We start from the raw sequence: 51063 nt of genomic DNA, 5'->3' as shown, positions 1-51063 counted from the left end.
TACACTAATGCAGAAGTTAATAATAGGAAGAACTTTTGTGGGGGGGGGTGGTAGAGGGAACTCTGTATTTTCTGTTCAATTCTTCTGTAAACCTAAACTGTTCTTAAAAAAAAATCAGGGGTACCTGGGTGGCTCAGTGGGTTAAGCCTCTGCCTTTGGCTCAGGTCATGATCCCAGGGTCCTAGGATGGAGCCGTGCATCAGGCTCTCTGCTCAGCAGGGAGCCTGCTTCCCCCCCACCCCTCCGCCTACCTCTCTGCCTACTTGTGATCTCTGTCAAATAAATAAATAAAATCTTAAAAAAAAAAAAAAAGAAAAAGAAAATAGATGCAGGAAAATTTTAAAAATAAATAAATAAATAAATATCAATTAATTTAAACAACAACAACAAAATAGCAGATGAACAAAACCCAGCCAGATCACAAAGCCCACATGGTGTCACTGTCTGATGGACCCAAACACAGGAGAAGTCCATGAGCAGGAACAATTACTCACTAGAAATATGGGGCTGGGGTTGGGGGGAGGGGAGACAGTGAGACAAGAGCAGCTGAGCCTGGAGGTGTTCATCCACTCCAACCGTGGGCGAAGCCTGGAGCCTTGTGGAGTCTCAGAACCATCCACCCAAAGACACCAGAGATGAGGGAAGAAAAGGGTCAGACACAAGTGGGGGAGGGAAACAGGGCCAGAAGATCTTAACTATCTCAGAAACTAGGTCTCCTACTTTTTTAATAAGAAACAGCAGGAATGAGAATTCTGAAATTAATTAAAAGTCACCCTGACCCACATCTCCTTCTAAAATTTAAGGAAAATATATTTTATCTAAAAAGAGCCATAATAGGATGCCTAGGTGGCTCAGTCGGTTGAGCCACTGCCTTTGGCTCAGGTCATGATCCCAGAGTCCTGGGATCAAGTGCCACATGGGGCTCCTTACTTGGTGGGAGCCTGCTTCTCCCCCTGCTTGTGCACACTCTCTCTGACAAATAGATAAATAAAATCTTTAAAAAGAGCCATAGTGAAGTATCAAAGTCAAATCCCTATTAAATCATACCAAAAAAGAGAATAAGGAGAGTAACGATCCCTACAGAAAATAAGAGCCACTAGAAAAGATGTAACCACAAGACAGACCAAATGTACCCTTCCATTTCAAAACAAGCTACCTTTCTTCTCGTTAATTAAGAAAATAATGGGACACACGGCCGGCTCAGTCAGTGGAGCATAGGACTCTTGACCTCAGGGTTGTGGTTCAAGCCTCATGTTGGGTGTAGAGATTACTTAAAATCTTAAAAAATAATATGTAAGATACATATATGATAAATGGTACGTACAAAACAACAATACAAATTTTAAAAAACTCTTGAAACGAGGTGACAGAACGAGGGACAAAGAACGGTGCAAATGAGCAGAACAGATCTGCCTCAGGGAAAAGAGAGGGCAGAGAGGAGAGCAATCTTGGACTCAAGAAGAAAGGAAGTAGTATCAAAAAGGATTCAAAAGAAAGTGACACTCTTAACTTAGCAATTTTATCTGCATTTCAGAAATCTCCTCAAAGGAATAATCATGGATGTTGTGAAAAGATGTGTGTGCTATCACTGCAGTGTTTTTAGTGGTTCCCATCCCCAGATGAAAATAACTTTCTGAAACTATAACTACAAAACCCTTTAACTGTTGAAGTATTTATCTATTTTCCCAATTTGACCTTGGTTTTCTAAATAAACTGGGGTCTTAAAATAAGGCACCTTATAAGGATCCACGGCCTACTGTCAGATCAATGGTGGTTCATTAAAAGCATCATTATGTTCTGCTGCTTAAGAACAAAGCATGTTCAGGGCACCTACGTGCTCAGTCAGTTGAGCGTCTGACTCTTGGTTTTGGCTCAGGTCATGATCTCAGGGTTCTGGGACTGATCCCTGTGTCAGGCTCCACACTCACTGGGGGGGGATCATTTGAGGATTCTCTCTCCCTCTCCCTCTCTCTGCCTCACCACCCCATGCTCACATGCTCACACCCTTGCTCTATCAGATAAACAGAGCAATCTAAAAGAAAAAGAATGAAATACATTCATTAAAATGACCATTTATCATTGAACAGAGAGCAGCAGAACTTACTTTGATGTATCCAAATGTTGGCAGGGTTTGGTTGGATAACTTCCTTGGCATGTCTATTTCTAGATTAACATGGTGTCTATCAGGACAGATCCTTTTGTCTCTGAAAAAAAAGTAACTGGATTTTAAAAACAAAAATAAGACGATAATTTTTAACATGAATTTTAAACTATTCTTCAGGAAAATGAATCTATAATTGAAATCAGAGGACCTTCATTCTAAATAATTTTAAGTAGCCATATTAAATAATTCAGATGACACAACATGCACATTAATGAAAAGAGGCCCTAAAATTTAATTAACACGCAATAAACTTAAAGAGTTACTCCATCATTTCTCTAGACATTCTGTAAATGAACAAAATGTACTTGAAAACAAAGACTCTGAATCAGAAATTTATCACAACAACCCAAAACAAAGGCTAATAATTAACAACTAAACCAGAAGTCATTCTGTAACCCAAACTGAGAAATAAAGCTTTGGTTTCAAAAGTCAATAGCATAACATTATATGTTAATAAAAATATTAAAAAATTTTTTAAAAAGTCAATAGCATAATCAAAATCACTAATAACCTCTTTAATGTACCATAGTTCAAAAAGTTCATGTCAATAGTTATTTTAAGATGAAACTCAATGTACTCGATACACATCAGACATCTCCTACCCAGTCCCCGTGATTGCTGATCAAGTATTGGCATCGTGTCTGCATCAGTGAGAAGGCCCCCATGACTGCTGATATCCACGCTCTCCAAACTGATTTACAGCATCAACACATGTGCTCTCAAAAGCCAGGTAATGTTTCTGAGGAAACGGACAAGCCTATTCCAAAATGCACGTGGAGATGCCGCTGACTTAAATAGCCAGAACAACCCTGATGAAGAGCGAAGTTGAAGAACTCACATACCAGCTTGTAGGACTCACTAGAATACAAGCTACAGTGAGAAAATGCAGTACCAGCATAAGGACAAAGAGACCAATAGAACACAGAGAGTCCAAAAGTGGACCACACACTATCATCTGGTTTATGTCCAAGGCACCAACTCAGGGAGAATGCAGCGACATTTTAAATAAAGGATACTGGAACAAGTGACTATCCACACAGGAGAAAGTAATCCTTGCCCTGTATCTCACACTCTACGCAAACATTAACTCACCCTAGATTACACACTTAAGTGTGAAAACAGTCTATAAAACTTCCAGAAGAAAATACAGAAGAGTGTCTTCATGACCTAGAGATCAGCAAGTATTTCTCACCTAAGGACACAAAATAACAACAACCAGAATATACTTCACCAAAATTAAAAGGTCTGTTCATCAAAAGACTCATAAGAGTGAAAAGGCAAGCTATGGACCGAGGAGAGATCTTCTCAAGGCACACCTCTGACAAAGCAGTTATATCTAGAATGAATAAAGTACACCAACCGACCAGGAAGAAAAAGGGTAACACCCGATAACTTCAAAAATGGGCAAAAGACCTGAACAAGCACTTTAAAGAGGATGGTCAAATGTCCCACAGGCATGTGAAAAAACACTCATTATTATATTAATTACTCGGGAAACACAGATGTAAACCACGGTGTGCCGCTATGCCCCCAGGGCCACTCTGTCGGGGAGGGTGTGGAGCCATGCATCTCTGTCACCCACTGCGGATGGGACTGTGAAACAGTCACACACCTCCGAAAGGTTACATGTGTGCTCACCCTGTGGCCCAGCAACCCCACACCAAAGTCTACACCCCAAGGAAACAGGTGTACGTTTCCGCAAAAAGACACAGCAGCTTCATCCATAACAGCCAAAAGCTGGAAACAATTCACAGGCCCATCAACGGTGACTGGAAACATATTCTGTGTTCTATGTATGCAACACAATCCCACGCCACTAAGTAGACAGGTAAATTAATCGATCCAAAGCACAGAGGACCATAGAGGAATGTCACAGACAGTAAGTTGAACGAACAACTCCATTTACATAATGTTGGGAAACGAGCAAAGTTCATCAGCATGGATAGTGGGGGGCGGTTACTTCTTGGGGGGCAGACTGGGAAGGAGTCCCCCAGAGGTGGGCGGCAGTGTACATCCTGTGTACACACGGAAAGGTCATCCAGCAATAAACATATCACTGTGCACTTTACTGTACATTCCAGTTTTTCAAATTAACATATAATGTATCACTTGCCCCAGGGGTACAGGTCTGTGAATCATCAGGCTTGTTACCTTCCAGTTTTTAAAAAAATGACTGGCTTACTTGCAAAAACCAAATGCCTTAAGATATGGACAGAGAGGCCTTCTGGCTTTTTTATCTTCCTTGGCTTCCAGAACCCCCGCAGTAAACTCATACAGCTCCGACGGGATCTCGGCACCCGCCCGCTCCAGGTAGCGCACGACGCCGACTGCGTGGCACGCGCTCCTCTCCGTCAGCAGCAAGACAGATTTGGTCTTCTTATCCGCCTGTTCTGCAGGAGAACCCTTAAAATCGGGGGGTGAAGGAAGGCAACAGGTCATCCACCCCAGTCTAAATGACAAAACTTTGTGGATTCTGAATTTGTCATTGCGCAGAAAATACCGGCAGAATATCTAAAGATCATGAAAGTTCATCAAACCTGCTCAGCGGAACTCTGAAAATGATCCGACATGCAGTACAGGCGTCCACCAAAAATTTTGGGGGAGGAAGGAAAGCTGAAGTGAATCACACACGTGGCGTTGGTGATGGCCAAGAGCGGTATGCAGTCATCCGTCAAGGCTGGACAGAAGGGTCCGAGAGTCACAAAGGAGGCTGCGGCCTTCCCGCACTTACTACAGAGCAATTCCAGGAACCGGACTTCAACACCGTTCTCTACTGCATCTCACTTTTTAGATGCCAACCAACTTCTTCCTCATTTTTTTTTCCCCAAAACACCACAGCCCAGTGATGAGGTTCCAGAGAAAAGTGGCCTCCCTAATTTTAGCTTGGAAAATGCTTCTTTTTTTTTTTTTTTAAAGATTTTATTTATTTATTTATTTGACAAAGAGAGAGAGAGTGCGCAAGCAGGCAGAGAGGCAGGCAGAGGCAGAGAGAGAAGCAGGCTCCCCACTGAGCAAGGAGCCTGATGCGGGGCTCGATCCCAGGACCCTAAGATCATGACCTGAGCCGAAGGCAGCGGCTTAACCCACTGAGCCACCCAGGTGCCCCGGAAAATGCTTCTTTCTATGACAAATCTAGGCTGTCCATCAATCTTTCACTTCTTTTATAGTTCTGACTTGTCGATCTCTAACATTGCACATTACAACCATCTGTGACAGATTTCATCGTAGGCACACACACGTTCATGTTCTGGCTGGAACCCCGGGGTGAAGGCCTACACTCACGGCTGCTACACTCGGAGGTCCGCAGGGCCCTGCCTTTGCCTCAACACCAAAATCTTGGCAGAGCTTAACCTTCATTTTGAAATTAACATTTCTAATAAATTCTCAGTAAATCTGGGAAATGATGAGAAATTTGGACATGAGCTATACAAACAAATGGAAGACATGATTCCTATTAGCTCAGCCTTCTCTAAATGGAAGTAGAAATTAAAACACTTACCTAAGACAATGTGAGAGCCAGAACTTAACTTCTTCTTCCACTGTTCTAAAACACTTTTTAAATTAAAAACCACTTCTTTATGCATTTTCAAACAAAATATTGAACTGCTTTCTATTACCTAAAGATGAAACCAAATAGGCCAGTTCAGAGTCAGGAACATAAGCTTGAAATTAATTGTTCCATCAACAATTATCAGTATAAGACATTTAAAATTATCTGTGATGGTATTACCTCATTGATCTACAACTTTTAAGAACAAGATGATTGTAAACGGAAACAAATATATTTCTAAAATTCTATAGTTTGTTTCTAAACACTTGCTCAAATGAAGCCAACGTTTTGCTACAACCATTTTCCTTCCTTTTCAAAAATGCGTGCACCCACACATGTGTATGCATACGCACGTACACACACACCCAACTTATGTGCCAGCATGCCCCAGGCAGTCCCGACACCTCCACTTCATCACTGCTGAAAGGTGGCTGTACTACTGATTTATATATTTTTAATTTTTTATAGAATCTTTTTTTCAAAAGATTTATTTGAGAGAGAGAGCGCACATGTGTTGGCGGTGGGGGCAGAGGGGCAAAGGGCAGAGGGACAGAGAGACTCTCACGCAGACTTCCCGGGAGTGTGGAGACTGACGCGGGGCTCGATCTCAGGACCCTGAGGTCAAGACCTGAGCCAAAACCAAGTTAGGCTGGAAGCCTAACTGACTGCACCACCCAGGAGGCCCTGCTTCTTACATTTTAATTTGTATTTGGCTTCATTTCTACATTTTACTATCCATGCAGATTTAGATTATTTAAATAAATCTGTCACCAGCTTAGTGGCTTTTCTGGCCACACGATCTATCTCTTGGTGTTACTGTCTCTATGTTTTTAAACAGAGGATACAGAAGTCGCTGGCATTTCTTTATGAATGGGACAAATTCATTGACAAAACACAAGGTACTGGCCTCCTTGGGGAACACCTGCTCGGCTCTCCCCCCGAGGACAGGCCTCCTGCTGTTCTGTCTCATTGCTACGCATACTCCACAGCCCCGGTCTCTTCTGACTGATGATCAACTGCTAATGTCTTACCCCCTGTCAAATACTTAACTACCGGTAATTCTCTGATGATTTCGAGATTCCATCTTGGTTTAAACACACAGTAAGGGCACTGTATGGGCTCACCTTACACACGGTTTCTGTTTCAGCTACAGAACCAGTGAAGATCAAGGTCTTTTGTGCTTGACTTGGAATAAAATCTAGAGTCTGGAGTAAAGTAGAGGTTTTTTCACATTCTAGGCAAAGGCGCACTACCTGGTGATGAAATATAGCAACAACGTGGTTTTAAAAACATATTCGAGGTGCACCAGTTTCACTTTTCATCGGTAAGTGAGATCTTAACAGAAAAATGTACAGAAAATCAATATGGATTATTGTGCATGAGATTAAAGCTGTACTATTTTAGGAGGCAGCCACCAAACCAAGGCTCCTGGCTTTGTGTTCATCAGCCCCCACCTCCCATTCGCCCACGAGCCTGTACCTGCTGGACGCTGCCGTAGAGAGCAGCCTCTTCCAGGGCCGTGACCACGATGTAGGGGTCGTTCATGAACTCCTTGACCAATTGCTCTATGTGTCCGCTCCAGTGAACACCCACAGCAACAATCTGATGTGGTGAAGATTCCCTTTCTTCAATGTCAATATTTTTTTTAAAGTTATCCAGTATAGCAAACATCTAAAAAAATTAGTAGAATTAATTCCACTTTCATTTCAGAAGGGGATAATCACTGGTTGACAGAACATGACCGGTAAAGAACTGTACACTTTCTGTTGTCAGAGTGCGGGAAGGCCTTTCCAAACAAAAGAGAAAAACTAGAAGGAGAGAATGTTAAATATAAACATAATAAAACACAAACAATATCTGGGTGAATGTGTAACATATATAACAAAGCATTAACATCCTTATATTAAAAAGGTCTACAAACAGACTACAAAAAGATGATCCTGCCAACAGAAAATAAGCAAGGAAAATGAACACGCCGCCCAGAGAAGAACTGTACCAGTGGCCAGTACGAATGCTCAGCTTGACAAGTAATCAAGGAAATACAGGACGCTCACGCGAGATGCCACGTTTAACACGCCGACTGAAAACGAGAGCTGGCCTAAGGCTCTCCCCCTGCCCGGGGCATGGGGCATGGGGCGTGGCAGCACGCTGTCCACGGGGGTCTCTGCTTTCAGAAAGGCAACTGCACGGTGCGGTATACTGGATATTAGCTTTGCAAATCAGAACTGAGGCTTTAGAGACATTCCCAAACCCTGCAGAGGCCCACACGGTCAGTAAGCGACAAAGCCTGGACTTGAACGTGGGGACGTCACTGCTGCCACATGAAATGCTTGTGGTCCTCCTGTTACACTGCGCCTAAGAAACGCCTTCCTGTAAGAGTTCATAGTCTGTGATCCATTAATCCCCTCCTAGAAATAGACCCTAAGGGAAATGTGCAAAAAAGACCTATGTTCTTTAGAGACATACACACAAACAATGCTAAATGTCCAAAAATCGGACCATTTAAAAAAGTTATGTTATGCCCACAGGATTCCATCCTGGCCTGTGGCCAGCGAAGAATCACACCGCAGGACACCGCTCTGACACTGCTTACTGAAAATGCAAGTTATGAGCTAGCCATAAAGTAAGGCCTGATGTTGTCAGTTCTGCGGATCAACTGGAATTAGAAAAGGGATTTAGAATTATAAATTACAACAGGTATTACAAACAGGGATTACTCCAAAACAGAAACAGTGATTACCTCCAAGGGTAACACAATGGATGCTGGGGCTTTTCAAGTATTTTTCTCTATACCCCAAATTTTCTAGAATAAAACTTACTGCTTCCATAATCATAAAAATATCAGTACTTTAGAAAACCTCACCAGAAAATTTTTGCTCTCCAAAGAGAACTTTAAAATTTGGGAAGGAGGAGGGATGCTGGGTGGCTCAGTCGTTAAGCACCTGCCTTTGGCTCAGGTCATGATCCCAGAGTCGTGGGACTAAGCCCATCAGGTGCCCTGGTCAGGGAGGAGCCTGCTTCTCCCTCTCCTTCCCACTCACTCATGCTCTCACTGTCTCTGTCACTCACTCTCTCTCAAATAAATGAAAAAAATCTTAAAAAAATTGGGGAAGGAAATTTCAGACAAACTCTCTTCAAAATTATAAAAGTTAAATGGAAAATCTTCCAAGATTAACTGGCTCCCCCCCCCACCACCAATAAACACATCCTCTCCTGATTCCTAAAAGCAGGTAAGTCCTCAGTCACATATACACTTATTTCTGAGTGATAATGACTTCGGATGGAGGCCACACTTACCTCCTTACTAGCTTCAGAGAACAGCACCTCTACCTCATCCAAGATGAGATGACAGAGTCTAAGAAATAACAAGCTCTGGTATCTGAGAAGTCTCAGGAGGCTGTGGGGTGTTGTAACGATGACCTCACCTACGTGTGGAAAGAGAAGATGATGAACATTCAGGTTTTCCACAGGTTTTCCCTCACGTTTCCTTTGCTAAGATGCCACATACTTCTAGACCTGAGGTCTAATGGGGCACAAAACGGTTTTTCTAGCTGGGGGGAGGGGTGCGTCCTGCTCGTCCAGGCCAACACCTGTCCTTATCTAACACCTGGGCTCCCACAGGTGTTTGTGCTCCTGAAAGGCAGGGGCGGGGGCACGGTCGACATCTAATGAACAGGAGGTATTCGATAAATAGTGGGTAAAGGAGATCATAGCATTTTCTCAGTGGAACGCCTGTGAGCCAAGGTCCAACCTTCATCCTTCTGTGCCCGCCCGTAAGGGACATTGAGGTCCCACCTGTAGCAGGACAGGTAACACCATCGCACAAGCCCGTGTCCCGGTCAGCAGCGGCGCCCGCCTGGCAGGCCTCCACTGCCCTCTGCAGGGAAAACCAAACAGCTTAGAAAGGATGCTTACACCCCCTTGGAAGCTTCATGTTTTTGGCTTCATCTTTGTGGAGTCCGATTGTTAACAACATGGGATGAAGAGGCCTGGAGGACGTGCTATAGTCTTCCAGTAATTCAAAAATAAACTGAGCCTTTTTCCACCCAGGGCACACGATGACTGCCAGAGGCTGCAAAGACAAATTCACATAATTTGGGGCAAAAGTTAGGGATTGAACCTAATGTATGCTGAAGCATGCAGACCATCTCCTGGCACGGGGGAAGCACTACCTAACTCATTTGCTATCATCATTATCCTGGAAGTCAGAAAGGATATAATTTCATTAGAATGGATTTAGACACACGGACTCAGATTCCTCTAGAGCTTACACCAATTAATATTCACGAATATTAATTCACTGTGTCTTTAAAAGACTCTCACAGGGTAGGACCTATTATCACCTCACGACGTCACATATGCGGGGTGTGAGGCACAGAGAGGTAAAGTTAGTTGCCCAAGGCCGCACAGCTAATAGCTAGGAGCAACAGGATCTGAACCAGGCGGTCTGGCTCCAGGGCTCCTGCTCCCAGGGACCAGGCGAACTAACGGCCTCCTGAAAGGGGCTTTAGAAAAGGGCATCACTTCTGTAGGGGGTATCTGAGGGCAGACAGCACACCGAGGGCGCACGGCCTGCCACACACCCTCCCAGACACATGCCCTCAATGGGCTGCAGACCAGCACAGGTCTCCCCTCTCCTGCATGCAGATCCAGGTGGGCGCCGGCTTCTGGGCACCCGGCCTAACAGCAGGCAGACCACAGGGATGTGGTGAAAGCAGAGGACACGAGAGGTAAGACCCGGACATCCTTTCTGACCCGGCCCCAGTTCTATCGCAACACAAGCAGCGGCTGGTCCACAGGGGTCAGAGGCTCACTGAGGGACGCAGATGGGAGGTCAGTACACAATAACCCAGCCGACCCAGATTTCCAAAGGGCAAGCATTAAAACTGCATGGCAGGAGGAGGACAAGGAGCATCTCTCCTACATGCAACGCTGTCTTTTCTTCCCACGATCTGCCACCTGAAGATGGAGCTGTCCGCACCGTGTCCTCTGACACACGTCTGAGACAGAACTCTTCTGCACGTGGTTCGCCTGATAGCCCAGACCCCGCAAAGCAGGACTCGCTACCCACCATCACCTGACCCCACATCCCACTGCTCTCCTTTCCAGCACCCTTCACGACTCCCTGCAGACTCCCACACACGGAAAGAATAAAGTAGGGGGTCGACAACAGTGTGGGCTACTGTGAAATAATTAAAAGAATAGGGGACACAACAACAGAAAAATCTAAATTCTAATCCCACCTTGTCTCACCTGTCAGATGAAGCTAATTTTCTCACCTATGAAACAATGAAAACCGTACACGGCCTGACCATCTCCCAGGGTGACTGTCACAGACGATTTATATCAGTAGAAGAAGTTTATAAGCTACATATTCATCCCAAATGCCAGAAACCTCTGGGCTCAGCCAATGGCCACAAAGGGGGCTCAGGGGAAGAATCACTGTCAGAGAATCAACGAGTCTGGTAAGTTCCTGTCTTGTCATGGAAACCAAATGTGTAATGGAACCCAAACTTCACCAAAGGTTCAGCGTAAAATTTAAATATTTAGGCCACGCTGTTGTGGAAACAAGACAGTCTTCAACTTACTCCGTTTCTGCTTGGTAAAGACTTGTAGCAGCCCCCCATCTGCAGAATTGTAAGCACGGGTGGGAGGTAGAGCAGGGGACTGTTTCCACAGTGAGAGATGACCACCACGTCACAGCCCCGGGCTATGGGTGGCCAAGAGTAGGATTCTGCGTGGCTGGGTCCCGGGAACCTGTTTCTCTGAAGAGCCTGCAAAACAGCCCCCCAAAAAGCACGAATGAAGCACAGGAAACTAACACAAGCTCCATCTCTTTGTTCACCTCCCCTCCCACCCCAACAGCAACTACACACGGCTTATTCTGGTATTTTCTAAGACCTCACTTCTCAAGTCCCTGTGTCTCTTCTCAGCACCAAACTCCTGGCCTAAGACGCTTGCCTTTCTAGGCTCCAAATTAAAACCAGGTGCCTAGAGCTCACCAGAGCAAGGACGTGGCTCCTCCCAATAATCTGTGAGTACATCAGGCTTTACTTACAAAGCTGGGTTTTTTTAAACATGCCTTTATTGGGGCGCTTGGCTGGCTCAGTTAGAGGAGCATTCAACTCTTCATCTCAGGGTCGTAAGTTTGAGCCCCACACTGGGTGTAGAGATTGCTTAAACAAACTTAAAAAAAAAAAAAAGTGCCTTTATTTATTTTTCTACGTAATGGTCACTAAAACCTCCCAAGTGTGGCAACAGAAAGAGTTCTCCAGCCACACTTGACCCTACGTTCCAAGAGGCTGAACTCATGAGCACAATTTGTGCATGACGTCCTTGTCCCCCAGCCCTGAGCCCCAGGAGCGGCGCAGACCACCGACTGGGTGTCCCTCATGCAGCCGTCACTCTGTGGCCTCCCGGCACTGTCCCTGCTGTCTGCAAGACCAGTCATCCTTCTTGGCTGACAGTCTTGCTCTGGTGGGGAACATACTTCCGGAGCGTCCTTCTTGAGTCAATTCTTGAGAGGCTCTTGCGTGTCTGAAAACGTTTTCATTGCTAGTTTCCAGTGGACATCAAGATTGTGAAGAACTTTTCGCCAGGAAGTCGGAATTGGCGCCTGAAGCGCCCCCTATTGGAGTGATCCTGCCTCCTCTCTGTGCTGGGCTGTGGGAGGGGAACTCTCCTAATTTGTTCAGTCCTTCCATGAGGACTGGAAACCACTTGTGTATTGCTCTTATAATTTTCTGCCCACTTCCTCTGCTCTTCTAAAAAATTGGGGCACCTGGGTGGCTCAGTGGGTTAAAGCCTCTGCCTTCAGCTCAGGTCATGATCTCAGGGTCCTGGGATCAAGCCCCGCGTCGGGCTCTCTGCTCAGCAGGGAGCCTGCTTCCCCCTCTCTCTCGGCCTGCCTGTCTGCCTACTTGTGACCTCTCTGTCAAATAAATAAATAAAGTCTTAAAAAAAAAAAAATCCCCACTTCAGGGACTGGACCTTGAAATGACCCTCAAATTGTTTCCATTTCCATCTTGTCTGTTTGCTCTACTTTCTGATAGTTTCCATTTTCTCCCTCCAATCTGCTGGTTGGTTTCTAGCTCGACAGCGTTCTGAAATTCCAAGAACCATTTCTATCCTCTGGGCCTTTTTTATAACACCCAGTTATTGTTTGTAAGTACTGTTAATACTTATCTCTGAAGGTATTTATTTTGTAGCTTTTTTTTTTTTTAAAGATTTGTCAGAGAGAGAGCACAGGCAGGGGGGCGGCAGGCAGAACAGGCAGAGAGAGAAGCAGGCTCCCCGCTGAGCAAGGAGACCTATGCGGGACTGGATCCCAGGACCCGGGGATCATGACCTGAGCTGAAGGCAGCAGCTTAATCAACTGAGCCACCCAGGTGTCCTGTGTTATCTTCTTTCTACTGCTTACACTGTTTGTTTCCTTCAGAGTTTTATTTTGGTCTTTTTTTTTTTTTAATGCTTTTATTTTCTTTTTTAGGTGGGAGCTTTCATCAAATGTCTAAGGATCCCTGACGTCTGTTTGCAGGGAGAAGGCCCACTAAAAGCGGGCTGGAAGAAGTGTGGCCAGCGCAGAGCTCGGCACTATCAGTGCCGCACCCCCTAGAGGAAGCCAGGGCAGTGAGCAGGTGTCTTCTCTAGAAGAATTCATCCGAAGGACATTTCTAGGGTCATTCGGTTCCTTCAGAAAGATCATCCTTCCCGAGAGGCTGACTGTGGATGCTCAGGAAGAGGGAAGAGGGAAGGTCAGAGCCCCCTACTTCTCCTTCCTCTACTAGTCAACCACACTCTGCTGCCTGTTTTCCATCTTCCGAAAGCCTGCGGAAATTTCTAGGCCATTAAAGACTTTGCTCTCATTCAATTCATCCTCGTGGATTTAGTTTCTTTCTGTCCTTTTTTTTTTTCTGAATCAAGAAGGAAATAGATAAGCATGCATGATCAAATTACTAACTGAAATGGCAGGTCTCAAAAGCAGTTTTTTTCTTTTTTAAAGATTTTATTTATTTATTTGACAGAGATCACAAGTAGGCAGAGAAGCAGGCAGAGAGAAAGGGAGAAGCAGGCTCCCCGCTGAGCAGAGAGCCCAATGTGGGGCTCGATCCCAGGACCCTGGGATCATGACCTGAGCCAAAGGCAGAGGCTTTAACCCACTGAGCCACCCAGGCGGACCTCGAAAGCAGTTTTGAGAAGAACACTTGGAAATATAGCGTAACTGCCCTGGTAAGTTGTTGCTCCTTATAAGCCTCTTTCCAGAGACACATCTGAAAACTTATCTCAGAAAAGCATGAAGAGAGGCACCTGGGTGGCTCAGTGGGTTAAGCCTCTGCCTTCAGCTCGGGTCATGATCTCAGGGTCCTGGGATCGAACCCCACATCGGGCTCTCTGCTCGGCAGGGAGCATGCTTTGCCCCCCCCACCCCGCCAACTGTCTGCCTCTCTGCCTACTTCTGATCTCTGTCAAATAAATAAAATCTTTTAAAAAAGAAAAGAAAAGCACGAAGAGTTATACAGTGGTTTTGCCAAAGAAATATTATTCACCTATAGGAAGTTAACCTGAAGAACACATGAGAACTTAATAACAAAAGCTTAACAGAGGATTTCAAAGGCTAAGAAATGACTCAAGTGCAGCCTTGGAAGGGTTTCCTAAAAATCCTCCTGTGTTACAACAGGTGAGCATTCCTCCAGGAGCCCGCCTTCAGGAGCACTTTTACCTTTCTCAGGTCTGCCGAAAGTGGCGCCGAGTCCATGGTCAAGCAAGGCTCGATCTTGTTCCGGAGCACGGCCAAGGGCTGCTGGGAGCCGGACCGCAGCCTCTGCAGCTGAGACAGCACGCCTGCCTGTCAGACGCCCGCTGGCAGATGCCCCGCCCCGCCCACTGGCAGAGCCCTGTCCCTGTCACACACAGCAACCCCCCAACCCTGCCAGCACAGGAAGTCAACCACTTTGGGAAAAGGAAGGACGGCTGAGGTAAATATGCTCATCAAAACCCACCCAAACTACCAAAATGAAAGGAAGAGCACCTACTAACCCTCCCACACCCCGCCAAATAATAACAATGTCTCTAAAACAATAATTCACTGGAGAATCTCTAAAAGGGTGTCTTCTTCAGGGAGAGACACTACCTAAGGGGGTTTCTCTTCTCATCTCAAATCCAGACGAGGAAGGAGAGAGACTGAAAGAGTAAAGAGTTGTCGTGGATTTTTAATTTTTTCTGTAGGATTGTCATACCTGCTGCAGATCAGAGATCCCATCCGCTCTCAAAGGATCAGGATTTAAAAACTGCAACAATCTATAAAGTAGTGAAAAGGGCAATGTGAAGGAAAAAGGAGTGTTAGTATTTCTTCAACTGAGTTATAATCTTAATTCTTCCTTGACAGAGATAAAATGAAACATACGGCTGGGCCTTAAGCTGTGCACACCCACTTATGTGCAGATTACTGTACATTACTAAAAATGTACTCTTTTGATTTTCTTGGTAACATTTTCTTTTCTCCAGCATACTTCATTTTAAGACGACAATATGTAATAAGCAAAACACACAAACACATGTTAACTGACTACGTTACTGGTAAGGCTTCTGGTCAACAGTAGGTTATTAGTGTAGCTAAGTTTTGGGGGGGGTCACAAGTTATACGCAGACTTTTAACTGTGTGGGAGGTCAGCACTCCAAATGTCCATGTTGTTCAAGGGTCAACCATATATCCCAAGGCATAGCTATGAAATTACTGCTCGTCCCCTTTTGTACTGTTTTTTGTGCTGCAAAGGCCACAGAGGTCAGGTCAGTATGGTGCTTGCCCCTGAACCCTGGCCCCCGGGCCATGGACACAGCACTGCCAATCCAAGGAACACTTGTTCTGAACATGAAGAAAGACTGCGTGATCACCAGGTAATCTCACGTTGCTGAGAAACCCACCGCTTTCTCCCTTCTGTGCCATAATCCTGAACCACGGGCAGAGTAACTGCCGTAGTTGAATCAATGGGTCCTAAGTAAATGGCATTTCACCCAAGAGGAGAGAAAAATACTACCTTTTAATAGAAAAGTAAAAGGCAAGAGAGTATCTCAGGGTGACTTTTCAAGTTATAATTTAATGTAATGAAAATAAGAAATGAGCTGCATGGGTAACGCAAGGTCTCTCGTTCCAGGGAAAACCATGACATGCAGCCCCACGGCCTCTCGGGAGTAGCATGGAGGACTCCCTGGGAGGAGGGGGTCAACACAGCTGCCCTGATAGCCACCCCCAGATCTGTGGGCTCCAGGGCTACCTCCACAGCCCCTGGCCCAGGATCCAGGAGGCAGGAAGCCCAAATGGCGTTGCAGTCAACGCCCTCCCCGCAGTCATCCCAGGCTGATCATTGGACACAGCTCTCAACTGTCACAGATCCCGGGCCACTGTGGTGACTTCGGAGCAGCCAGTTACTTGGGATATAGTGTTTTTAGGCTGGTATGGTAAGAAATCATAAACATGAGTATGAGAATGTTTCAGGGCTTAAACAAGTATGAAATAAAGTTACTACTCTACTGGTAACAACTCGTCAGTGAATATTTCTTTGTGAATCTGATGAGAGGAAACAAAACAAACCCCCCACCAAAAACAAAAAACCACCACCCAGTTCCATACTGCAAGTAACTACGTAGTTTCTCCAGCCCGTGGAAGACCCCATTAGCATGAGAGAACTGGGAAGGTAGCAGACGTAAACCCACAGAAGATCAACAGCCCCAGAGGCCAACCGTATCTAAATTGCTTCATAAAAATTTACCAAGAGAATAAGGATCAGCATGGGAAGGCAGAAAATGACTACGTACAGGGCGCCTGGGTGGCTCCGTGGGTTGGGCCACTGCCTTCAGCTCGGGTCGTGATCTCGGGGTCCTGTGATAGAATCCCGCCTCGGGCTCTCTGCTCAGTGGGGAAATTGCTTCCCTCTCTCTCTCTGCCTGCCTCTCTGTCTACTTGTGATCTCTCTCAAATAAATAAATAAAAATCTTTAAAAAAAATGACTATGTACAGTGGAACGAAGATTTTACAAGAAAAATCTACCCTAGTGAACAGGAAAAATAATTTCAAAGCCTACAGCAGACACTGTAGGTGTATTTTCCACATGGGAATGCAAGTTTGAAATAAATAATAAAATCATATGTAAATTCTTCCTGCTTATAATTTTATTACAATTATTTCAATAAAATATTTAGAACAAGGAAAAAAATTCATACTTCACACAGCCATTCTTCTCATTGTGTTCTTTCTTCTCGGCCAACCTAAGTGGTTTCTCATTTGGCTTCTGACATAAAGCACTAGGAACCAAAAAACATTCATTAGAATCTCTGAGCCCTTGGGGCGCCTGGGTGGCTCAGTGGGTTAAAGCCTCTGCCTTCAGCTCAGGTCATGATCTCAGGGTCCTGGGATCGAGCCCCACATTGGGCTCTCTGCTCAGCAGAGAGCCTGCTTCTTCCTGCCTCTCTGCCTACTTGTGATCTCTGTCAAATAAATAAATAAAATCTTTAAAAAAAATTTCTAAGCCCATTTGCCCCAATCCTGAAAATGCCTTTATTTTCTGGGAGAAAACTCCCAGTAAGTAGCACAAATGAGTGAGTCCCTCTTCATAAGCAGATCTATTTCTGTGAGAACGGACACTGTCCTCTAAGGGTAAAAACCACACTGAGGGCGCCAGTGATCACCAAGATGGCATAAGGCCTCCACAGCCTGTCTCTCGTCTGACCTCAGCTGGAAACTCTATGTAAAGTGCAGAACCAAAGGGGAGAGAAACCGCCAGCATCGTGGAGAATTCCCTGGAATTTTATACTCCTTTGCCTCCTGGTGTTGGCCTGAGGCCGGCTCAGTAATGCTGCTGCAGTGATGACAGGGGGCTGTCACCCCAAACTCCCTATCTCTAAAGGATCTGGGAAATGGGCCCCAGGGTCCACAGACATGGGGGAACCTCCATCTCTTTCCTTTCTCGTTTACAATGCTGTTTTGCTCCACAAGCGGCCCTAAGCATACAGAACTGTGTAGCCATTTCTCCATGAAAAACCACCACCTACTTGGACAGAGGGAGCATCTAGAAAATGGTCAATGTGAAGAATATCCCGGAAAAGAAAAAAAAGAGAGTGTGCTGGAGAGAGGGGGCCCCCCATCCCTGTCTATGAAGTCCCAGGCTTGCCTCATGTCTGAGCACATTCAGAACAGACCCCAAGCAAAACTGAGGTCACCACCCAAATGGAGCCAGAACCTGGCACCTGAATGGGGTCCCTGACTTACCACTAAAATAAACAGAAACACCACGGCCAGCATTGTCCAGAGGATTTGAATAGAAACCAGCGTCTCACACCATAATATTCAAAATATCCAGAACACAACACACAAAGAGCCAGGGAAACCAGATCAACTGTCAAGGGAGAAGACGACCAGTAGGTGGGAACTCCAGGATGGCAGACAAGTGGGAAGTATCATGTACTTTAAAGCAGCTGTTGCAACCTTGATCCCGAAGAGAGGGAGGGGTGAGCACTCTTGAGTGCAACAGCTACAGTTCTCAGCAAAGAAATATGAACTATAAAAAAAATCAGACAAATTTTAGAATGGAAAAATACGATACATTAAATTTAAAAATTCAGCAGATGTGCTAAATAGCAGGACAGAGATGACAGAAGGTTCAGTTAAGTTAAAGATACCTTAGCAGAATTACTGCTCTGGAGAATAGCAAGGAAAAAGGGTAAAAGAAAAAAAATGAGCCAAGTCTCAGGGACCTTTCAGACAGTATCAAAAGGTGTGCTACTTTGTCTCATCAGAGTCTCAAAAGGACGGGAGAAAGAGACACATGCAGACAACTCCTGTACAGTAGCAACTGAATGCTCTCCAAATCTGATGCAAGACAGACACCTACACATGAAGAACCTTAATGAGCACCAAGCACAAGAACCAGACAGGAGAGAAACTACACCAAGGCATATATAGTTAAACTGCTCAAACCAGAAACAAACAGAAGAATCTCAAATGCAGTCAGAGGAGAAAGACATGCTGCAAACATGGGAACAAAGAAAAAGATGACAGTAGCTTTTGCATTGGGAATCATGCAGCAAGCAGACTGTACGCCAGTATCTTTAAAATACAGGGAAAAAAGAACAGTCAACCTAGAATTCTATACCCAGCAAAAATACCGTTTTTTCAAAAATGAAGCTGAAATAATTTTTCCAGACATGTAAATGTCAAAAGAATCCATCACCAGCAGATCCGCAATATAATCAACAGTAAAGGTAGTTCTTCAGGGACAAGCTCGATACTAGATGGGAGAGCTGGATCCACATATACAGTGAAAAGCACTGATGGTAACCACACAGGTAAACACCGAAGGTATTTTCCTTTCTTCCTGGCCTAGGAGCTTCTCTTCAAGATTGGGTATTTATGCTCATTTCACAAGGGAATGAAAACCTGGTATTTAAATCTCTCGAATTAAAACAGATATTTAAATCTCTCAAAAGACCACTGACTATTTAGGTACAATTGATACTAGAGCCTAAGCTGTATAAAGAACGTGTAAATGAAATGTAGGACGACATGAGCATACAGCCCAGGAGGGGAGGAACGGACCACACAACGTTAAGATCTTACACCGTTTGTGACACGGTGCAATAGTGCGACTTCTCTGTGATTTCACAAACATGATCAGCCTGACACTTGATGTGGACAGGGTTTCAGTCAAAGCCTCAAACACTCCTCATCAGCAGTCAGTCTCTGCCCTCCACCACCGTGTACTACCACCTGCCCTGCACATACCAGCCTTTACAGCAGGACAATTCCACTGCACCGATCTCACAGAAACAACTTTGTCCAACAAGGTAACACAGAGACCCTACGGCCACTACCAATTTTTGGTTAGCTGTGCTACTAACCAGTTGTTCTATGCTTTTCTTTTAAATTAATATAGGTTGAATAAAAATTTCCAGGGCCACTCTTTACCAAAAATGAATCCTTTCCTATCACCAATCATATAGAACACCATGTAAGACAATATTGCCCTCATGTATCTATTCAATTACACTGAATTTTCAAATCATACCTCGTGGCAGGTACATCTGGCTCAGCATATATCGTTATTCCCCTCTTTGTTGGCCAGTACACGGAGGATTTAACACACTGTAAAAAAATTTTTTTAGAAAGAATATGTATGCTAGCAAGATACGTATTCTTATGGAGCTAAAATTCCATGGGAATCATTCTCACAAACAACCATCCCAGATCATTTTCAAGCATGTCTGTACATGGACAAAGAACTGGATAATGTGATTATGCCACTCCTCCAACCACTACATTAAGAATCCAAGTAGCAAGCAGTTGGCACTTCAGATACTCAGCATGTCCTGATATATAATACAGATAAATAATTGCAAATTGTAAATACCAGTATAAATACTGATAAATAACTACAGATACAGCATGTCCTATAATTATTTCACTTGTCTTGTCCAAGGACTGGAAAGACAGGTTAGACTTGAACTATTAGATTGTCCCATAATCTCAGGTTTTCATTCCCTTGTGAAATGAGCATAAATACCCAATCTTGAAGAGAAGCTCCTAGGCCAGGAAGAAGAGGGAATCTGGAGTTCTCTTGTTCTTTTGAATTAGAGCAAACACACAAACTATATATCTTCCTGAAAGACACTACCATAGCCAAGGAATTCTTAACAGAAAACATACTTTGGTTCCTAGATTTCAAACAAGAATATTCTAAAATTAACACTGTATGAACTTTATACCTAGTGAACATTTTAAAATACAACCTTATTTACATCTTTCAAGGAGATGTGCTGTTGTTTCTTTTCAGACTTTTTTTTAGGTGAACCTCTCAATGAATCTCTACATTTTATAGTTCCATCTGCAAAACAAAAAGTGAAAAAGTCCTATCTTAGAAAGTGCTATTAATAGAAAATGATTATAAACTTAAAAGTACAATCATAAAAACCTTAATACATGAAATTTTTATGGAATAGGGTTTTGAATTGAACTTGAGGAGATTAAATTTAAAAATTTTGTTTCAGGGACGCCTGGGTGGCTCAGTGGGTTAGCCGGCTGCCTTCATCTCAGGTCACAATCCCAGCATCCTGGGATCGAGTCCTACATTGGGCTCCTTGCTCCACGGGGAGCCTGCTTCTCCCTCTGCCTCTGCCTGCCACTCTGCCTGCCTGTACTCTCCCTATCTCTCTGAGAAATAAATAAATAAAATCTAAAAATAAATAAATAAAAATAAATTTTTTTGTTTCAACCCTTGTCACATTAAAAGATGTTTAAATAATTCCTTTACTATTTTACAAGCAATTAAACTGGATTTACTTTCCCACCTTGGCAGACCATTATTTTTCAAAGAGGGCCACAACATGTCTCCCAACATACATGCTCTTCTTACAATTTGACACGGATATGTGTCCTGCTGAGAAATGGGCTCTGTACTGCCATCCCATGAGCCACAGGGCGGAGGCTGGGGGGCGGGCAGTTGTAAACAACATGGAAGTGGGGTTACGTTACCTCAAAGCTAGCCAGCCAAAATGCCAGGTACTTATGACCTGTCCTCTTGAATGCTGTCAAAACCCAGCCAGCATGCTGGGAAGAAGCTGAAGCAGCCCCATGGAAAGGTCACTATAGGTATTTCAGATTAGCCCCCAATCATGGTCCCAGCTAAAGGCTACAATCAGCTGCCAGAGATGTCACTGCATAAGTTTCAAATGAATCCATCTGCTTCATCACCACCAGCCTTCAGGTCTCCCCAGCTGAGGCCCCAGCCACTGGGGAACTGAGACAAACCCTTTCTGTTGTGCCCCCCTCTGAATTCCCAACCACAGAATCCATACATGATATAAAATGGCTTACACCACTAAGCATTATCAAATGTTTGTCACAAAGCGATCAGAACCAGAGCATCAACTGTAACTGTTTAAGCAATGATTCGGGACGACACCTGTGCATCTCACTTCTTAACCGCACATCAGGCACAGAAGGCATTAGGAAACAGGCTGAATCTGAGTAGCGGGCAGCAAAATTCTAAAGCAGACTCTTTCAAATATCTTTATTCTTTTTTTTTTAATTTTATTTATTTATTTTTAAACATATATTTTTATCCCCAGGGGTACAGGTCTGTGAATCGCCAGGTTTACACATTTCACAGCACTCACCATAGCACATACCCTCCCCAATGTCCATAATCAAATATCTTTATTCTTTAGGCCTTTAGGATTTGGAAAAGTGACAAACACTGTTCTGTGAATCTGAATAATCAAGCAAGGTAATTACGCTTGGGTAAAAACTGAGGCTTGGTGGCTCAGTGGGTTAAAGCCTCTGCCTTCCGCTTGGGTCATGATCCCAGGGTCCTGGGATTGAGCCCCACATCAGGCTCTCTGCTCAGCAGGGAGCCTGCTTCCCTTCCTCTCTCTGCCTGCCTCTCTGCCTACTTGTGATCTCTGTCTGTCAAATAAATAAATAAAATCTTTAAAAAAAAAAACAAAAAAAAAAACAACTGAGGCCTGATGCAAAGAAAAAGAAAAGGATATCAATCCAGCAATTGTTTTTTAGGACACTACACAAGCAATCCTGGAAAGTGTTCACACTAAGCATCAATAAGAGAAACACAACCGAAATGACAAGGTACACCTTTTATCTATTAAATAACATAAGTCACTAAAACAAATAGTAAACACTGGAAATGTGAGATGATGTTGTAAACTGGTCTAATCTTTCTTTAAAGTAATTTGGTGCCCAAGCCTGCTTGTCATGGAATCTTGGGGTCTGAAAATACATTCTCTCTTGAGGGTGTTTCATTATAGCCAAAAATAAAAACTCTGCTCTGGATCCAGGAGTGAAGGTGATGGACGAAATTTGCTCAGATAATAAATGTCCATGCAACACAAGCTTTCAAAAAAAACAACAAAGTCTACAAATCAATGTCATTATAAATGTTAAAAAAAAAAAAAACAAACCCACAAAGGTTTTGTCAGGCAGTAGAGATTCACACCTGAGGAAACGGAGATAAAAGAGCACCTGAAAAGGACTCTAAAATAAATATACTAAAGATACCCAAGAGATAAAAAGGATTCAGGTTCATGAAACAAACTGAGTGGATATAAAAAGAAACACAGACATGAAAAAGAACCTATCAGAACTCCAGCGGCAAGAAACAGTCATCAGATTGAAAATTCAAAAAGGTAAAGTTAATATTAAGCTGAAAGCTAAGAGAAAAGTGGTAATTTTAAAGAATTAAGAAAACCTTTCAAAACTGAGTCCAGAGAAATAAAAAGTAAATGCAAAGAAAGCTATAAAAAATAGATGATAAAGAAACACTAATCTACATCTAAGAGGAAAGAGGATAACATTTTTACAAATGTTAACATCTAATGCTTTTCAGAAATTCAAGTTACACATGAATTCTGCAATTAAAAAATTCCATGTGTTAACAAATAAATCTGAACCATCCACTCTTAGACACATTGTAAAGAAACTGCAAAATTATCAAGGATAAAAAGAAAAATCTAAAAAAACATCAACAGAACATAGTAATTACTTACAAAAGAAAAACCAACAGATTGACAGATGAGGAGAAAATGAACCACTATCTCCACTGTTGGAGGAAAATAAAGAACAACCCTGGAATACCATATCTGGTTTAACTATTAGCAGATGTTAACATCTATTACCCACAATCCCCTTCTGAAAGTACTAAAATATGTATCTGAGAAAGAAGAAAAATAAACCAGCCATGGAAATAATAATCCTAATAACATTAATAACCTAATTTAAGATAGTAGTAGGGAAGCCAGAAGGGGGAGCTCTCAGGCTGTAGCAGCCCTCACAGCCTCTTGTGGACCCAACAGGAAGAGATGCACCTTGCATCTTCCAACAGGAAGAAACCCAGAATTTCTCCTTGCCCAGCAACAGTCCAGCCAATGAGAGACTGTCACAACTCAGTCAATGAAAAGCCACTACACTATGGACTCCCACTTTATTCCAACGGACTTTTTAACAGCCCCTCCCAAGTCCCCCCTTTACCTCTGTAAAAGAGCCACCTTCTCCTTTGTACTCTGGATCGCCACATCGTTTTGCTGTAGTTGCCTGTCCTGAACTGTAATTCTCTACTATTCCCAAATAAACCCATTTGTTGGTAAAATAACTGCCAGTTTTGTTCTCAAGATCGACTATATATATATATATATATATATATATATATATATATATATATGCCCATGTGTGCTGATCGATAAGTCAAATGAATGACAACAATGCAAAGTGCAAAGGACAAGAGGAAGGGATTAGGAATATTTTGTTATCATACTTGCACTGCGAAGTGGTACAGTGTTACCTAAAAGTGGACTCGGACTGGTTGTAAAAGCATATTGTAAACCCTAAGGCAACCACTAAAATAAGTGAAAAAAAAGTATAACCAATATGTTAAGAAACGAAAGAAAACAGAATCATATAAAATGCTTAATTACAACTACAGATAGCACAGAAAGAGTGGAAGACAAAAACAGGAGCAAAACACAAGGGAATGAACAGAAAATCGTTAAAAAAAAAAAGGTCAATATTAATCCAACTCTACCAATAATCACTTTAAATGGCAATGGTCTAAATACACCAATCAAAGAGGTCGTCAGAGTGAACAAAAACAAGACCCCACCAACTACATGTTGTCCACACTTCAAATATAAAGACAGAAATAAAGAGATGAAGAAAAATACACCATGCTAACACTAACCAAAGAAAGCTGAAGCAGCTACATTAATTTCAGACAAAGTGGAGTTCAGAACAAGAAAAATTATGAAGGATAGAGGCATTAATTACATAGTGATAAAGGAGTCAATTCTCCCAGAGGACCGAGCAGTCCTTAAGGCAGATGTGCCTAACAAGAGAGCATCACAGTATGGCCATAAAAAGATGTGAAAAATTTAAAAGAATACAAATTACACAATGTATGCTCTCAGACCATAATGGAATCAAACTAATTCAGAAACAAAAAGATAGCTGGGAAAATCCCCAAACACTTAGAGATTAAACAACACACTTCTAAATTACACTTGGATCAAGAAGAAATCTTGAGAAATTTAAAAATAGCTTAAACTGAATGAAAATTATGATACAGCTTATCAAAATTTGTGGGATGTAGTGAAAACAGTACTTGGAAGGTAACTTATAGTATTAAATGTGTATATAAGAAAAGAAGACAGATCTCAAGTCAGATCTAGAAGCTATCCTCCTAGCTTGGAAATGGCTGCCTTCTTGTGTGTCCTCACATGGAGGAGAGGAAGCCCTCTGTGTCTCCTCCTCCTCTTAACAAGGGCACCAGTCCTATTGAACTAGGGCTCCACTCCCAGGACTAACTACCTCTTAAAGAACTCTATCCCTAAATACAGTTACACCGGGGGTGGTTAGGGCTTCAAACATACGAATACATAAAATATTTTTTATTTTTTTTTTTTTTTTTTTTTTAAGATTTTATTTATTTATGAGAGAGAGAGAGAGAGCGAGCACAGGCAGACAGAATGGCAGGCAGAGGCAGAGGGAGAAGCAGGCTCCCTGCAGAGCAAGGAGCCCGATGTGGGACTCGATCCCAGGACGCTGGGATCATGACCTGAGCCGAAGGCAGCTGCTTAACCAACTGAGCCACCCAGGCGTCCCCATAAAATATTTTTTAAAAAAAGACAGAGTCTAGAACTGATAAGCCTAGAAATGGTAAATTAAAACTGAAAATTAATTAATTGTAAAGGTTTCAAAATCTAGAGACAACCGTCCAAATAAAAAGGTAAAAGGAGGGGCGCCTGGGTGGCTCAGTGGGTTAAAGCCTCTGCCTTCGGCTCAGGTCATGATCCCAGGGTCCTGGGATCGAGCCCCGCATCGGGCTCTCTGCTCAGCAGGGAGCCTGCTTTCTCCTCTCTCTCTGCCTGCCTGTGATCTCTGTCTAATAAATAAATAAATAAATCTTTAAAAAAAAAAAAAAACAAAAAAAAAAAAAAAAAGGTAAAAGGAATGATAAAGGTTTACCTCGCAGGAACAGCCTGAGGTGAGAAGAGGCCGGAAAGAGAAAATTACTTCTCATCACTTTTCATTAGCTCTGCACTATTTGATTGTTTAACTAAGTATTAACAAAGTATTATACTTTGATTTTAAAAACATAAGACAATTTCAAAGAGAAGTACCAAAAAATACAGTTGAAATACCTTCTCACCACGATTACAAGGAAAAGGAAATCTGTGCTTGGATAAGGAGCACCTAGTAATCTTGCTTTCACATGACCATCAGTTACATCTCCCATCAGCTTCCCTTTCCTTTACCATCAACCTTTTCCTTTTCAAAGACACACGCAATGGATCTTGACACTGATCACGGTAAGGAAAAGTGGGAAACAGTCACTGTCCAGCAACCTGGGGCTACTTAAACAAACAAACAAACAAAAAAACAAAAAAAAACCATGACATATTCACATGACAGAAGGCTGGGCAGTGGCCGCACACTACATAAAATGCCTGGTGTTTCTCCTGCTCCAGTAGGAGCGGGCATGTATTTTTATTTCCATTTGTATTTCTTCCTTCAGTAACAGGGGCACGTTTCAGGAGAAAAACTCAGCTGAGACCCCTACAGGAGGCACATCAGAAATAAGGGGGGGGGCAATGTGCCACGTGGGCCCCAGGCCAGGGGCAGGGCCATGTCAGCTGGATCTATGGATCCCCCATTTAATCAAGTCACTGTGATGGGAACAGCGTTTCCCTCCATCACCCAGCAGGAGGGACACCAAGATCCCATCCGTCTCACATCAGAGCTCATGTCCTTAAACTCACGTGATCCTGGACACATGTGACCTTGAAGTTCATCCATACGTTAACTGAAAAACACTCCACAGAGGTATGTATGGAATTAAATTTCTGTGAGGTAAAAATGTCACCCACAACCCTCAGGAGTGGAGAACTCTGGAAAGCAAGAGCCTAACATTTCAGTAAGTAGCTATTAAAAATGACAGGTTTTTAAACCTTTGATTATCTGTATTTTTTCTATGATAAACAATATTACCAAAATAATTAAACACAACACTAACTGTAGGAAGTAATTTTGAAGGCAAAAGCTTTAACTTAGTTGAGGTTACGATGTTCCGTGTGTGAAACACTTGGTGTACCTGCGCCCAGTGGAAGAGGCAAGTAGCGCAGGAATTACCAGAGGGTGCCCGAGAATCAAAGGGGCTGGCAGAGCCCACTCTGGTCCAACAACTGCAATCCGTTACATACCCTGGAGATATGGAGTTAAACACTAGGTGTCCCTACCCTCCTAAATGCCTCTTGCTTTTATGTGCCCCACTGCTTAAAATAAAAATCACTCACAAATCCATACATACACTCTGAGAACACGTAATCATCACTTGCGTATGGTTGGGCTGGAATAAATCAGCTCTGCACATAAACATAGACCTGTTATGTGTGTTCTTTACAGTAAAATCCTCTAAGTAAGGGGCCGCCAGGATGGCTTAAGTCGATTAAGTGTGCAACTCATGATTTCAGCTCAGGTCACGATTTCATGGGTCTGCGGGGAGTCTGCTTGGGATTCTCTCCCTCTGCCCCCCACCCTAGCCGGCTCTGCTCACACGTGCACACACTCTAATACATAAATAAATCCTTTTAAAAAATCCTCTAAGTAAGAACCACAAGGCCAGGTTATTTCTGTCAGCATCTACATCATCAATTGGTTCCATGAGATGGAGAGAGAATCGGCGCAGCCCTTCTACACAGCCTTCTAATCTTTACAGAGTTGAGAGTGTTCTTTTATGCCAGCTAGACATAAGTAAGGCAAGCAAGTAAACTTACCCACGATCATAGCAGTCGGCCCAAGTTCACCAACAACACCCTTGGGCCACGGATGCTGGAGGGACTGAGCCAGAAAAGTTAAACCATGTGAATCTGACAGAAAGAACACAATTCAGGATTAAAGCATGAAATAAAACCCAAATGACAAATGCAAAACTCAGCAACATACTCTTTCAGCTCCTGCTTTTGCTGGAAGGTCATGAGAGACCTAACGGGGCAGGAAAGCAACGTGAACAAGTGAAGGACAATGGAGCTCAGAAAGAAACACCTCTGATCGTTTCCACGGTCCATGGCGGTCTCTTCTCGCATTTCCCTCCTAATAAACAGATCTTCTGAAAAGGGTCTAAAACGGTAAACATTGACTTTGTTTGGGTAATATCTTTCAGTTATAAACTTCTGGACTTCAGAAAATTTAACTCCATGTTAAGAAGAAATTGAGGACAGTTTTTCGGCATTCTCGTAAAAGCAAACGAGCAGGTCAGGACTTCAAAGCCTGTCACACACCCACCAGGGTTTAATCAATAGCCCGAGTCCCTGCCTGCATGTGGGGAAAGGTTTGTATGACTCACATCAGTACGACAAGATTCGTATAAATAAGACAGTTTAAAAGAAACACCTATTGGTGAGAATCCACTCACTTTCCATTCCTTGATGATCTTTTCCTTGTAAGAACATTGGCCAGAGAGTGAGTGCTGGATTGAGTCTCCTGGAGAAGGATGCGGACTTCGTACTCAATCTTGATTTCTCTACAGAATCAACGTTCTTATTCTCCTTGGGTGATATGTAACGAGCAAAGTTCTTCGCAACCAGATCGTCATTAACACAGACCTGCACAATTTGCAACATTTCATGAACAAGACATTTAAATAGAGTCAAGTGACTGTTCAGAAAATATCCCAAACTTAACCCCAAATTTCAGTCTTCAGAAAATATTATTTTATAGAACATAATCTGATAGAAACTGATCTCTTGACTCCTGCTCTGGTAATGGTGGACTAGATACTTCTGGCCAACGCTCCTGGTAAGAAAAACAGTAGAATCTGTATAAAACATTAAAAAATATCTTCTTGAACAAAGCATCAGGGAGCTAACATGACTTTGCCAGGCAAAGATCTAGGGGGATGACAAAGACAAAGCACCAATCACAAAAGGAAACCTGATAAAAATTCAAAATTTAAATTTTAGACTATCAAAATTTAAAAATTTCTACTCTTCAAAAGACACTATTAAGAGATGAAGGGCAATCCACAGACAGGGAGAAAATATTTTTAAAATCTGGATGGAAATGTATCCAGAATATATTAAGAGCTCTCAAAATGCAATAAGAAGATGATAAACAACCCAACTAAAAAATGGGTAAAATACAATGGGATATTACTCAGCCATAAAAAGATGAGATTCTTTATTTGCAACATGAATGGACCTAGAGGATAGTATGCTAAGTGAAATAAGACAGAGACAAACACCGTATGATTTTACTTATATGTGGAATGTAAAAAAACAAATGAATAACAAGCAAATAGCACAACAGACCCATAGATACAAAGTACTGATGGAGGCCAGAGGGGCGGGGGGGGGGTTTGTGCAAAAGGGTGAAGGGGAGAGGGAGATAAGGTCTCCAATGTGGAAGGAGTAAGTCAGGGGAAATAAAAGGTACAGTGGGAAAAGAGTCAATGGTATTATAATGGTGTGTGATGAGCACAGCATAAGGCACAGACTCATCCAACCACTCTGTTGTACACCTGGAACATCCTGTACCAACTTTACTTCCATTTAAAAAGTTTTCTGGGGGCGCCTGGGTGGCTTGGTGGGTTAAAGCCTCTGCCTTCGGCTCAGGTCATGATCCCAGGATCCTGGGACTGAGTCCTGCATCGGGCTCTCTGCTCTCTCTCTCTGCCTACTTGTGATCTCTCTCTGTCAAATAAATAAATAAAATCTTTAAAAATAAAAAAAAAATAAAATAAATAAAATAAAAAGTTATCTAGGGCACCTGGGTGGCTCAGTGGGTTAAGCCTCTGCCAGTCCCTGGTTCATAAAAGAGAAGTCTTCTTCAAGACTTCTTCAAGTCTTCTTCAAGGGTGGCTCAGTCAGTTAAGCGTCTACCTTCGGCTCAGGTCATGATCCCAGGGTCCTGGGATCGAGCCCCACATCAGGCTCCCTGGTCAGTGGGGAGACTGCTTCCCCCTCTCTCTCTCTGCTTCTCTGTCTACTTGTGATCTGTGTCAAATAAATAAATAAAATCTTTAAAAAAAAGTTATCCAAAAAATGGGGTAAAGATCTGAATGCACACTTCATCAAAGATACATAGATTGCAAATAGCATATGGAGAGATACTCACTGTCGTAAGTCATTAGGGAAATGCAAAGTTAAACCACAATGATACCTCAGCACAGGCCCATCAAAGTAGCCATCCAAGCCCTGAAGAGGACATGAAGGAACCGGGGCTCTCATCCACTGCTGACCGGACTGTACAACAGTTCACCGCTTTGGAAAACCCATCTGGCAGCCTCTTACTAAGTACAACCCCATCCAGAAATTTGATTCCTAGGCACTCACCCAAGAAAAATGAATGCAAGGGTTCACAGGAAGAACTATACATGAATATTCATACCAACTTCATTTATAACAGCCTCAAACTGGCCACAACTCAAATGTCCAAAAGACGTGAACAGGTAAATCCGCTGTAATACATCCAGACAAGAGAAGAGTATTTGACAATACAAGGGAAACGTGGACACATGCTAAAAATAACTTCGCTGCATGAAAGAAGCCAGGCCAAGAAGAGAAAAACCCTGGGAAATCCTTGTGCTTCCTTAGGGAGCTGGAAAAGGATGCCAGGCACCGTTTTTCTGGCAGTGATGACCTCACACGTCCGCCGTATGTTTCTCTGCTAACAAGTGTACCCTCTGCACTCCCTCACCCGAAGTACAGTCACAGAGGGAAAGGGACCTACTTGAAAAGCAAGAAGAGAGAAGGAGGTCAACAGAGAAGTTTAAAGATGTTTCACCAGACTGGTCCAATTGCCAGCATTTTGTTATTTTTACCAAACTGCAAAATAAGGAATGAAAAGCCACAGGTGAAACGGACAAGGCCATGGGGGATCCCAAAATGCCCCACAAAGAATAACAAACGAATCTTACTGCAAATGAGTAACATCATCACAGTGAAGGAGGGAGGGGAAGAAAAGAACTAACCTAAGTAACTTCAGAATACTGTTTTGGCTGCATGCTTTTTGCCTTTAGACAAACTTCTTTTTCACAAGAATTGTGAGTTAGCAATTCTGGAATTACTTTATGTGAATATTAGGATTAATCAAATTAAGTATATCTAACAAGTGCAGGTTTCTCACTGCTAGAAACATGTATCAAGATAAGTAACGGGGAATGAGAGGTACAAGAGCTCCTTTTTTTTTTTTTTTGGAGAGAGAGAGAGAGAGAGAGAGAGAGAGAGAGAATATGAATGAGTGCACACATGCATGAGCCGGGGAGGAGAGAATCTTAGGCAGGCTACATGCCCAGCATGCAGCCTGACAGGGGGCTTGATCCCTCAACCTTGAGCCAAAATCAAGAGTCAGACGCTGAGCCACCCAGATGCCCTGATACCAGAGCTCTTAATACATGTAGACAGACAGATACACGTACAGACAGACAGATCCAGGCATCAATCTGTGGGGCCACGGGTGACTCCACATACATGTACTTCCTGTCTGCGGAGAGCGCCTACAACCACTGACACCCTAGCAGCAGGAAGCACATCTCATGCCCCAGTTTTGCTATCTGGACACCACTCTTCTTGGAGAAGTGGTTGATTCTAGGGCTGGGCTGGAGAACAACAAAATTAGCCTAAAGCATCTGTGGCACCAAAAATAGCAAGTTCCCAGCGATGATGGGGCACAGTGAAAGGACACGCAAGCCACTTTGAAGAAGCTGCTAATGGCCAAATCTGGGACGATCTGAACAAGAAAATGATGACAGTAATGGAGTCTATTCCCTAAAGTAACACCAACAGCCAAGAGTCTACACTGAGATATATTACCGAACCAATTAGTAAATGGGGGCAATGGGCCAGTTCTTCTGTACAGAGTTCCAACTGAAAATGGAGAAGGCCTGGGGCGCCTGGGTGGCGCAGTCCATTAAGCGTCTGACTCTTGGTTTCACATCGGGATCCCGGGGTCACGAGATCAGCCCTGCGCGGCTCTCCGGCTCTCCGCACTTGGCATGGGGCCTGCTGAGATTCTCTCCCTCGCCCCTCCCCTCGCTCCAAAGAAACAAAACACAAAAACCTTCCATGCTGTGTGAATGGCATTCTTTTCCTTGGTGTTTACTTTGTTTTGTTAAAATAAAAAATTTAAATAAGGATAAAACATTTCTGAAATACAATTCTTTCACTCACTTTTTCATTTTTTATAGTTGCATAAAGGTAGACCTCAAAAGCATCTTCTTCCACAGCACATAATTTGGCTTCCACCTGGGTGGTTGCTAAATAACATAAGTGAAAAAAAATAAATCAGCTGATACTGAAGCAATTATATTTCACCTAATTACCTGTGCTGACCACCTGGGGTCACACAGGGTCACCAGAGCTAACAGCTGGAGCAGCAGCCTTCTGCGGGTGGGTGAGCAGAGGAGAAGGCTTCTGGCATGAAGTCGGCACATACCCTCCACCCCCAACTCCACAGCTGCTGCCTCCCGCCCCCCCACAACACCTCCGCCAGCTGTTCTTGACCCTCTTCCCTTCCAGCGACTCCCAAATCCACTTCCCGCTCAGTCTTTCACCTGAGTCCATTGCTCCCTGCAAACACCCCATCAGAGTGCTCAGCGACTCGGAACCCAGCACCCACACAGCAGCTCTGGGCACGGGGACCCTGCAAGCCCTGGGCTCAGTCCTTCACTTCACAGCTGTCCCTGTCCCATCTCGGGAAGGAGGCTGGACTCAGAGAAGGCTGTAGGGAAGCCGCAGGGCAGGATGCCATCCCAGGCGCTCTGCTCCCTCCAGCACACCCCGCCCCTCCCGGGCTCACAAGGTCCGAGACTCCAAATCCAGAGGCCCTCCCAAGCTCCCATTTCCCCCAGGGCCCAGCATCAGGCTACTCTGGCCAGAGAGCGGGGTGGTGGAGGAGACGAGCCAGCACCCCAGGCATTTCACGCCTGCTTCTCCTCAGAGCAGCCCAGACGGCCAGTACAGGGACTTGGCCCCTGCCTGCCGGGCGGTCAGGACAGATGGCCTGAATTACAGGTGAAGCTGTAATTCACTGGCAGCAACAGACAATACAGACAGCACGCTGCACAGCTGCTCTGCGACAGGCTGCACATCCGAAACTGGCAATAATGCTCACGACACCATCAGTATCCACGAGAAAAGCTCAGCTTCCATCACCTGTTGCTGTGGGAAAAGCACGTGCATTTGGCAGGGCGCGGCTCCCATGCAAACGAAGGGCCCCTCAGCCAAACAGCCCCTTTCTCCTTTCAACTCTCAATACTGACGTCCACACCCACCCCCAAACTTTCACGGATGCAGAGTCGCTGTGACACAGGGCAGGAGGAGTCCCAGGTAACAGATGAACCCCCATGAGGAGGGGCCAGAAGCCGAATGTGCCCATCTCAAACCCCCTCGCCGATGGAAAGACAAAGCGGCCTGGGCATCAGTTCAAAGCAGGCTGCGACAACAATGCACCTGCCTCACCTTTCAGGATGTTCTGGAAGTACTGAGTAGCTGCGCTGTCCCACTTCTTGGTAGGTCTGGAACGGTAAACAGATGCAACCTTACCAAATAAAAATCAGAGGCTAGGACACAGACACCACCTCGTGAGCCATGCGCTGGCCGTTCCTAACATTACTTGCTGAATATATGATGCCTGGCTCCACTTTGGGGGGGGGGGGGACAATCCCACCCGCACCCCACAACGGGCTCCCCTCACCACTGCCGCCTGCACCCAGCGCAGAGACTAAGAACAGGTTCATCCTGGGGCTTCCTGAGCAGCCCGTGCCTGTCACCAGGGCATCACCTGTCCCAGCACTGGTGTCCCCAGTGACCCAGGACCTGTCTCTCTCCACAGCCAAACACAAGCCCCTGGGGGCAGGGATGCTGTACATGCAGGCTGGCACAGAGCAAGGGCTCCGCCTGTGATGGGGAGACCAACAGGGAAAGAGAGGCTGTGGGAGAGCCACCGGCCAGTGTCTACTGGTACACCTGCCCTGCCGACACCTGTCCTCTGTCTCCCACATTCTATCATCTTGCCCCTCCCTGTGCTCTGGGAAGGAAATCATAAGAAGAGTTGTAGGCAGTGGAAGATGAAGAGAAACCAGTATTCTGAAGCAAGGAGCAATAATAACATAATAAATGGAAGAGTGCTAGGTTTTTACATTTCTCTGCTGGTTTGATTTCCCAGATCAGTGATGGTTTGATGCCACCATCATCCTCGAAGGGCTGCTTTAAGGATTAAATGAGGTAATACATAAAGCCCCTAGCCCCACGCCTAGGTGAAGGTATTATTTTATTTTATTAAAAAAGATATTAAGCACATTACTTCAAGAAAATCACAAAGGATTCCTAAAAGTTAAAAAAATTACATCAGCGGTTCTAAACCCTTGGTACACACAAAGAAATTACCTAGTTAGTGGAAAAAAAAAAAAAAAAGAAGTGAATTTCTAATAAGAAAATGGACCAAGGGGCACCTGGGTGGCTCAGTGGGTTAAGCCTCTGCCTTCGGCTCAGGTCATGATCTCAGGGTCCTGGGATGGAGCCCCGCGTCGGGCTCTCTGCTCAGCAGGTAGCCTGCTTCCCCCTTCTCTCTCTCTGCCTGCCTCTCTGCCTACTTTCTCTCTCTCTCTCTCTGCCAAATAAATAAATAAATAAATAATCTTTAAAAAAAAGAAAAAAAGAAAATGAACCAAGAGAAAAATCAATCTAGGTTATCCAAAGGTAAACCATTCATTCAGTAAAGGTGTCTGTCTCTCTCTCTCTCACACACACACATACACAAATAACCCCATGAAGAGATACCTAACTTCACAAGTTAGAAAAATACAAATTAAAACAAAATACCATCTTCACACAGCAAACAAGCAAAAGTGGAAAAGCTCGATGACCGGCAACACTGCACGGAAAAGCAGTGCTCTCTGTACCCCAGTGATGGGAGCATACACCGCTAGTCCTTCTGGAGGGCCACTCGGCAAAATCTATCACCCCCGTAATCCACATATTGAGACAGACATTCTAGATGAACTACCCACACGAAGGGACGACATGTGTCTGCACGGAGGGTGTGTCCACAGCTGGAGAATGTGGTCATGCAGAGGGGGCGAGAACGAGGGGGGCCACTGAGGGAGAGCTGGGCATGGACAGACTGGCACCAGAGTGGGGGGTGAGCAGCTGGCTGTTCTGGAAGAGGGACAGGTGGGAGGCAGGGGTTGCTGCTATGTGAGGGACCCACTTTTCCAGAGTCTCTGAGGGCAAAGAGGGTATGGGGGGGCCGCAGGGAACCTGGCAGGGCACGCTGGCGTCAGCCGGGACAAGCAGGCTCAGCGTCTATTACTGAAGCTTCTCGGGCCGGCCACAGGGCCCTGTGTTTACCATCTCAAGGGAATGACAGGTGCTGGGGGGAGCAGGGAGGGGCAATGGAGGGTCTCCATAGATCCTGCAAAAGCATTCATAAGAGGGCTGCCTTCCAAGTTCAGAGAACAAAATGCAACATCACCAGGACATGCAAGTTAAGGCGGAACTGTGGTGTGCCCAGTGTTTCTTCCCTTAACCCCACAGTCCTGGGGGGAGGGGAGGGCTCCCCAGGACATCAGGTAGCACTGAGTCCAGACAGCCATACCCCTGACACAGCAGTGCCCAGTGTGGGGGACCCTGGTGGGTCCGGCACAAACACTGGCAAAGTGGCCCAAGACTAGGAAAATGGGGCAAAGACAGGGGCTGGCCGGTTATGTGCATTTGGGCATGCATGTCCGCATCTCCACACCATGTTTTATTTGGACTGATGCATATGCTTACAGGAATGTGCAGCGCACAGTGGTCTGCAAACACTGCAGCTGGCTCTCCAGAGAGGAACAGCTGCATACAGCAATAGCCAGTTACGTTCACCCCCAAAGCGTGACAGTAGAAGGCAGTAAGTACGTGCACTAGCGAAGAGCTTCAGCACACTCTTGGGTTAAATCTGCAAATGACGCTGTAGGTTCTAATTTTCATGAAGGCTCCACACAAATGAACCCATATAAAGCACTGAATGAGGTCTCCAAGTTCAGAGCCTGAACAGGTCCCAGAGGCCTGGGGGGGGGGGCCTGGAGAAAAATGCAATGGACTTTTTTTTTTTTAATGCTCCATGATCCTGTGTTCCAGCCTTTCTCTTTACAGTTAATTTATTACTTTTTGCAAATTAAAAGAAGTTGCAGAGCCCAGACCTCAGCCCCCCTCTAAGGCCCCTCGACGGCAGTCTGGAAGGGGGGGTACCCCGGGAGCTCTGCTCAGAGCCAGGGGCGACACACCGACTCCGAGGTCTCCTAAAGAACAGAGGTTCCTGGAATCTCTTAGCGCTTCTCCAGGGGAACGGATTCCACACAAACCTCAGACACTCAATTTCAGACTTCTGTCCTGCTCCAGCATCCCCCACCAGCGGTACTTACACGATCTCAGCGCTGTCTTCACAGAAGTCAATGTGCAACGTGACAGGCTTCGTGCAGTACAGCCTGAATTTCTTCGCTCGGTAGGGAAGCCGCATAAAGGTTTCAACTGCGACTCTGATGCTTCACAGTGAAACAGAAACATTTCCTTTACAAAGCGGACTTCTATAGAGCAGATTTCTTTAAAGTACACTCCCCTGGTGACTGACATACCTAAAACACACCCAAACCACTTCTTTCTGTTTCTAATACAGCAACCAGCAGCAGAGAGAGCGGGCAGACCTGTGCCCCAGTCTTACTCTTCTCGTGTATAAAAGCATAAGATGGGGGCACCTGGGTAGCTCAGTGGGTTAAGCCTCTCCCCTCAGCTCAGGTCATGATCTCAGGGTCCTGGGATCGAGCCCGGCATGGGGCTCTCTGCTCGGCGGGGAGCCTGCTTCCGCCTGCCTCTCTGCCTACTTGTGATCTCTGTCAAATAAATAAATAAAACCTTAAAAAAAAAAAAAAAGTACATGCATGGATATTCAGAGTATCTTTGGCGTTAAAACTTCATGGTATGGGGGCTGAAGTATTAGAAAAATCATGTCTAACAAAGCTTCTCAGACTAAGAAACACTAGGAAATAATGAACAAGTCTGTGAAGCCAATTCTACTTAAGATTTTTAAATTACAAATTTTAATACACAACCCCAATGAGTTTCTATAAATGAGCATATATGTTTTATTTTTTGAGATGTTTTTATAGTTAGTATTTATCAGTTCTGTACCAAAAAAGGGGCTGAGATTTGATAAGTCTGTTGCTCAGCACTTTTATTTCCATTCTTCAGGCCAATGACAGCCCGCCTGTGCATACTATTTAGACAGAAGCGGATCTGGAAACCCTGAATGGGCAGCCTCGCCACCTCGTCTCCACAGTTCAGAAAAAGGTGCCGGTCCTGACTGCCCCTCAAGCCTCCCTGCACATTACTTAATCACGGGCTTCTCTTGCCCAAAACTCCGAATACTAAAAATCTTCCCAAACAATTAAACACATTTACTTTGATAACAAGACCGGTTATAAAGATGCAGAATCACAAGCTACAAAGGCATCTACTTTTTTTCTTAAGTATCTGCGAATTCCCAATGTTTGAGAAGTCCTTCTGCCTTGAAATGCTTTACTCTTACTACAAAAATACTCTTTTGGAAGAAGGGTCCTCATGTTAATTATTAAACTGATATCCTGGGGTGCCTGAGTGGCTCAGTTGTAAAGCATCTGCCTTTGGCTCAGGTCATGATCCCAGAGTCCTGGGATCGAGCCCCACACTGGGCTCTCTGCTCCGCAGGAAGCCTGCTTCTCCCTCTCCCACTCCCCCTACTTCTGTTCCCTCTCTGTGTCTCTCTCTGTCAAATAAATAAAATCTTTAAAAAAAAAAAATAAAAAAATAAACTGATATCCTCTTACTCTGGAACAGGAAACTATGTAAAATTATCACAAACACAAAGGCTGACGTGTTGCTGGTGTTTTCTAATGAACTGTTAATGGGTGGTCCTGGAGGCAAGGAGGGCCACTTCGGAACCATTTCCCCACCTTCTGTGGCTGTGGTCATGCCCTCACTCTGCTAAGGAAGAACACCAGGACTATTTGCACAGGCGCTCTGCTCCCTCTACTTGAGGCTGCACCAGCACCCACCCCTTCTGTGGGGACCAGATGACCTTCTGCCTCCAGGTAGGGTGTTTCCTGCAGCACAGCCTCCAGGAGGATGCATTCCATCACAGGAACACGCTGGGAGGGGAGGCCAGGTGAGCACATGCTCTGCCCAGGAAGGACGGTGGAAGGAGGGCCCAGCTGCCTGGGTCCTCACTGCGACCACCAGCCCCTACACTGACTTCCTGTAGAACTGGAATCTGCAACTGTCCCCATGGGAAACTAAGAACATTCTAGTTCTCTGACCTCTATCCTCTCACTGTGAAAACAGACCTTCTCCTTCAAAACGGATATTCGTCTCCCTAAAAAGTGTAAGAAGAAATAAATACGTACGTACTTTTTAGATTTCACAGGGATGTACTTGGCAAAATCCACAAGGAAACATTCTGCCAGGTAATGGTCGGCCGAAGACACGATGGACTTAATAACAGCCCTGCACCAACACCTCAGTTCCTGACAATACACCACACAGACCTACAGAACAGAAACCTTGGTGTTAAAACCCCCCGTCGAGGGAGAGAACAAAAAGACAACCCCAAACCATCTCTGCCCACATTCTACCTTCCAGAAGAGGAAAGGCGGGGGAGGCGGCTGGGGCTGCCCATGCTGACCCCTGCCGGGCAGTAACCAGAGCACAGGGCAGCCAGGTCCTATTTCAGGCTCTCCTCCCCTAGTCATTCTGACTCCTTAAATAAGGACAGGCTTTGGAAAGTAAAACAAGGAAAATGCATTGTTTTGCCTTCTTAAGTCCGAAAACAAAGCTTATGAATGGGTGTCGAGCACGCGGCCAGACCCCTGTGAAATCCCCACCCAGGCTCACCTTGGCTCCAGGACAGGCTGTCTTCTGCACCAGCATGTGCCCAGCACCTACAACTGTGCTTGCTGTGCACGGAGCCTCCAACAACTACTCGATGAATGACTCCAGAAATCAGTGCGTGCCTGCAGCCCCACTCTAGGGAAACTGCCCCGCAGCAGTGACAGCCACCTGACCAACCCACCGTCCCACGGGGCTGCTAGGCCAGAGCAGACTCGACCGTGACCCAGACCAGCAAACCAGACACCAACCACAGGCTCAGAAAGGGCCCCGTGGGGAGAAAGCTGTGTCCAACTGGGAAGAAGCCAGCAGAGAGGAGACTGCCACGCTCGGGAACTGAACGCGGACGCCACAGAGCGGCCACTTTGCAAGGGATGGGCTCTTGGGAGCCTCCCATAATTCCAAAGTCAAATAACCGCAGAGAAATCTTGCCAAAGGGTGGAGGGTTAAAACAGATAACAGTTCAGCTGGCTTTGAACTGGTGGCGTATAGGGCTTCCACCAACCCAACAGGGGGCAATTAATGCATCAAGAACAATGAGGACAGCTGATGGAATATAATAAAAGCCTTGAGTTCAATACAGTCCTTTAAAAAATGAAGAGGACAGAAAAACCACACAGACCTCTGGACACAGAAGGCATGTGAAAGCGACCGTTGGGAAGGTTAAACAGAAGGGCTGTTCAGGCCGTGCTGGTCACAGGATGGTGCCTCATCTCCAGAAAAAGCGGACGGGCACCCCCTGGAGGCAGGACTCGGGCGTCGCCCTCCGAATCTGCTGGGCTGTGCCAACAGTGCAATCACCTCCCAGTGCCACGTAAGGTGAAGCTCAACAGCCCAGGCACTCTGAGGGGTAGAAACCCGACCTTAAGTCTATCCAAAGCTTTATCCACATAAAGTAGGGAGGGTGGAAAGTTCAGCACCATCACAGGGAGGCACTCAGGCTCTCCAAAATGTGGAGTATTTTAAAAGGACAACTGACTGGATTTCCTCACTTCAACAAGTCAATGGTATGGAAAAAAATAATGTTGTTAATGAAGATTTTTTTTGAAAGGGGAGGGGTGTTCCAATTATTTCTAATGTTTCTCATAGTTTATAAACGTTTCCCAGTAGAAAAATTCAAACTCTTCTAAAAAGTGAATGACTTGCAGAGAGAATCAGACAACGGGCCCAGGAGCCAAGGCAGCAAGAAAGGAAGAAGGGGCCGTGACGTGAGGCAAGGAAAATGAACAAGTGTGACTCGGCCACAGTCATGAGCCACAAAAGGGAGGCACTGGCCGTGGACTGAAAACTCCCGTGCCCCCTCAGCCAAGGTCCCCATACCCATGGCAGATCTAGACTACATTCAGAAGAGCCTCTGGTTCCCTGCCCTAGGAGAATGGCCCGATGCCTGAATTTGGATGACATTCTATCTCCTACTGCCCCACTAGAATCTTCTACAACCTCTGCTTTCCAAAACCAGCCCGAATCTTGTGCAGCCAAAAGAACCTAACACAAGGCAGTGATTATGAGCAATTAAAACACCCTAAAAGCTTTTGCCACCAAAATGTGTACATTTTAAGCAGTATTTCAAGACACAGTGCTTAAAACACATGTAGATACATACCTGCCCTTCTTCCAACATTAATGGTTTTATTTCTATATCTTGACACATGTTATTATAGAAGTCATTCATGGCACTATTTAGTTTTTGATAATCAACTTCATGATCTAAAAAAGGACTACATCCTTTTATAATAACCCAGAAGCATCCTGGATCTTCAATCTGTAAAAATTTTAAAAGACAAACAAAACAATGCCTGGTTTAAAAAACAGAACCATAAAATAATGAACCTTAGAGGCATGATAACTGTTAATAATTTAAGTGGTCTAACAAATTCCAGGTGAGCTCTAGATGAGTACCTGTCTTTTACAGTCAGACCAAAGGTAAAAGATAAAAAAAAGACTGTCAATATAGATCAAATCATCACACTGTACACCTTAAACTCATACAATTTTATTATATTTATATTATATATTATATTTCAACTCAGCCGGATAACAGGTAAAAGATGCAAAGTTAAAAAAAATATAACCAATAACCAGTAATTTTTTAAATTATGTGCTGTGACTCAAAAAAGCAGAGATAAATGTCCTGCATCTCCTGTGTTTTTTTTATTTTATTTTTTTAAAGACTTTCTTTATTTGAGAGAGAGAGCTCATGAGGGCAGAAGGAGAGGGAGAAGCAGCCTCCCTGCTGAGCAGGGAGCCTGGTAGGGGACTTGATCCCAGGATCCTGAGATCATGACACAACACAAGCCAAAGGCAGATGCTTAAACGACTGTACCCCTAGGCACCCCATCTCCTATATTTTTAAAATATTCATGATAAAATACAAAAGCAAGGTTTCATGTTTGCAATATGCTGTGTCTTTGTAAGAAGGAGAGGTAAATATGAATACATGTATATTCTGTTCATAAAATAAAAAAATAAATGATGGCAGAAAAACCAAAACAAATACAAGTTATGACCTACAGGAAGCCAAGAATAGAAGAGATGGGGATGAAAGTCAGACTTCTCTGAATGTATCTCGATATAGATCAGTGTCATTAGAAACCAAGATTTTCATCGTTAGAAGGTACAGATGTAAAATAAAAAGTTAAATTTGACTTGAAGATATCAATAAGAACTCAAGACATTCCAAAGGTATTTATTTCCTAACTCTGCTTACTGAAAGGGCCTAAAAGCAATGACATCTTAAGACTTCCAGTCCTGGGCGCCTGGGTGGCTCAATGGGTTAAAGCCTCTGCCTTCAGCTCAGGTCATGATCTCAGGGTCCTGGGATCGAGTCCCGCATTGGGCTTTCTGCTCGGCGGGGAGCCTGCTTCCCCCCCTCTCTCTGCCTATTTGTGATCTCTCTCTGTCAAATAAATAAATAAAATCTTAAAAAAAAAAAAAAAGAACAGAACAATTCAAGAAAACTTGTCTTAAAAAAAGAAGACTTCCGGTCCTAGGTACCAAGTGGCAGGGGAACAGATGTTCACGTTAATATTCTATTTTTCTGGGACGCCTGGGTGGCTCAGTTGGTTAAGCGGCTGCCTTCGGCTCAGGTCATGATCCCGGCGTCCTGGGATCGAGTCCCACATCGGGCTCCTTGCTCGGCAGGGAGCCTGCTTCTCCCTCTGCCTCTGCCTGCCTCTCTGTCTGCCTGTGCTCACTCGCTCTCTCTCCCTCTGTCTCTGACAAATAAATAAATAAAATCTTTAAAAAAAAAAAATATTCTATTTTTCTAAATAGCTGAATACTTTTAGAATAGTTGGGGGAAGAAAGAACAGTGGGCCACTCTCATTCCAGGTCATGGCAGAGTGGTTTACATGGACTAACCCACTTGCAAGTAACAATGATCAGCCCAGGAAAAAATACAAAATAATAAACAGGCGCTGAAGAGAACAGAAACCACAGGGACTGAATGCTTTGCCAAGAGGATCGGCCTTGGGGGAGATCCACATTTCCTCTCAGCTTTTCCAGTCCAGGAGGAAGGGCTGCAACTCAGGCAGAAAGCCACTGTGTGTGCGGCTTGAGGAACCAGAGAAGGGAGTTTGGGGGCTACAAAAGCAGCTGTACGTTGAGGGGAGAAATTCTGAAAGAGCCCCAAGGGGGAGAGCCAAGTCCTCAGCGAGCCTGCACGGCACAGTGAGCCCCACAGTCCAGGGGAGAGCGACCCTGAGAAGGTGGACAGAAACACCACAGTTTTGGCTGCTGCCCCTGAGAACGGCAAACTCGTAGCATGTCACCTCCCCAAACCTCTGCACAGAGAGGCCCTTCCCGGGGATGACACTCACCCCCCCTAAAATGCCTGCCTGGGGAAGCCCAAGGCCACCAGGAGAAGCCACCCTCTGTTCTAGGCGGCTTTGGACAGAGACCCTTGACCTTCCTGTGAGCATTTCCTCAGAAGGGCTGACAGGTGCCAACCCTCCCCATCCCTTTGAGATGTGGCTGTACATCCTGCTACTCAGGAGAACCTGTGGGGGGCTGGAGGCCGTGGTGGCCACCTGGGACTTCCTTCCTCGGAGGGCAAAGCACTGACCGGCCCCTGATCCCAAGTATCCCTGGAGCCCCTCCCCTCCTCTTCCTCGGTCTTCCCTCAAAATTCTCGCCCCCCTCTCGCCTTCCCCAGCTCCTGCCACCACTGCCGGCAGCTAATGCTCTGACCAATGTCTGCCTTTGTCTGTCTTTGGTAGCCATCACTGGGAACCATCTGCAGCGGGAGTCCGGCCAAATTCACGAGGCTCAGTAGGCACCGTGGCCTCTCCCGGGAAACCGCTGACAGCCACGCCTGTGAAGTCCAGACCGCACTGCTGGACAAACACAGTGTGTTCCGGCAAAAGCAGACGGGGCCTGAGGAGTGTAACCCAAGCTCCCGGACGGTACCGCGAGCGACCGAAGCGCAGGTCAGCCGGCACTCTTCACCGTAACTGCAGTACCCCGCGTGCACATACTGGCCACGTAAGGAGATGGAAACGTGACGCGTGGCCAAGGACAAAGGCAGTCGGCAGACGTGGACCCAAGACCGCCCAGAAGTTGACGTGAACAGGCAAGGCCGTCAAAGCAGCTGCTAGAAATAGGCTGAATAACTTAAGGACAAGATGGTTGTAGTGAGTTTCTGTGTTTCCTAAAGAGGAGAATCTCATGGAAAAAATGGAAATTATATAAAAAAAAAAAAAACAAAAACCTAGGGGAAAGGTAATTCCAAAAAAGTAAAACATACCAAAAAAAAAAAAAAAAAAGTTAGTAGTGGTGTGCTCACTACTACTATTTGACATCATACTGGAGGCCCTACTTAGTATAATGAAGTAAGAAAAAGGTTGTTAGCAAGCCTGGAAATGAAGAAAGAAAACGGTCTCTATTTGCAAACAATATCTCCATAGAAAATCCTAAGGAATCTACAAAAAAGGGTAGAAGGTCATATAATACATTCAACTGTACATCTATAGTCCAGCAATTAAAACTGGAAATTTAAATTAAAAAACAGCACCATTTTCAACAGCACCAAAAAACAGGATTACTCAGGAATGAGCCCAACAAAATATGTGTTGAAAGGTACAAAAACTAATCAAACAGACCAAGGAAGGCCTCTTTAATGCCAGTATACTGTGTTCATGGACTAAGATGTTGATTTTTCCCACAAGGATCCATAAATACAACTCAGTTCCAACAAGAATTGAGAAATCAACAAACTCACTAGGAAATTCTTTTATTTTATTTTATTTATTTATTTGACAGAGAGAGATCACAAAGCAGGCAGAGAGGCAGGCAGAGAGAGAGGAGGAAGCAGGCTCCCTGCTGAGCAGAGAGCCCGATGCGGGGCTCGATCCCAGGACCCTGAGATCATGACCCGAGCCAAAGGCAGCGGCTTAACCCACTGAGCCACCCAGGCGCCCCTCACTAGGAAATTCTTACTGGAAAGGCAAAGGAACTAGAATGGCCCAAATACTTCTGAAAAAGACAACACAGTTGGAAGACTCACACCACCTGATTTCAAGATTTATTAAAAAGCTGTAGTAATCATGGGGCACCTTCAGCTCAGGTCATGGTACCAGGGTCCTAAGATCCAGCCCCGCGTTGGGCTCTCTGCTCAGCAGGGAGCCTGCTTCCTCCTCTCTCTCTGCCTGCCTCTCTGCCTACTCATGATCTCTGTCTGTCAAATAAATAAATAAAATCTTAAAAAAAAACAAAAACAAAAACAAAAAAGTACAGGGGCTCCTGGAGACATAAGCTAACAGCACAGAAACAAAGCCACGTGTATATGGTCAACTGAGTCTTGATAAAGGCACAAGAGCAGTTCAGCAGAGAAAGGGTAGTTTTATAAACCACAGTTAATTTATTAACACTTTTTTAAATTTTTTTTTAAGATTTTATTTATTTATTTGTCAGAGAGAGAGAGAGAGAGAGAGAGACACAGTGCGAGCGAGCACAGGCAGTCAGAGCGGCAGGCAGAGGCAAAGGGAGAGGCAGGCTTCCTGCCAAGCTAGGAGCCTGATGTGGGACTCGATCCCAGGACACTGGGATCATGACCTGAGCCAAAGGCAGCTGCTTAACCAACTAAGCCACCCAGGTGTCCAGAGAAAGGGTAGTTTTTTAACAAATGATGCAGAAACAATTAACTATCTGAATCCACAAAAATTAAATTGGATCCATTTTTCATTCCAGATACAAAAATTAAATCCGATGGGTCTTATAGATAAATGTAAAATATAAAACTATAAAACTTCTAAAAGAATACATGGGGGAGGGGCGCCTGGGTGGCTCAGTGGGTTGAGGCCTCTGCGTTCGGCTCAGGTCACGATCCCAGGTCATGGGATCAAGCCCCATCGGGCTCTCTGCTCAGCGGGGAGCCTGCTTTCCCCCACCCCCTCTCTGCCTGCCTCTCTGCCTATTTGTGATGTCTCTCTCTCTGTCAAATAGATAAATAAAATCTTTAAAAAAAAAAAAAAACACATGGGGGAAATCCTTGTCATGACGGGTTGGACAAAGATTTTTGATGTAACACCAAAAGTTTAATTTGTACAAGCAAAAATTGATAAGTTGGACCTAATCCAAATTTTAAAATTTGCCTGTTGAAAGACACTGTTAAGAGAAAGAAAAGACATAAACCGGGAGAAAATATTTGCAATCACATCCAACTTCAAAGAACTTCATCCACAATATAAAGGTTAAAAACTCAGTAAGAAAATGACCAAGTAGAGAAATGGACAGATCCGAACGGACACTTGTCCCAAAGGGATGGAAGATGGCAAGCAAACCCACGGAAAGATGATTAGCATGTCACCGATCATTAGAAAATGCACATTAGGGGGTGCCTGGGTGGCTCAATGGGTTAAGCCTCTGCCTTCAGCTCAGGTCATGATCCCAGGACCCTGGGATCGAGCCCCACATTGGGCTCTCTGCTCCGCGGGGAGCCTGCTTCCTCCCCTCTCTCTGTCTGCCTCTCTGCCTACTTGTGATCTCTGTCAAATAAATAAATAAAATCTTAAAAAAAAAATGCACATTAAAACCACAAGATACCACTACACACTAAACACTACCAGAACAGCGAAAATCTATAAAACTGACCCTATCACATATCACATGCTGGTGAGGATGCAAAACAACTAGACAATTTTTTTTAAGATTTTATTTTTGGGGCGCCTGGGTGGCTCAGTGGGTTAAAGCCTCTGCCTTCGGCTCAGGTCATGATCCCAGGGTCCTGGGATCGAGCCCCGCATCGGGCTCTCTGCTCAGTGGGGAGCCTGCTTCTCCCTCTCTCTCTGCCTGCCTCTCGGCCTACTTGTGATCTCTGTCAAATAAATAAATAAAAAATCTTAAAAAAAAAAAAAAAGATTTTATTTTTAAGTAATTCCTACACTTCACTTTTTAAGCACTTTCTACACATCAAACTCACAACCCCAAGGTCAAGAATCCCAATTCCAGGTGCCCTGCAGATAGAACTCTTACACATTGCCAATGGGAACCCATAATGGTATGGTCACCATGGAAGATTTTCTCACAAAGTTAAACAGGTAATCCAAGCCTAGTTATGTATCCATGAAATGGAACTTGGGTTCACACAAAAACCTGTCTGTAAAAGTTAGAGTGGCTTTATTTATAATCGCCCCAAACTGGAAACCACTCAAAAGGCCTCCAGCTGGTGACTGTACAAACTTGCATGTTCTTTCAGTGGAGGACTGCTCAGCAGTGAAAAGGAAGCCGTCAAGACTCACACAACCACCTAGGCAGGTCTCAAATGCACCCACTAAGAGAAGCCTGACGGGGAGGCTAGCCCCACGGCATGATCGGAATGACCATGTGCCCGCCCACACTTCCAATCTTACAACATCCTGGAAAAGACAAAGCTAACAGGGAAGATCCAGGGGATCTGGACTGGGACAAAGAAAGGACTACAAAGGAGTGAAAGGTAATGGAGGGGTGAGGGAACTGCTCTCTACTTTGATTGTGGTGGTGGTAACAGGACTGTATGATTTTTCAAAATGTCACAGAATTCTACATGAAAAATGATGAAGGTTACCATATATCAATCGTACCCCAATTTAAAAAATAGTTTATGGGGACATCTGGGTGGCTCAGTGGGTTAAGCGTCTACCTTCAGTTCAGGTCATGATCTCAGGGTCCTGAGATTGAGCCCCAGCATCAGGCTCTCTGCTCAGCAGGGAGCCTGCTTCCCTCTCTCTCTCTGCCTGCCTCTCTGCCTACTTGTGATCGCTGTCAAATAAATAAATAAAATCATTTTAAAAAATAAAAAATAGTTTATGCGTTTAAAAAAAAAAGCAGCAGGCCTGGGTGGCTCAGTCAGTTAAGCGTCTCACTCCTGGTTTTTGGCTCAGGTCAAGATCTCAATCTGTGAGATGGAGCCCCACCTCCAAGGCCTCTGAGCTCAGCAGGGAGCCTGCTTGAGCTTCTCAAACTCTGTCCCTTTTCCCACCTGCATTCACACACACCACTCCCTAAAGTAAGTTAAATCTTAAACAAACAAAAAAAATATATATGGGGGCACCTGGGTGGCTCAGTGGGTTAAGCCTCTGCCTTCAGCTCAGGTCATGATCTCAGGGTCCTGGGATCGAGCCCCACGTCGGGCTCTCTGCTCTGCAGGGAGCCTGCTTCCTCCTCTCTCTCTCTCTGCTTGCCTCTGCCTACTTGTGATTTCAGTCAAAAAAATAAATAAAATCTTAAAAAAAAAAAAATACGTGCAGCAAACACGGCAAAATGTTAAAATATTTGACAAAGCTGGGGCGCCTGGGTGGCTCAGTGGGTTAAGTCGCTGCCTTCGGCTCAGGTCATGATCTCAGAGTCCTGGGATCGAGCCCCGCATCGGGCTCTCTGCTCAGCGGGGAGCCTGCTTCCTCCTCTCTCTCTGCCTGCCTCTCTGCCTGCTTGTAATCTCTCTGTCAAATAAATAAATAAAATCTTTAAAAAAAAAAAAAATATTTGACAAAGCTACTTACCTTGGTGGATTTCCAGGTGTTTATATTTTTTATATTTTTTTGTATGTCCAGCATATTTTCTAATAAAAAGTTAGACTTTTAACTATGTTTAATCACAGGAATGATTTTAAAAGCTTCTTGTCCTCTGATGTGATATTGCCCATGCAGTATTTTTACTAAAAATGCCTAACCTAAACATAATTATGAAAAAACAAACAAATCTGAACCGAGTGATATTTTGCAAAGCAACTGCCCTTGTTCTTCATAAATTTCAATGACATCAAAGACACAAAAAAGCCAGGGAACTGACCTAAATTAAAGGAGACGAAGAGGTCATGATAACTAAATGCAATGTACAATTTTTGATTGGATCCTGGAGCACAGAAAACAAGTTTGAGAAGACATTATTGAGACAAATGGAGAAATCTGAACACAGACTATGTATTATGGTACTGGATCAATGTTAAATTTCTCAAGTGCGATAATTATATCATGATGATGTAAGAGAAAGTCTTGGTTCTTAGGAAATACATGTGTAAGGATTTAGAGTTCTAAACTCATTCTCAAATGGGTCAGCAAAAAGTAATTTCCTATATATCTAGCAAGTAATTTCCTATATATCTATTTATAAAGAAATATGCAAATCAACAAAATAATAATTAGGGTATAGAGCATTCGGTTATTCTCAATATGGTTTTTGTGACTTGTTTTTATATCTGAAAATCTTCAAAATATAAAGTTGGAAAGATGCTTAAAAAAAATTTTAAGGCATCATAGATCCTTTGAAGTTACCAAAAAAATATATATATATATATGTATATATATTTAAAATTTGCCTCTAAAACCTCAAAACGGTAGGCCAGGTTCGGTTTTACCAATTAGGAGAATACGAGCTTTACTGGGAGGGGATGGATGCCCTAGGATGGGGAGCCTCCCACCTCTGACACTGGCTGCTTCCAGCCAAGCCTATAAACCAATACTGGCCAGTGTAATGACCCTTACACATTTTTCCTCCTGCATGTCTGTTGTATTTCCATTAGAAAAATATCGGGGCGCCTGGGTGGCTCAGTGGTTTAAAGCCTCTGCCTTCGGCTCAGGTCATGATCTCAGGGTCCTGGGATCGAGCCCCACATCGGGCTCTCTGCTCAGCCGGGAGCCTGCTTCCCTCTCTCTCTCTGCCGGCCTCTCTGCCTACTTGTGATCTCTGTCAAATAAATAAAATCTTAAAAAGAAAAAGAAAAAGAAAAATATCACCTATATAAAATTTTGGTCCACTTTCTTCTCCTTTACCCCTGCCATTCAAACTTGAATACTTAAATTTTATTCAAATAAATGCAGAATCATTTATCTGGCAAGAGAACTAAATATTTCATGTCATTACTAGGATTTAATCGAATTAGGTGTACTCTTTATTATTTCTCAGGCATGATTAACCCATCTTTTGTTAGTTCCTTCATTATTTGTTATTTCCCTTTACGTCTTTACTTCCCTGAGTAATAATGTCTTGAGTGTCATTTTCCACATTCGGTAGTATGTATGTGTCCAAGTGTAATTTATAACATCATCTAATCTTTAATTTCTGTTCAAGTTCCCTTAGTGTGTGGTATTTCCATAATAACTCCAGATATCTTAGTCAAACTTAACCTCTCCAACATCAATTGTAAAAATTAAGATGTTAATTTTAAAATGCTGTGACAGGGGCGCTTGGGTGGCTCAGTCACTTAAGCGTCTGCCTTCGGCTCAGGTCATGATCCCGGGATCCTGGGGTGGAGCCCCACATCGGCTCCCTGCTCAGTGGGGAGCCTGCTTCTCCCTCTCTTTCTGCCTGCCACTCCCCCTGCTTGTGTGCTCTCTGTCAAATAAATAAAATCTTAAAATAAATAGCTGTGACAATTCCAAACGAAACAGGAAGACCTAACCCACTGAAAGTCATGCTGATGCGAGAGGTCCCTGGATCTTTCATCTCAACACAGCCTCCTCTGGGCAGGAAAACCACTCTTGAAATACTGTTTGTGGATCCCATGGACAGCACTGAAATCGTTCATGTGAGCCAGGAAACAGCTACTTTACCCCATTAGGGACGTCACAGACTGCAGCTTTCAGAATGTCACCCGTGTCACCAGTTGTCTGCTTAGCCCCTACCACTCCTCCTGGCACAAGCTGTCCACTTGAAGGGTCCACGCCCCACTACCCAGAAATGTCAACAGTCCTTCAGGAACACAGCGTGACTCTATGACCAATGGCCCTGGGGCTTTTCTAGTGCCAGTCACTTCAACAAAGATGCCATGGCTAATTCTTCTCTCCTGTAGCCCTGCTGCGGGAACAAGCCCATCTACGCGACTCCCACTAGGTCTCACCATACTCTGCCTGACTCATTCCGACATAATGGCATGTTGCCTGGGCTGCTTTCTTAAGACATTATTTTCAATCAACACCTTTTTCTTCATTAGACTCATCTTAACAGGCTTGTGATGCTACTTCTGTTATTTCTAAAATCTATTACAACAAATATTAACTGGACATTTAAACAACAATTTTTAATAATAATTTTGTGGTAAAATACCCATAAAATTTACCATCGTCACCATGTTCAGTGGCATTAACCACATCACCACCATCCATTTCCAGAACTCCTTTCAGCTTGCAAAACTGAAACCCTTCACCCTTTATGTAATAATCCCCCACCCCCAGTCTCCCCTCAGCCCCTGAGCAAACCCCCTTCTACTTTCTGTCTCTGAATGTAAGTATTCCAGGAACCTCACAGAAGTAGAATCATACAGTATTTGTCCTTTTGTATCTGGCTTATTTCACTTAACAAGTGATGGTTCATCCATATTACAACATGTATCAGAATTTTCTTTGTTATTAAGGCTGAGTAGTATTCCATTGTATGTATAGACCACACTTTGCTTCTCCATTCATCTCCTGATGGGCACTTGAGGGAAAAATTTTCATCCATGTAAAAGCTAAATTAACCTGGAGAACTACAACCGCAACCTGTACCACACTTAGGGAACTACTCCTGTATGTATAAAAACTTTGCTGACGGCCAGTAGATTAAGAATTGAAGTGTGACAGAGCAGAGCTGACAGGGTAAAGAAAAAGATCCAAGACAGGGGTTGTTTCCCAAGTTTGAGACAGTGAAAATCCAACAACTCCTGCCCCAAAATTCTGTCCCGGTGCAACCCTAGTAGAGTCCTGTCTTCCTACAGGCGAAACGGGAGATGCCTGTTTAGAACTGGTGATGGAGAGGGGCTTGCCAGTTGGATATGAAAAACCTAAAAGTCTTGGAGCAAATCTTCTGTAAGAATCAGATGCTTCAAACGTCCGTGAATCTCTGCTCATATAAATTACCCAAGACCTAAAAAAGGAGCGGGAAAATTGATGGTTTTTAAAAATCCATCATTTGCTACGTTCCTCTCCTCCGCCCTCAGAAACATGATTAAAAT

At 44.4% G+C, this 51063-nt stretch overlaps 1 protein-coding gene across 1 annotated transcript; it reads right to left on the bottom strand.

Moving 5' to 3' along the window:
- Positions 1–2104: 2104 nt before the first annotated feature.
- LOC116863136 (putative ATP-dependent RNA helicase TDRD12) lies at positions 2105–40422 on the bottom strand (the record flags this gene model as incomplete). The annotated part of the gene is made up of 21 exons (XM_032850628.1): positions 40264–40422; positions 38184–38320; positions 36167–36286; positions 33225–33280; positions 31935–32020; positions 28181–28370; positions 27543–27635; positions 20493–20587; positions 19772–19848; positions 16932–17012; positions 14951–15011; positions 14434–14541; positions 11303–11488; positions 9630–9786; positions 9012–9139; positions 7194–7385; positions 6839–6967; positions 5664–5781; positions 4702–4841; positions 4347–4567; positions 2105–2204 (listed from the first exon to the last, which is right to left on the bottom strand). Coding segments are annotated over exons 1-21 (2544 nt in total), but the record flags the coding sequence as incomplete, so codon positions are not given.
- Between the last annotated feature and the right edge of the window lie 10641 nt (positions 40423–51063).

The sequence above is a fragment of the Lontra canadensis genome, unplaced genomic scaffold (assembly GCF_010015895.1).
Source record: "Lontra canadensis isolate GAN:19392208 unplaced genomic scaffold, GSC_riverotter_1.0 scaffold587, whole genome shotgun sequence".
In the NCBI taxonomy this organism is placed as follows: Eukaryota; Metazoa; Chordata; class Mammalia; order Carnivora; family Mustelidae; genus Lontra; species Lontra canadensis.
Note: the sequence above shows the minus strand (reverse complement) of the source record. Positions and strands in the feature narration are given on the sequence as shown.